Here is a 72,089-nt window from a genome sequence, read left to right on the forward strand (position 1 = left end):
AAGGAGTCTATTCTTCTCCTTTTTCTCTTCTACCTCTCTACCTATCTTTCCATTAGTGACCATCCTACTCTCCCCTACCGATTCACCATTATATAGAGACATACACAGTCCTCCAAGTCTTTAACTTGCTCTAATAACAATCTGATGGGATGGGGTTTGGGATAGACTAGCCTAGTCTATGCTCTTGGATCCTTCCCTTGGATCACTTGGTGTTTTCTTCACACCCTAGGGTCTCTAGGACTCCCCTTACTTGAGGAATCCCTTGACCTTGTCCAATCCACCCACCAATGAGTTGCAATGTTGCTTCTAAGGTCTCACCTACTCATGAGACTCAAAACCCCTTACTATGGCTAATAAGGGCTAGGCTTGTTCCACACCTTCCAAGGTCTTAGAAAGGTTAGGTCAGGTCAATTTCATAGTTTTTCCACCCATTCATGTGCCCCCAAGAGGTTACAAGCTTCCTACCTCTTACCGATTTCACAATTTTGTCTTTTTGCTTACAAAATAGGGCTACAAGGATTAGGACCAATTAGGCCTCCTACCCGGTCCTTTAGGGCTCCCTCTCATAGAGGATGCACTTTCTTGTGAAACTTCCCAAAAGACTTTCTATACATTTGGCAAGGACTCAATGATTTTCTAGGTTTTAGGCCTCCAAGTGTCCGTACACTACCTTAGGTGGATTTTAAGGTTTTCAAAGGTTTTTGTGAGGGTTTTTTAGGGTCTACCAGGGTCTCAATAAATGTTTTGTATTTTTTCCACCTTGTCTAGATTGGTGAAAGATCCTCCTTCACACTAATGGTGCTTCACTCACCCCTCTACAATTTCCCCAAAGGGTGCACTCTTCTCTGACCAACCTTGCTCTTCAAGACCTCTGCAACTTGACCTCTCCTAGCCGGGCACTGTCCAGTCTCGCCTAGGAGTGGGTCTTTGTATGGCCTCCCTACATTTTCAAGGGCCCTGTTTGCATTTTACTATGGAACAAGGTATTCACTTCCATTCCCCATGGTTTCATGGTGATTCCACAATGGGGAATGGAGTTATGACTTCATTTGCACAAACCAGTCCAAAACTAGATAGAGAAAAGATAGTTTACAAAGTATTTACAAACACACACAACCTACAAATAAAAACCTAATCTAGTTGCTCAAAATGAAATTATTTACACCATAGAAGTCACTCCACATAGTTTTTCATGGAATTCAATCCATTAACTTGCTCGGTAGCTTCATTCAAACTATCTGGTAACCAATTTTCTGTCTCAGTTAGGTCACTTTGCTTGGGCTGTACAATGTCTGACATCCAACCCATTAACTTAGGGTTTGCAAATACTTATACTACCCTCTCCTTTTTCTGTGTGCCCATATTAGGGTTGTCCTTTCCAACCTAAGGATTTTGGCCTCCTGGTGGAAAAGTTGCTTGACAACTTTTAGAAGTTGTCATGCAACTTTTTCAACTTTTGAGCAACTTTCCCAATGTTGCTTTTCTTGACTCCTAGACCCACATTGGACCAACCTAAGGACACCACCATGCTATAAAGGACCCCTAAACACCTCCAAGGCACACATACCCTCAATTTTCAAGAAATCCTCAATCTTGACTTATAACCCTTAAGACCTCAATTAGGACCCTAACTAGGACCTATGAGCACATGGCTCATTATTTTATATACAAAGGCTTCAAAAGAAGAATAACACCAACAAAACAAAGAAGGAGGAAGAGCTTGGAAGGGTTCTCCTACACTAGAGAAGAACTATAACCAGAACTCTATTTGGCATAGTAGATGCATTCTTGAGTTCATTTTCATTGTTTTACTTCAGTAGAAGCTTGTAGTCATTAAGGCTCTTTAGTGATGAGCAGTGTGCTCTAGGCAGGTTGCCTTCCTGCAAGTGCAAGCCCCCATTATAGTTAATATCCTTTCATATGGCTAGTTAATTGATATTGTGGGTCACAAATTGCACCTTGGTTTTTCCTCATTGAGGTTTTCCACGTATAAATTATATGTGTTATGGTGTTCATTTGTGTGGATGGTTTATTTGCTTCAAGTTATATGTTTATTTGTTTACCAATTTATATGTGTTTGGTATAAAGGCTTAAAATCTTCTTTTACCAAAAGAACACTAATTCACCCCTGTCACGAACCATATTCTTGATAATGTGTATTTAAGAGATGTAATGTAGGTTTTTATGTATGCATTGAAATTGAAATGGATTTGAGCATTTATTTTTATGATAATTCAGTTGTAAGGAAATAATGTATGCATTTTACTCATGCAATTTATATGTAATTTGATAACTAGTAATATTTTAGTTGGGGATTGTCAATATTGATGAATTATCGAGTGCAAGTAATGCAAGAATAGGGAATGAAGTCGAAGGTGAGAACATGACTTAGGTAGAGTTGTTTTTAACTAATGATTTTGGTAGACTAGGGGAATCTCACACACCACAATAGTGAAGTTATATATATATATATATATATATATATATATATATATATATATATATATATATATATATATATATATATATATATATATATATATATATATATATATATATATATATATATATATATATATATATTTATGTCTGCATTGACAAATGATTTTGAGTCATGAATGAAATTTTGTGAGTAATGGAAAATGATATATTTTATTTGTCTATGAAGAGTGAAAATTTGTTAATAATTTGAACATAAATAGTGACTCTATGACTCTATGATTTAAATGACCTTTGTGTAGAAGTATGTAATTTATTGAAACTATATGTAACATTTTGTTTTCAAAATTATAATATAACTATACGTATTTAATATGTATATTAGTACCAATAACTAGGACTCGATCATATACATATATATGCATAGGTAATTATGGTTCATGTGTAATTATATTGATTACTCTTAATATGATTATTTATACGTTAAATAATTTGGAAAAGAGTTAGGGATTTAACGACTTAATGTACCTTTTATAGAATGATTTATTGTCATTTGTATAAGAAAATGTAATTTCATTAATGATTGTTTTGTTTATATTAATACAAGTTTTATATGCATAGTAGTAGATAACTACGATTCTATAGGACATACGTACATATATATACATTTAGAGGTGAATATTTGAACTATTCTTATGCGATTTTTATTTTATTATACAAACATGATTATTCACAATAATGTATTGATGAATATACATTTATAAAATTATGATTATATATCTAAAACCGTTTAAGTTTAGACTTACATTGCAACTTATAATATAGTCAATTATTATATATTTATTAAGAAAGGTGGTGGGTTTGAAATAAACTAAGGATAGTGACTATATCGCATGTTAATTAGGAATCGATAGGGTGGCCGAGTAGGAAAAGACCAACAATAAACACAAAACTTAGAGGTTGCATCAATGTGGAGATCGTGGCAATCGACTTGGTAGCGAGAGCGATAATCTCGCTCATGACAAACACTTAAGTGTTTGTAATTGCATTTAACTTTGCCGACCCCTCCTCTAAGAAAGAAATTTGCCACAAGATAGTAGACACTCCTCTAACGATGACTACAGACTTGCCGATAGATAACTCCCTCATTCCATGAAGATGGAAATAGACTGCTAGTTCCTCAGTTAGCTTAGGAATATAATCCACGATCTATGGCATATAACTGTAGAGAGAAATGAATTAGCAGGCACATGTGCCATAGAATTAGGAAAGCCAATGATAGGAAGTGTTAGGGTTTCAAGCAGATCCAAAGCAAATATGAACTAACAATTATATGCAAATTTAAATACAAAAGATAAAGAAATAAAATAGGACACAGATAACACAGAGATTTAACGTGGTTCACCCAAAATGGGTTACGTCCACCATACACATCCATCCAATCTTTCTTATTATCCAGCAAAAATAATACATCAACATTACAATGCCTTAAGCATCCCAACCGCTTATAACATGCATTTTTAGGGCAACAAACAAAGTTGGCCTTTTTAGGTTTTTATTACAATGTCGGTTTTCATCAACAAAAAAAATGGCAAAAAAAATTTTCTGATCAGCCACCATATTTCAACAATCTCCCACTTGGAGACTGATCAGGGTCCACACTGAACAATCTCTCACTTGGAGACTGATACTACATGACACCACTGTACATGCAACATCCGCTAGATAAAACACTAGGACTCGACTGGTATAAATTCCACAATTATCAATCAAAAAGACCAATAGAAACTGATGAAGAAATCAGCTTCTCCTATGGAACTACCTTTGTGAACATATCAACAGGATTCTCACTAGTGTGAGTCTTCTCAAGCCATAACTAACCCTCCTCCAAAATAGTCCAGATGAAGTGGTACCTGAGCTGAATGTGCTTTGTCCTTGAATGAAAAGTAGAGTTCTTCGCAAGATGAATGGCATTCTGGCTATCAGTATACAATGGGCAATCCTCCTGTGTCTAACCCAATTCCTCTAGAAAACATTGTAACCAAATCATCTCCTTGCTGGCTTCTATAGTAGCAACATACTTAGCTTTAGTGGTTTAAAGTGCAACAACCTTTTGCAGCCTAGAAATCCAACTGACTGCAATTCCCCCTATAGTAAAAACATACCCTGTAGTACTCCTTCATGAATCAATATCACCCGCTAGATTAGAATCAACAAATCCACTCAGAGTAGCATTAGATCATTTGAAACATAATGCCTTCATAGTGGTTCCTTTCAAATACTGAAGGATCCATTTCACAGCATTCCAATGTTTCTTACTCGGATTACTCATAAACCTGCTCACAACTCCCACTGCATGTGCAATATCTGGCCTTGTGCATACCATTGCATACATTAGACTACCAATAGCTGATGAATATGGGATGTTAGACATTTTATTAACCTCTTCCTATGCCTTTGGGCACATCTCCTTAGTTAATTTGAAATGACTAGCCAAAGGTGTACTAACTGCTTTTGCATCCTGCATGTTAAATCTTTTCAACACCTTCTTTTTATACTCACTTTGGGACAAATTCAAGGTTCTATTTTTCCTATCTCGTGTAATCCTCATACTAAGAATTTGCTTAGCTACACCCAAATCCTTCATAGCAAATGACCTGGCTAATTTCTATTTAAGATCATTTATGTGTTCCATGTTAGAACCAGCAACAAGCATGTCATCAACATAAAGCAACAGGATAATATAACTACCATTATCCAATCTCTTAAAATATACACAATGATCAGAATGACATCTATGATAACCATGTTCAGCCATGAAACTATCAAATTTTAAATACCATTGTCGGGGTGCTTGCTTTAGGCCATATAGACTTTTCTTCAACCTGCACACTAAGTTCTCCTTACCTTTGACCTCATATCCTTGTGGTTGCAACATGTAAATTTACTCCTCCAAATATCCATGGAAAAAAGTTGTTTTCACATCTAATTGTTCAAGATGTAAATCATCTGTAGCCACAAGACTAAGTACAGTTCTAATTGAAGTCATTTTTACAACTGGAGAAAATATTTCATCATAATCTATACCCTTTTTCTATGCAAAACCTTTTACGACAAGTCTGGCCTTATATCTTTTCTAACCTCCTTCCTCCTCCTTTAGTTGATAAACCCATTTTTTAGGCAGGGATCTTTTTTCTGTAGGTAAAGGGACTAAGTCCCAAGTCTTATTTTTCATCAAGGAGTCCATCTCCTCTTTCATGCCTAGCTCCCACTGTTGTTTGGCATCCACCTGCATTGCTTCTTCATATTCTTCTGGTTCACTAGAATTCATTAATAAAATAGAATACAAAGAAGGAGAAAATCTTTTAGGGGGTCTACTTGTCCTCATAGAACATCTAATACTTGCAGGAGTTTATGGGACAATCTATTGTTGCTGAGCATCAGGTACCTGTGGCATTTCATTTTCAGGAATCTCATCCAACACCACATATTCTTGTTTGTCCTATTCATGCTTCTCTTCCTGCATCTATTCTTTATACATAACCTTCTCATTAAATATAACATCTCTACTTCTAATTATTTTCTTATTTTCAAAATCTCATAATCGATAGCCATATTCATCTATCCCATATCCAATGAAGGTACATTTCTAAGATTTAGCATCAAGCTTGGTTCTGTTTTCTTTATCAACATGGACAAAAGCTTCGCAACCAAAAGTTTTTAGAAAAGAATAATTTACCTTTTTACCAATCCATGCCTCCTCTGGAATACCACCATCCAAAGGGGTTGAAGGTCCTCTATTTATCAAATAGACAACAGTATGTACAGCATCTGCCCAAAAATGTAAGGGCAATCCATCATGCAATCTCATGCTCCTCGCGTGTTCCATGATAGTCCTATTCATTCTCTCTGACACATCATTTTCCTATGGAGTTCCTGGAATTGTCTTCTTCTTTCGAATCCCATTTAAGGAGTAGTAATCTTCAAATGCTTTACTACAATACTCACCTCCATTATCTGATCGGAGACACTTCAACTTTTTTCCTATCTCATTCTCAACCAAAGCTTTCCATTTCTTAAAAGTTTCAAAAACATCTTATTTTTGTTTTGGTTGAGTCATCAATAAAAATAACATAATAAAAAGAGCCACCAAGAGATGATACCTGAGCTGGTCCCCATACATCTGAATGTACAAGCTTTAACTTCTCACTCTTCTTCTCTTTCCCAACCTTGAGAAATCTGACTCTTTTTTGTTTACCATAAACACAGTTTTCACAGAACTCTAAATCAATCTTCTTTAGTCCTGGCAATAGATTTTTGGAGTGAAGGATTTTCATCCCTTTCTCACTCATGTGCCCAAGCCTATGGTGACACATTATCAAATTTGTTCTTGCAACATCTATTGTTGTTGTCCCTGTAGTAACTTTATCTGTAGCAGCTAAGGTAGAGTAAGTATTACCAGTACATAGATATAATGTTCCTACCTTCACACCTTTAGCTACTACTAATGATCCTTTATTGACCTTCCAGATACTGTCTGAGAAGGTAACTATGCAACCTTCACTACCTAGTTTCCCTGTAGAAATTAAATTTCTTCTTAAGTTAGGAACATGTCTTACCTCTTGCAGAAACTAGTCATTTTCATTTTGCAGCTTGATCTTTATCTTTCCTTTTCTAACAATTTGACAGAGCTCATCATCACCCAAATATACTTGTCCAAAATCACCTTGAACATAATCTAGAAAATATTTTCTATGGGGTGTCGCATGAAATTAAGCCCCAAAATCTATTACCCAGGAATCATTAACATTATCCAAACATAAGATTAAAGCATCTTGTAAAGTATTACTTGCAATATTATCTTCCTTACTATCATTTTCATTTTTGTCTCCTTTGTTTTTCTGAGACCAACAGTCTTTCTTTAGATGACCAGGCTTTCCGCAGTACCAGCAATCTTTCTTTCCTCTAGATTGAGAGCATCCTTTCTTTGACTTCCCTCATGACTTCTCATTCCAAGGGCCTTTTCCTCTTTCCTTTGATCTTCCTCTATTCTCCACATTCAAAACACTACCCGATGATGTTGGAGTCTCACCTGTGTTTTTCCTTCGCATTTCCTCACTTAGGATAACACCAACAATATCATCAAATACCAAAGTATTTTTACCAGAGATAGAGTTACTTACAGCCATAACCAAGCTATTCCAGCTTTCTGGCAAAGAACATAAAATCAAGAGAGCCCTAACCTCTTCTACAAAGGTAATTTTTATTGAAGACAATTGACTGGTAATTGTATTAAATTCATTTAAGTGCTCCGCTACAAATCCTCCCTCACTCATTTTCAAATTAAACAAACGCTTCATAAGAAATACCTTATTCGAAGCCGAGGGTTTCTCATATAGCTTAGCCAAAGTCGCCATCAAATCTACGGCCATTTTTGCTTCTGTTATATTGAAAGCTACAAATAGTGCAAGGCACAATCGAATGGATCCTAGTGCCTTTCTATCTAAAATGTCCCATTCTTCATCTGACATTGTGGTTTCTTTCTTTGCCTTTCCTTCTAATGGCCACCACAAATCCTTTTGATATAGGTAATCCTCCATCTGTATTTTCCATAACTGATAATTCTAGCTATTAAACTTTTCGACCTTGAATTTGGAATCCTCCATTTCTCCCACTCAAATCTGAAAGTCCTACCAATTTATAGAAAAACCTCACTTTGATACCAATTGTTAGGGTTTCAAGCAGATCCGAAGCAAATATGAACTAACAATTATATGCAGATTTAAATACAAAAGATAAAGAAATAAAATAGGACACAGATAACATAGAGATTTAATGTTGTTCACCCAAAATGGGTTACGTCCACCATACACAGCCATCCAATCTTTCTTATTATCCAGCAAAAATAGTACATCAACATTACAATGCCTTAAGCATCCCAACCACTTATAACATGCATTTTTAGGGCAACAAACAAAGTCAGCCTTTTTAGGGTTTTATTACAATGTTGGTTTTCATCAACAAAAAAATGGCAAATTTTTTTTTTTGATCAGTCGCCATATTTCAATAGGAAGTTGATGCATAGTCGACTCATGCACTCCAAACTGCAGAACTCTTAGACGTGTAGACTAAAGATAGGATAAACAGATAGCATAATAAAGACTTGAGAGAGAGTTAAGTGGAAGACTCAATGTAATGTGAAGAAGACTTCAAATCAACAACCATAACCAAGCCTCTAATTTGGGAGAAATCATAGGGAAATTTAGGATAAATAGAGACATAGGATAGAGAGATGGAGTCACAAGGAGAGACATGAAAGGAACATGAGAGAGGAAGAATGAAAAGGAAAGATTAGAAAGAATAGAGAGAAAAGATTAGGAAAGGATTGGAGAATGGAATATATAAGAAGATAGGAAGATAGTGAGAAGCAAGATAGAGGAGAGCAAGAATGAAGAAGAGTGACAAAGAGATTAGAGAGAATAGAATAATGGAGATTTTGATGTGTTTACGATCAAATCGTAAAAGATCAATTATGAGCATCTCCGATTTAGTGTCGAACTTAGAAAGTTACGCTCGTAAATGAGTGTTAATTACTTTACTATTATCAGAGGAATTCTTAGAATATAGAAAGGATAAGGACTAGGAATAGAGAGCTCGTGAGATAGAAGAGAACCAAGAAGGAAAGTATTGGAATCCAGACATATTGCAGACAATTTGAAGCTATCAAGGATTGTAATAGCCTCGGATCACACTTCTTGAGGTAGGCTCAAATCTAGTATGTTTTTTGAAGAGATTTAAGAGATTAAGAAAGATCTAGATTTAGATTTATGAAATATTCTAATGGAAGAGTTAGAGTCACAATATGAATCAATTTATAATTTTTTAAATTACGATCATCCAAATATAAATGCATTAAAGTTGGTTGATAAAACTTAGTGAAACTCTTAGAAATTAGATCACCTAATCCTCTAGAAACAAAGTAAGAAAATAGAGAGAAACTTTGAAATTGAACTATGAAGAAGATGAAATACTAGGTTTATGATTTATTAAATAGTGATGTTTGAGAAAAGAGGTAAATGAACTAGGACACATGGGAATATAGAGCGCTTAGGTGATATAAACTTAGAATTATAAACCATAAGAAATGGAATGCACGTTAATGATTACATTATTTAAATGTTTTTGTAATTGAATAAAAGAATGTGTGCTCATTTTATTCAAATTATATGTAAAGATACATACATGTGTTACACCTTCTTAATATTTAATTCCTGTCTTTAAACTGCTTGAAAGGTAGAAGGGAAAGATTGTTTCTTTCAGATGTATATTGATATCCATGAAAGATGGCTTCTTGTCAAATAGGATTAGTAGTAATAAAAGATTTATTATTTCAAATTCTATTTAATGAAAGATTATCTTCTTTAGCATTGTATTTTATCTTGCAAGAAATAGTAAGCTATAATTAAAAGGTGATATATGATCTTCTTACTTTGTATTTATTTGAATGTTGTTGACGAAATTATATTTACTTTTCAAATTACAAAAGATTGTATTCATTTATGAGAAAGTAGAGAAATAGTGTTTAATTTACGAAAGTGATAGGAAAGATGTTATATCAATTAGTTAAAATATTGTCTTCTTAAAATGTATTCTTGTTTGTGGGAACCAAGCTATGGATAGGCTTGTGTATAGAAAGTTACCTTCCAGGACGGGTGCCAAATATGGATTCTTAGAGAGAATAGTTTCTTTTTCCAACTATTTATTTTTGTTGTACATGGAATTATACTCAGCCGAGTAATGATTTGAATTATCCATATAAATAGATGGAATTCTTTATTTTATGCTCTCTACCATATCCTTGATTGATAGTGAATGCTTGTTTCTTAAAAGAATTATAAAAATGAAAATGCTTGTATCATCTAGGCACACACTAGATTCCCTCTTGCCTTTCAAATTCTTTGGTTAAAACAATTTGTGCAGGGTTGGGTATTCTTGATTGACCAAGAATTCTGGGGAAGTGTAAGCTTCAAGGTTGATCAGAAAAAGTGCCTGAATCTTGTTCTCATCTTCATTCAAAGGACTGAAAGGAAGCAACTCAGAATGAAGATCGATGGATGTATCTCACCTTGTTTCTATTTGTATATTACTTAAGGCAATATGAAAGCCTAAGTATGGAATAAGGACATATATATTGAGAAATTTGTATCTTTCAGTTTACATGAAAATTGTATATTTAAGATTGTTTTATCAACGTATTGATATTTCCTTATATTATGAATGAAATAGACTTCTTAATTGACCTATGAGTTTATTTATGAATAAAGAGTAGATTATGTCTTATAGATTAATTTACGTCTTTACAAACCCCCTCCCTCTCAGTATTCTTGGGATCAGAGACATCATGAACGCAACTATGACAAGAAGTTGGCCATTCTAATAATTGTCTAAACCATCTATTATTTAATTACTCAAGCAATAAATTTTGAATCAAGTAATTATGTAGCCCTTTAGCAAATTTAGTAATATACTAAATTTAGTAATTATGTAATACTCAAATGACCAGTATTAGGTTGGCGAATACTGAGAGGGAGGGGGTTTGACAAATAGAGGCATTACAAACTCTTCCAAGCACAGGTGTAACACTCAAATGACCATCTATGAACTAAAATATTCGTGGGACAATTGTGCAACGCATGGACATCTCTATGTCGCTCTAGTGTCCATGAGTCGAATGGTCAACATGGTCGAGAAAAGGCCAGATTCTAAGCTAAAAAGGCAATCCATGTGTACAAAAGGACAAGGATACATTGAATGACTCATTCAATGTATACAGTTAGAGGGAGATTGGAGTCATAGAGGAGGGGGGATAGGGGTGGAGATGGAGGTTTGATAGAGTGTTTTAATTTCAAATGAACTTTAAGGTGTTAGGACTTAAATCATCAACTCTGACATGGTATTAGAGATCCAAATATATAATTTGTTGTATATTTTTTAAGATATTGGTATTGAGCATTCGAATTATGCACCCTAGAGAAAACAAACATTATCATTGATTCTATTGTAATGTCATAAATTGCACCCCGTGCAATTTCATGCTACATAAGCGCCTTCACTTTAGGCCTAAATGAGTCATTCAATGTATCCTTGTCCTTTTGTCCACATGGATTGCCTTTTTAGCTTAGAATCTGGCCTTTTCTCGACCATGTTGACCATTCGACTCATGGACACTAGAGCGACATAGAGATGTCCATACGTTGCACAATTGTCCCACGAATATTTTAGTTCATAGATGGTCATTTGAGTGTTACACCTGTGCTTGGAAGAGTTTGTAATGCCTCTATTTGGTAATAGATTAATTTACGTCTTTACAAACCCCCTCCCTCTCAGTATTCTTGGATCCCAACAGATGGGTCAACGGTCTTAGGCAAACTAATTTTAATCAAAGTAGTTTTCTTTTCTTGTAGCTTCCATATCTTTTGCCACATGTATCCATGACTTTTGATGTTTCCCTTTCTTTTTGACATTTTTTGAAGGATAGATGATGTCTTAATTGTGGCATCAATGCGGCTCTTAATTCCCTTGATTCCAAGTAGCTGTCACTATTACTATAGACTACTTGTAGAATTTGTTTTGCCATATCTTCTTTTGAATAAACATGTATGCTCTTCTCAAAGTGCCCTTTGATTTTCATATAAATTAATCTCAGACTTTCATTGAATTCAAACCATTCAAACAACTTGTCACTCCTTTGCATTATTTGCCACAAATTTTTTTCTTGTATATACTTCGTTGTATTTTTCATATTATCTTTCAATCTATCCTCCAAAGTTTTAATTTTATCATTTGCATTGTGCAGGTCTTCTTTCATTTGTGCACATTTTTTTCTTTCTTCCTGTACTGCCTCTTCCAAATGTTTTTCTTTTTCCTTCTCATGAACTAATAGGTCCTATATTTTTCTTATTTCAATAGCAACACACTCATAACTTTTGAATAATTTTTGAAAACTGGCTCTTTCCTCATCAATTTTTTTACTCCTTTTAGCCAGTTTTTCTCTCAAGTCCTTCAATTCTGCATCCATCTTTTCCTTAGTAATTTCTACTACAGAGCCCAAATTTTATATCCTTTTCTATAAATCATTGCACTTGTTATCTATTGCTTTCCTCTTTAATTTTTTGTTTGCTATGTCTTCCTCTAACTTTTTTATTTGTTTCTCCAGTTTTTTTGTTTCTCTCTCCACCTTTAGCAGTGAAGTGTACACCACTTCATTAGTCCTTTTTGATACACTAATTTTGTCCACATTATGTACTTTGGAAAAATCCATTTGGAAGGTGCTAACTTGAAATTCAAAGGGATTTATCTGACTGTGTGGTAAATTTTTATCTTTAGTTGGGGGCATAACAACCATGAACTCCATCATATCTTTGTGTGGGTCATATTTTGGAAATACCCTATTCCTTACAGGTTGTTCATCTAAAACTTCAGTCAGGGCAACCCTATGAAATGCTCTCTTTTATTCTTTATTTGCATTTGTTGTGTGTTCATATTTTTCATAGTAATCATGAAATTGAAAATCTGGGCTTCCTGAAGCAATTGAATGTTTGAAAGGTAACATAGGAATAACAAAGGCTCTAGTTCCACTTATGCCTGTGGTTTTAACTAATGCATTAATAGGATTACCAACAACCATTCCTGATCCTATCCCACTGACACTTTCATGCATAGTTTTTATAATCTTTTGAGGTGTGTGATCTGAAGCTGCAAATTATTGATTTGTAGTGTTAGTGGCACTTGATATAGGATTCTGAATAGTATGAGTATCTACCACTAGTGGCCTCTTGTGAAAGATATTTTTTTGTTTCCCTTGTCCAACACCAATACAACTAGTATTAGTAGTAGTACCCATTCCAACCCTACCAATAATAGTGGCACTTGACTGAACACTAATAGGAATACTATCCCCAGATTCCCCACTAGTGGTAATGGCACTTGATTCACGGCTGATGGGAATACCGTGATGTCGTGGTGGTTGTGGATTTGAACCTAAAACAAATGTAGGTTGACTGTGAAGGTAATGAGTAGTACCTTTCAGTGATTAATCTGAAGAATCAATTCCAATGACTAGTTTAATAGGAGCTTTTCATTTTGAATCTAATGAAAGTTGTACCTCAAGTGGATACCAAATGCCTTCTTCTCTGGGATCTAGACCATAACCTACAAAACCCATTTTTTTCACAATGTTTGCACCTTTGCTATATTTTTCTTTCATGGAATCATTGACTCCACCTAATATTTTAGGGACTGTAGTAGTTATTGGAGTGGGATCAACCTCACACTCATCATCATCTTCACTCCTATCATATGATGTTGTGGGATTCTCCATATTCTACAATTTGCTAAACTCTTCATCCTTGTTGATGGTCTCAAATTCTGCATTGGTCTTTGGTTCATCGAGATTCTTCCTCATAGTCCAAAAATCATATATTTTGGATTAAGTCCAATAACTCTCTTTACATTCTTGCAAAATTGATTTGGGAATAGAAAGTTAGATGGATTAGCATATTTTCGGTAAAAAATATAGGACCTCCTATTCTAGATGCCTTGGCCCTCCTCTATTGTCCTTTGTCTGTGTAATGCCATACTTTGTGATGACATTTATTCTATTGAAATGTTATTGTCAGGGGCAATTTTCTCCATCTCTTTTTTTACCTCATCCCACAAGTCCACGTTTCTAAGCTTTTCTAGCAAATGTTTATTTTTATGTTGACACAATTTTGAAGAGTTCCCATTTTTCTTAAGCCTTGCTTGAACTACACCGATTGGATCATACTACCAGAAACCCTCATCACCAAAGCTAAAAACTGTCAAAAAATCATGTGCCACATTGAATGTTTTTCTCTCAAATGTGAACCCTCCACATGAGAAAGGCAAGGAAGTAAATAGTCTCTTCTTTTGATGACCATGGAAGTGCTTATCTATGCTCTCCAGCTGTTGTACATATTCCAATGCAAATACCCTCTCTGTCACATGTATTGGAAGTCTATATGGTTTTTCTATTGATCCATAAAACCTTAACCCAATGTATTCTTCCATGAAGAACCAGTCAACCAATTCTATTTGACTTCCGAGTTGAATGCAATCTCTACAAGACACAAGCAATCTAGGCATTGAAGTGCTTGTAATTTAATTATACATTGGTGCCAAAAAGAAGTCTACAAAATGGTTGTACTTCTTTCTGTTATTATGCATCCTTATCTTTGGTGTCCATTCATATATTGGACACTTTGTTCTATTCTGAGTCTTCTCCTCAATCTTATAGTTCACAATTTGAAGATTGTTGGTCTCGAATATTGCATGATACTTGGATAGAAACAGATAGCACAAGTAAGGTGAGAACCTAAATGTCTTACAGGAACCTTTTTTATCATTAGTAATTGTTTTTGCATGGATTGAACAACATGCTCAACAAAATTATATCTTACTGGCTGAGCTACATAATGGATATTATAAATCATTTCAAGAAGGCTTGCATCCACTTCCCTATCATTTTCCAATCCCAAGCAAAATGACAGCAAGGAAATAGTATCCCCAACCCATGGAACAAAAATGTTAGAATCATAAGGAGGCTTATGATTCTGATCCAACAGAGTACCATGCTTTATTAGAGCTTTGATAAATGAATCTTTGTGACTTGGATCGAGACTCATAATTCTCTGCTAGCTTTCCTAGGTGAATTTGGATGTTTGAGTATTTTTCTTCAAACCCTAGGTTCAACAAATGAGAAAATTCTCCCACATTTATGGATAAAAATTCCTCTTTTTTATTTTTATTGACAATTTCTTTTTTATCTTCATCATAATTTTCGGTGCAGACCATGAGAAAATCAGGGCAAGGAAATACTTCAGGTAACACCATGCTTACCAATCCAGCATCCCATGATGCAATTTTATTTGTTCTTTGTTTTAACATTGTGTTGAAAATAATAAATTTTGCCCTGGTTGGATCTGTCACCTTACTAGACCATGCATATATAATATCTATGATACGCTTTTCACCATGGATAGCAGGGTCATAAATATCATGGTATTCATCAGCGAAACCTAGTGTTTTAACTAGTTCGGTTAGGTACACTTTTTTTTTCAATTGGCTTTCTATTGAACTATTGCTCCCCATTTTCCCCATCATTGTTATTGTTAATAATGCTAGATACAAACATGAAAATGCTAACCCTCAAATTGGACCACGAGATTAAAAAAAAAAAGGCAGGATGTAGGTGTTCTAGATTTTATCCAGAATTTCCATTTCACTAGATTGGTGTAGACAGTCTCTGTTGCAACTTGCATTCCTCAATCTAGTAGTTATTTTTGAATCTCCCTTGATTTACTAGTTTGTCCATGAAATAAAATATGATTATGATTTGTGAGTCACTTATTTTGAAAACTCTAAAAAGTACAAAAGTAATACCTTAAGGGCAAAATATCTAGAATCATGTTGTAATTTTATTAATTATTATAAATATCTATTCACCGTAGAAGGACAAAATATTCATTACTTCAGTCTACATTATGAGCACATTAAATGTAAAATGTTCAATTCCGAGCGAAGTTCTCACAAATGTGTTCACTTCCCACATTCAGGCTGAAATCCACCCTAAGGCGTTGATCTATGCTCATCTAACAGACAACGATATCTATTGTCAGTTGTTGTGGGTCCCATGACTTTTTCCATTTTTCAGTTATGTCACCTCACTCAAGTCACTTTTTTGGATTGGTTTTTAGTATTTTTAATCCTTCAACTTCCACCCCAAATAGAGCTTTATCAACTTAATTATATTTAATTAAATGTAAAATGTTCAATTCTGGGAGAAGTTCTCACAAATGTGTTCACTTCCCACATTCGGGCCAAAATCCACCCTAAGCCATTGATCTGTGCTCATCCAATGGACGATGGTATTTTTTGTCAGTTGTCATGGGTCCCATGACTTTTTCCATTTCTCGAGCACATCACCACACTTGAGTCATTTTTTTGGATTGTTTTTTAAGTCTCTTTAATCCGTCAACTTCAGCCCAAAATAAAGCTTTATAGACTTAATTATATTTGATTTAATGTAAAATGTTCAGTTATGGGCGAAGTTCTCACAAATGTGTTCACTTCCCACATTCGGACTGAAATCCACCCTAAGTCGTTGATTTGTGCTCATCCAATGGATGATGGTCTATGTTGTTAGTTGTCATGGGTCCCATGACTTTTGCCATTTTTCGGGCATGCCACCACACTCGAGTCACTTTTTGGGACTGTTTTTTAAGTTTGTTTAATCATTTTAAACATCTACCTGAAAAAGAGCTTTATAGACTTAATTATATTTAATTAAATGTAAAACATTCAATTTTGGGCGAAATTATCACAAATGTGTTCACTTCCCACATTCAGGCTGAAATCCACCCTAAGTTGTTGATATATAATCATCCAATGAACGATGGTACCTATTGTTAGATGTCGTGGGTCCCATAATAAGAGACATTTAAAGATGTGCAATAGTTTGAGACAACTATTAAATATAATGTTAATATAATTTTTTAAAGTATGAAATTCAAAAATAGTATAGAACATGAAACTTAGATTCTAGAATTTAAAAAATAACTAAATATAAATATAAATTTTGATATACAATTTGAAAGGTGAAAGTTTAATATATAAAAAAAAACATTCAATATTAAATCTAAAATATTATTTAAAGTTTAACAAAATTCTTTAAAAATATGTTTACGATATATAATTTTACAAAATAGTTTAAAAATATATATAAAAGTTCAACATAAATTTAGTGTAATATAAATTTTAATTTAATTTAATTTAATAAATAAATAAAGACTAAAATTATATATAAAAGTTCAACATAAATTTAGTTTAATATAAATTTTAATTTAATTTAGTTCAAATTAATTTAATAAACAAATAAAGACTATAAAAAAATTATATGATTGTATTTACAACAAATTTTATAGCCTCTATGAAAAATCCACCCTAAGCCATTGATCTAATTGAGTCTAATCCTATTCTCTAATTGAGTCTAGAATCTTGAATTTTCTTCTAATGACCTTGGCTTTGAGTCTAATAATGTGGTGAATCTTATTGATAAACCTGCACCTCCTAAGGACCTATGCAATATGCATTACCTTTGATCCTAGTGAGACAATTGAAACACCTGATGGCCCACTATATGTCTATATATTACTGCAAAGATCAAAGACATACTCTCACGAGGGTTTCTCATTGATGATTGATCCAACATGTATAGTGAATGTAATAACTTAAGAATATCTTTATAATTAACAATTGCATGAAGTAACATATTGATATGATAAATTTGATCTAGTGGTTAAGATCTTTGATGGTTTCTCTTGTCCTACTATAGGTTCTATTACTCTTCTCATTAAGGTTGGTACTAAGTGCTTAGATGTCATTTTTTCTATCATTCCTAAATCCTACATCAGATTAATTTTGTCTGAAGCTGCCCTTCATAAATTTCTCAAATTTCTTCATTATGACAAAATATTAACTATAAATCATAGCATGTACTCAGTACCAACCCACGCAGGCACTAGTTCAAAACTTCAACAACAAGTAAGTTGGACTTTTAATTCACTCATTTTTCATGAGATAAACATCTTTTTTTTTATATAACTATAAAATTATGATCAACCATAATCAATGTACAAATAATTAATGGAATGGACTGAATTTTTTTATATATATATTAAATATAGAGGAAGAAGCATTACATAAAAAACATCACAATATTAAATTTATTTCCATTGTTTAACAAAATATTGATATAGCGTAGCTCATAGACAAAAAGCATTTGAAAAACTTTCATTAATAAAAATGAAATAGAAAGCATTTTTATATCCATAAGAGGCAAATTGAAATAAACTGGAATTTGAAAAATTATCATTAATATTTATTCTTTGGAAATTTACAATTTTTACATGTTCAAGACTTGAGTCCCTAAAAAACTTTAAAGCTAAAATGAGTGATCCACTGAGCCTATGAGGTTTTGAGGACATAGGCAAAAAAACTACTAGGGGGTTGGGGCTAGGGCACATGTAGTGGATAGTTTACCCTAAGAATCTGGCCCTCCTTCCATGTAGAATTCTTCAGACAACATAAGCTAAGATAATTCTTCAAGCCATCTGTAGTTTGGAAAGTCATCCAAGAGCAACCATTTCCGAAGAAAGTCCCTGCCAATCCATGCCCATTTCTTGTGACACATCTGTTAGGTCCCAGAGACAACTGAGGGGGGGGGGGGGGTGAATCATTTGTCAACTAATTTCAAACCAAAAACAACTTAACCAACTTAATGCTTAATACCGGTAAACCAATTAAGTATGTCGGTAGATAGTGTTAACAGTTAATAGCTATACTAGTAAAGATTAATGCATAAAACATAAACACAAAGTCATCCACAACACATGACACCAATATTTGTACATGGAAACCCTGTAAGGGGAAAAACCATGGTGGGAAAGCTTACCCACAATCAGATGATACTACTATAGCTAGTAAGTGTACATAAATGTGGTCTACACATGCAGAAAGGCCAACAGCCTAGAGCTCACTACTCAATCACAAAATGGGAATCACATTGACTACAGTTGGATGGTTAAATCCAATAAGAATGTACTGCACAAAATAGCATCTTCATATGCTGGATTCAGTACTGGTGTAATGTTGATATGCTTTCTCAAAAACCTAACTTCACCTTCAAATGATGTCTTCATGTATATCTCTACTTAATCTCACATATACCTTCACACAATTCTTTTTTTGCATTTGACATTTGATCTTACAATTAAGATGTTACATTTATACCATAACCTAAGACCAATTTTAGTAGGTCAGCTCTACAAGATATTACAATAAAAACATTTTACAAACAATATAATATCCAATGCAATAACCGATTGAACATGGCATCTTAATGCATTTACAACAATAATTAATCATTTCCTTAGTGTGCCATGCTAATCTAGAAAAGATAAACTTGCCAGTGTAACCCTAGGTTACCCTAGACCTATTTGCTAGTAAAAGAAAATATGCAAATATGAATATACCAATGAACAAAAGTCCAGGATAAGATGTCCACAAGATGTCTTTGACATTACCAAGTGTCTTCCACATAATTCTGAATGTCGATGATCATTATATCCTGTCGGTGAACCATATACCAGTAACTGTTCAATAGTTACTTGCTTGCCGGTGAATGCTGCTGGATCTCCAAAGTGCTAGTGTTTTAGTAGGTGTTGACATCAATGACAAAACCATACCAAAATACCAATAGCATCAACTACTCCACATTTAGGTTTAGAAGAAACAGTTGCCTAGCAACTGACACTATTTGGTCAGGGAGGAGAAGCTTAGTTAATTCACTCGCCCAAGGGATCACCACCCCTACTTCTACAAGGATGACAACAGTAACATCATCTCCAAGGAAGTCTTCCTTAAACACCTTCCTTAATAGCACCAACATATCCACCTTGTCTCCTTCAAGGTCCAAAAGAGACACCAAGAACCGAGATGTAATGTCTGTGTTAACATGGTATCTATTTTTGTTTTGCAGAAAGTCTCTGCCCAACACCATCCACACAACCTCATCGGTGAATGACCCAACCTCCTTATAGACTGATTGGAGGGTTGGGTCTCTAACGGAGCCCATAAAGCCCCTCTGGTCCTCTACAAAAATACTTCTCAAGAGGATGGGAGTGTCCATCTTGAGAAATCAGATTACCAAATTAAAAAACCTAAGCCTATAGACCTAAACCAGAGGCGGAATTTAAATACCGTGAGCTTTGATGATTTATCTACCAAATGGCAAAGGCTAATTGAAGATGAAAGAAGAAGAGATTGTATATAAATAGTTGAAGCTCTTGATTGTAATAATTACTTCTATAACCATATTAATTCCTTTAATTTTTTTTTAAATATTTCGTATCTCTACAAATCTTTCCCATAAATGCACTAGTGTGCGAAGTTGGAAATGGCTATAAAACAATACCAAGTTGGCAAGTAGCACATTGGAAGTCATGGGGATAGAGTGGATTGCAGTTAGTGACTAGATATATATTAAATGACCAAAATTATCGATCGTGACATTTGATACATGTCTATTGAATCCAATTCCATTCTGGGCAATTCTAGTGAGCTATGTTCTCTTCAAAAAATTGGGCTGAAATAAAAATTTAGCCATTGATCTACGATCATCAAATGGTTTAAAATCATTGATGGATTTTAGGTATATGTCACCCTTCATGTGTCAAAGAGGTCATGCTTATTAATACATCATACAGAGTTCGGACTCAATGTGATGTGCCTTGTCTATTAATAGAAATGAATTCATGAAATCACCAAAAAATTATATATTTTTCCATAAATAACTGTAGATAGGAATCTGGAATCATCAAAGAAAATCAATATTAATCTAGCTCAATCACAAAATCTCAAATGCAATGATCAATACTAAACACACTCAATAAAGACATGAAAACAAGACATCAATTCAAGATTGAAAACTAAGCAAACCAAATGCAGACTTGAATGTCTCCTTCATGTGGCTCCATTGTCCTTCTTTCTCCTTCAAATAGCTTTGTTTGTGGATCTCACCTACTAGTGCATAAGCATGATATGAAAGCAAGTAGACAAGATTGTAGTGCAAGAATACACAAAGCATGATTGATTCGACCAGGTAGGGATCTTGATTGAAGAAAATCATCCAATTTATAGACAAATTGGAGAAAAGATCAAATTAGCATGAAGAGATTTGAATGGAAATTACAAATCAAGAATGTCAATTATGACAAATTTGCACTTTTTATGCAAGATTGATTGATTGATAATTCATGACAAAATTATGACAAATTTCTATGTCAAAATTGATTGATTGTCAATTATGACAAATTGAAATGTCATTCCCATGAAATTAGGAGGAAAATAGGAGAGAATTGAAAAATAGATGAAATAGAAATTAGGAAATTAGGAATTAGAAATTGATGAAAAATTAGGAAATTAGGAATTAGGAGAAATTAGGTAAATCAATTAATAATTTTTCATTTATTAATTAATTCACAAAAAGAGGAATAATTAGTTAGCCAATTAAATAAACATTTAATTGTGACATGAAAACCTAGGATAAATAAATAAATTATTTAACCTAGAGGGGGAAATGACAAACAGGTTTAAATGAATAAAATCATGAAACCCTAAAAGATGAATTAGAAATGCAAGGATGACAATTAGGTCTTGACAAAAGGATAATTGATATCGATTCAATTTGATCATGATTCTGACTGACAAAGGACCAATGCTGATAAGCGATTTGATTGATAAATGCACCAATTGATGAGGAACAATGACAAATTGATCCAAATTGACATGATTGAGAAGGACGACGATTGATGACAAATCGATCGCAAAATGACAAAATTGACAAGAAGACAAGGATCGATGACAAAAATAGATTGCAAAATGACAAGATTGAAAATGTCAACGATCGATGACAAATCGATCACAAGACAACAAGATTGATGACAAATTGATCAAAAGACAAGGATCGATGACAAATCGATCGCAAGATAATAAGATTGAAAATGACGATGATCGATGACAAATTGATCGCATGATGACAATATTGATAAGAGGACAAAAACCCTAATTAGGATTGACGATGTCCAAAATGATGACAAATGAATATGCACATTGATGCAATAGGATAAGATTGATCAAAATCATGACTGAAGATTGTTGTCGACAAGACCAAATTTGAGAGTGAGATAAATGAAGAAATGCAAAAGAAAGACTCGATGCTCACAAATGATAAAGACCAAATGCAAATCATAGGAGAAATGTTAATGCGACGCAAAAACCCTAAAATAAGGCAATGCGCAAATGTTAAAGTATGATTCCGCAAGCATTGACCATTTTTAGATGTCTACATTTTGCCCCTCTTTAAGACAATGCGATTTTAAGTGTTGTTTCAAAGAACAATAATGAAAATGCCCCAGACAATGACAATGACGTACGCATGCGCCCTCAAGGAATTGGCCGAAAACATCCAAAAAAGAGGCCAATTGATCAATAAGAATGATAGAACATGATAGGAGCAAACAGACTAACAATCGAAGATCCAATGCATGAAGGACAAGCAATTAAAGGTGCAAAAGACTGCGACTAGCATGAGATGGAGAGAGTGCACATCCATCTATGCACTAACAAAGATCTATAAATGAGACAAAGAGAGTGAAAATTGCTCATTTGCACTAGCCAAGGAGGAGAATTTGTTGCTCTAGAAACGGACACTTGCAGAGAGATGGTGAACATTCCAATGGTAGATCACCTCGAAGAACATGTACACACATACAGACAACCGGATGACACGGGAGCAGTGGTATGTATCTCAAAAACCCATATTTTCAATTTTATGAATTTTGACTGGCTTGCGGGACATTGTGGGGCCCACAGGGAATGCAGAAACTGACTTCTGCGCTTGTGTAGGGTGAATTCTGTGCTTGTGTAGGGTCTTATGTGCTTGTGTAGGGGACATAGGTGTAGGTTGTGTTACACAGGCACAGTTGTGCATTGGCAACCCTAATTTGGTCAAAAATGGCATGCGAATGAGCCGAAAAGGGGGGATAAGGGTAGGATAGGTCAAAAGAGATTAGAAACACCCTGATTTGTGGATGAAATGAGGAAATGCAACCCATAGGAGAAAACCCTAAAATTGACAAAATATGCCCCAATTGTGATGCAGAGTCGACAGTATCCATTGATCATGCGGGAGAACCGACCAGACTGCTTCATGTTATGACATAGACTCAGGAGCACAGACAGAGATACATTAGCAAGACTTGGGATATACTATATCACATTCATGCCCGAGATTAGGGCAAACATAGGACTGCTTACCACATTGGCAGAGCAATGGCATTCAAAGACTTCCTCTTTCCATCTGGCGACTGGAGAGGCGACGGTGACACTAGAGGATGTATGGCGTATCCTCCACATTCTGATTCATGGAGAGATGATAGAGTATGAACCAATGATAGGGAGAGATGCTCTGTGCAGATTATTCTAGTGTGACGTAGATGATCTGGATATCATAAAGAGGGAGATTGGCTGGGAGGCCATGGCATCAGATTATGATCGATGATATGTGGTGATAGCAGTGGTGATAGCATGCCTACTAGCAGGAGACAGACGAGGATATGGATTCCCTATTGGATGGGGAAGAGTGCTAGAGTGGATGGTGACAAATGGGATGGTGTATGCATGGGGACCATGTGTACTGGCTATGCTATATTTTCAGTTGCATCAGATAGCATATCAGGGGGTGTAGACATTGAGCTGTGGAGTCACACTGTTACAGGTATGGGCATTCGAGCACATAGCCATATGTTGACCAATTGTAGAGAGACAGGTAGTACCACATCGACCATATGTGTACTACTATGGTGGAGCACTGAGACAGGGTCTGTTTGGATACATATTATATTGGTGACACAAGCTAGACAAACTGAGAGAGTTCACATGGAGGCCATATCATGATTGCCCTGGATGGTTAGATGATAGTGATGAGCTACCATATTGTAGACAAGAGAGGTACCTGATTGGGTGACCAGTGAATCACTAGAGAGTGATTGAGATGTACCTATCAGAGAGAGTCAGACGATAGTTTGGAGAGAGGCAGGATGTACCTAGGAGGACTGCACACTTTGCCCGATCTCACAAAGAGATGAGTCAGTGGGGGAGTATGATTCAGCCACACATAGCATATGCTGACTTCTCACAGCTACAACAGAGATAGTGGGATTGGAGATCAGATGTGGTCAACACCGAGATGACAAAGGAGTATGAGAGATGGTTTGCACGATGATAGCCAGTGCCATTGATAGATCCTGATATCCTAGTACCGAGGAGATAGGAGGACTTCCCACTTGTAGGAGAGGAGGAGGGAGATGATGAGGATGAGGAGGATGAGGGCGGTGATGAGGATGAGGGGGATGATGAGGACAAAGATGATGCGGGGGATGATCATGAGCTAGATTCAAGTGAGCAAGAGTCATTGTAGGATATACCCATAGAGCCAGAGACAGCTAGCATAGAGGAGATGGAGATGTGCAGGGCAACCATAGCAAGTTAGCATGATCACATTGTGACATTAGAGAGACAAAATGATATCTTGAGGACAGAGCATGAGTAGTTCAGAGCAGAGATAACCATACTTATAGTGGCTCAAGATACAGCAATAGCTCAGGCACAACGAGAAGAACAGAGAGTCACTAAGTATATTGGGTCGATTAGGGATGCCAGTGCACGTGAGATGGCATAGATGCTAGTAGAGACCAGAAAGGAGATACGCCATTTGAGGACACTATATGAGAGTGCAGTCCCACCAGAGTAGACAGCAGCTTCATATCGGGCATGATCAAGGACAGAGAGCAGGGCACGCTCTTAGAGGTCATTGAGCAGCATGGGGGTGAGTGGACCTATGAGACCACCACAGCTAGGACCAGGAGGAACATCATCCTTGAGACATGACAGGGATGGGGAGGACAGAGGGAGCACCCAATGATAGAGGCACATGCTCCTTATGATGGACAGATGTAGTTTGACATTATGTAGTCAGCCTGTGGTCCATACTTAGGACAGACAGTCCAATTTTGTACTCCGATATTATTGTGACATATGATATGACATGCATTGATATGATGGGATGTAATGTGTTATGACTTATAGTTGTTTTCCATGTATGGATGACTTATGCACTATTTATTGTGGAACATGTATGGATGTATTTTTATGTGTTTTTTATGCATTTATAATATGAAATGGATAAAATGCTTGATGTGATGCTTGATGTAATGTAAATGTACTAACCAAATGGATGCAGGATGCAGCATATGTGTTTGGGGAAATTGGAGCACTAGACTGAACTAACTATCCAAACTGATGGAAGAAATATTAGTAAGAAGAAATGAGACAGAGGATAGTTAGAGACGAAGAAAAACTTGCTTTCAGTAATGCACTTTGTAGGTGAGAACCTTTATTTTAATGTAGCAAAATGGATGTGTAGCATCATGGCATTGAAGGCTAGAGCTGAAATGCAACCCTTTTTGCAAAAGACAGACACATCATAGACACACAACAATCACAACAAAAAAAGAAAGGGACCATGAACCATCCCGGTCACTCTAAATCACTCAGTGAAATCATCGAGAAACATAGGAACATGATCAAAGCCAAAGATAAATCAGTAAAAAGATAAGATGCACAAATTCCAACAAGTCAAACAAACATCTTGATCTTCATTATCAAAAGCTGAAAGTGCGGATAGGACGATCATGCTGTCTAGTTTCAAGGAATGTGGTACCCCGTCTAAGACAAGACACAGTCTGGTTTTGAGTATACCACACCCTGTATAAGACCCATGATAGTAGTGAGAAAGTCAAATGATATTGATGTTGATTGATTCATATGACAATTGTGATCAATTTGAATGTCTGGTTTGAGTGAAAAAGTTCATCTGTTAACACATGATTGCATTAAAGCGCAACGTTGTGATTAATTGTTGTTGGATGGATGCTCAGTGATCTGTCTATGAAGGGTTATTTATTGCAAAATGCTTTTTGAGTTTTTACAATTTTTTTGTGTTCATTTTTTTAGGACTTTATTTGATTTTTTTGGATTATTTCAGGACATTATTTGATTTTTTTTGGATTATTTCAGGACATTATTTGATTTTTAGGGATTTCTTTTTTAGGACATTATTCAATTTTTTATTATTTATTTCAAGATATTTTTCAATTTTTTAGAGATTTTTTTAAGGACATTATTTGATTTTTAGGGATTTTTTTCAGGACATTTTTTCAATTTTTATGATTTTTGCCCCCAGTGTCTAGCAAGGCAAGGAATATGACAGGTGAATAAATAGGCTTGCTGAAATGTTAGTGGATAGAGGGAAGACAAAGGCCTTTGATTATGGAGACAATACGGATGCAATTTTCAAGAGCTATTGTGTGATGGGACAAGAGACTGGATATGACAATGTAAAGTAGTGACATGGCATGAGGGACATGTCAAGAGGTTTTTGAAAAACATGTTTTAAATTTTGCGTCCTTGTGTTAGATCAAGATCAAGGGACAGAAAGAGTGTATGGATAGTGATAAGATAAACAAGACCAAGAATGGATAAGGGATATGGACCGAAGGTTGGGATTGGCTAAGGGATAGTGGCAGAAAGTTGCAATAAGCTAGGGAATATGGATGAAAGGTTATAATAAGAAAATGGATAAAGACCAAAAGCTATGATGGACTAAAAGCTGCAAACAAGATGCATGATGCTCATGAAGATCCTCATCCTTGTCAAGATCAAAGGCGGAAAAGGGGAAAATGGACATGAGGGATGATAGGACAAGGAAGGGTAATGACAGGGGTTTGATAGGATAATGGAACAATGAAGGACAAAAGGATATGATAGGATAAAACTGCCCCCAAGTGTGGTGTGCAAGAAGTTCATAAATTACGCATGACGCCTGTTTGCTAGGTTTTCATCACAGTACTTTCCCAAGGCACCTGTTTGCCAGGTTTTCACCAGTGGACGAATTATTTTTCTTTTGTCTTTTTTTTTTTTTTGTTTTGATTTTTTTTGTATTTTGACTTTTTCAATAGAAGATGGACACATGATAGGAGATGGAAGAAGGACTCAAGCATCTTTTTTTTTTGGATAGTAACCTTGAAAAAAAATGGACCATGACCTTTAAAAGTATGCTCAAAGACATTGGTAGGATAAGGACATGGAAAAAGAGATGAAACTAAGGCAAGGATTTATGCAAAGGATTGGACCAAAGGGATCGAAGGATGGAAAATATGAATTGAATAATGGATAGGGTATTAGAAGAATTGTGCTTGAGCAGATAGAAATGAAGGCAAGATCAACATTGGCACACACCTTGAGGGGTGATGGACTGGTGGAGGAAAAAAGGATTTCAAATTGTGAGATTTGGATGGACGAATAGCTTGGGCTTTTGGGACATAAGGGCCCAAAATGGATGAAGAAGGTGATGAAGGAACAAATTTGAGAGGGTTGGATGGAGGAATAGCAACTTTGGATGCCAAGTTGGATGTTTCTTTAGGCTTTTGTGCTTTAAGGAGCCACTTAGAGATCCACATGGTTTTTGATTTTTCATGCTTTTGTGATTCCTTGGAGTGCATTGCTTGCACAAAGGATTTAGGAACCCATATATATTTTGAATTTGCTTTATTTTGCTCAGTGGGCCTTTGTGGCCTTTTGGATATATTTTTTTCTTTATAGATCATATTGTTCTTTGTTTTGACATGTCTATTATATTGGACATGTTGATCCTTGAATACATGTGGATTTCTAGACTTATGACTTTTATGCTTGGCATCCAAATTGCTTGGAGGGGGAAATGAATCCATGGATGGATATGAATGAAATGGAGTTCTTTTGGATTGATGAAATTTACTCAAGGATGTGTGCCTTTGCTAACCTTGCATAGAGGATGAAGGAATATAAGGACCTAGGATGGATGGAAAGTATAATGGGGAAGGTGTATGTTTTGATCTTGATGGAGGGATACCAACTTCTTGAGAGTGAGTTGTGTAGACATGACCCTTAAGATCTTCTTTGATATGGAGAGATTCTTGCTTATGGAGATCTACTCCTTTGCCTTTATGAATATCTTGACTTGTAGGATACTCTTTTCTTTGGGAAGAAGACACGAGTCCATTATGAGGTGGATATGATATGAGAGAAATAATGAGATCTTGAAGTGGATCGGATTGCACCAAAGTGGAAGAACCCATTATGCATGTCAAGGGTTCATGAACATCTTGCATTGACACATTAGAATCATGAGTGGGATTAGGGTCATGAGGGGGACTAGGATTGTGTAGTGGACATGGTTCAATGACGGGCTCTTCAAGAGATGGAATGGGAGAAATAATGGGATCATCAAAAGAAATGTGATCTTGGAGTGGATATGCTAGATTAGGACATGGAGATGGAGGAACAAGTGAATCTTGTGGAGGATCTGAAGGAATAATTTGATCTTGACAAGGAGGAAGATCATTGGAATCCTCTTTAAAGGTGTTTTGCTCTTGACTTTCAATGGGATCATCAGAAAGGATGGAAGGGATATCTTGATCTTTCTTAGGAAGTGGAATGCCAATGGGATTTGAAAGGATATTGTGTTCATGAAATAGAAGGGGATCATTTGGGATTGGATGGACTGGGATATCTTGATCTTTCTCAGGGAATGGAGTGTCAATAAGCCTTTGGATAGGATGGAAAAGAATAGGGGAATCATCATGAGTGTCTGGGAAAATGGGATCCTGGTCAACAATTGGATGGGATGATAAGGTTTCAAGATCTTGATCTTGAACTGTTTTAAGACACATTTCTTCATGCTCTAAATTATCCTCTTGACATGAGGTTGGACTTTGGATATGCATGGAGGATTTTGACAAGGAATCAATGTTTTGGCATGAAGGAAATGCACTTTGAACATTTGTGATGGATTCTAGCAAGGAATCAATGCTTGAACATGAGGAAGAGAGACTTCGAATGGGGTCCTCTAAAATAGGTAATGGCAATAAAGTGCATGGTGGCATTGGGTCTTGCATTTTTGAAACATGACAAGGATGTGCATCATGAATTGGATTATCTTGGCAATCAATTATGGATAGCCCTTGGATAATTGCATCCTTGGGTGTATTTTTTGATGAGGACAGTATGGAAGGTTCTTGTGAAACTTCTAGAGGTGTAGGGATAGATGCCACTGGAGAGTCAATTTGTTTGCAGGGGGATGAGGCATTGCTAGACATAAGTATATTATCTTGATCTTCCTCAATAAACTCACTTGGTAATTTCCTTAAGAGCATTGCAATAAAGCCACCTTTCTTTCAATGTTTTGACATAGTTGTATCTGGAATTTGAACTTGTTTGGAAAGGAGTTGGTTTGATGTCATGTTTTGATATTGGACTTGGTTCAATTGTTCTGACATGTTTGAAACTTGGGTTGGTGTGTGCTGCAACCTTTGTTTTTGAATGTTTGATTGTGGTTGTTGACATTGATATTCCACCATTGGTTGAACCATTTGTGGACATTGTATAGTTGGTTGGACATATTGTTGAAATTGGACCATTGGTTGTATTGGTTGTATATGTTGAACAATTGGTTGAACCATTGGTTGTACTAGTTGAAAATTTGATTGATAGTAAACACCTTCTTGTTCTTGTTGTGGAGGCACATAATGTTGAAATTGATGTTGTCTCTTTTCTTGAAATTGTTTCATCATCTCTATTTGGGAGAGGAGAGCTGGTATGTCTAATCATTCAAGAAGAGATCTTACGACAATTGGCTCAATATTTGGATTTTGACCTAGAAATTTTTGAAACATTTTGGACATTTGTGATCTATTCTTCTCAATGTTTTTCACTCTTTGTTCCAATATCTCCTCTTCTTGAGCTAGTTTCTCCTCTAGTTTTTGTATTTGGAGACTTGTTTCATCATAAAAATTTTGATCGATATTGCCTTGTTGTTGGGTTGGATATAATTGTGATTGCCTTGGATTAAAATTTGATTGCATTGTCGGTTGATACGTCAAACTTTGTTGCATCATTGGTGCTTGGAACCTCGTTTCAATAGACATGTCACTATGCAATGCAATATTTTTTTGCAATTTTTCAAGGATGATATATGATATGCAACTAAATGCAAACTAAATAAATGAAAATGCATTCTATGGCAAGAATGCAACCTATGTTTTTGTTGTTTTTCAAGATTTGGACAAACTTTTTGAATGCAATTCTAAAAATGAGACCCTTAGGAAATTGAAATGATGTTTAGACCTCAAAGGACAAAAGAACCAAGTGACAAAAGGACAAATTGACAATGTCTCACCTATATGCTTGGATACTAAGCTAGGTTTGACCAAATGACATTGATGACAAAAAGAGAAAAGGTTAATAAGGTCTAGACTTCCTAACAATAACTTAGGGTTTATTCAAAGATTTGGATTACTCAAGTATGACAAAACCTAGTTTTGACACTATATGCAAAGGGACAATTACTATGCAAATGACCCTAATATGATATGATAATGACCTAAGCTTAATGAAGAGACCTAGGGTATGCAAATGTGACCTAATGTTATGAGGACAAAGATGCAAATGCAAATGTATGACAATGTCAACCTAAGGTTGAATTCTGAAATGGTATTACTCTAATGCAAGAGGACACATGCAAATGGATGACCCTTATTGATATGCAAAGGAGTATGACCTAGGTGAAACCTAACCTTGGTAATTGACAATGAATTTTTAAAATGCAAACTTAGTATGAACCTAAATCTAAGTGACATGAATGTTGAGACGAGATTTTGAAAAATGTTTGACAACCATGTTTGAAGGTGTCTTGAACTTTGTTGGATGAAATGTTCTTGTGCTTAACCTTGTTTTGAATCAATTTGTCTTGTTTTTGAAATGAGATGCAATTCAACTTTTGACAAGAAAAGAAGACAAGATATTTCAACTTAGACTCAAGACAATCATGCTCATTCACACATTCCTTATGGTAGGCAAGGACATTAGGTACTTGAGAGGTAGACTCGTTATGGGATTCAAGGAGAATACATAGATGCTTGACCCCACGGGCTCCCCTCCATGGCACTCACTTCTCAGGGCAGCCAAGCATTAGTCCCCATGCAAATCTCCCCATGGTGAACTTAGTATCTCTTCCAAGTATCTGAACTTGTCCTTCTCAAGCAACTAGAAGGATTTTTGGCCTCTAAATACAAGGTGTTTAGTAAGGATTTTTGTTAAGCGTTGCTCCTTGGTGTCACACAAGCATGATTGAGACATTAAGCCCACCAAGATACCAAACAAATGTAGTCACACAAGCATGATTTAGACCGTGAGGTCCTACTTAGATGTTGATATGAGAAAGAGTTCAAGGGTCATCACTTCCCAAGTAACTACAATTCCCATGTAACCCTTCCTTCAAAGCTTTCACCCATCAGGTATTTGTTTATAGTGAGTTATAATGCCAAGGTATTCTAGCTGTACTCACTTTGGGTCATTCCCTTCTCACGATTGTCACTTGCTTGAAAAAGCAAATGGTCGGGAAGGCAGGCTCTCTAAAGGTGACACACAATCAAAAACATGAGCATGGTATCGAAGATCTGGATTTCTGATCACCCTAAGAAGGATGAGAGCATACTCTCCTACTCCAATGTCAAACTCAATAATGAAAGCAAACATACATTCATTCCATCCTATTTAAAAATCATACTAGGTGCCTAAATATTAATTACAAACACAAAGTTTAGTTGTAGTCCAAGGCAACCTGCAAAACCCAAGTCAGAAGTTTGATATGTTTAGTCTTTGACTATCGAACCTACATAAAATGTGTTAGTAGTTTTATTTGTTGTCTTTGCCATGTGTAATGCCAAGGTGCTGCACAAAGAATCAATACCAAAAACCAAAAAGCATAAATAGCATGCAAAATAGAACAATTTGCAAGTAAAAAAAACACTGCTTTTTTTTACCTCTATTTCTGGACTTACACAGGCATAGAATGCTTCACACAGGTGCAGTATGCTTCACACAAGTGTAGATTGTCCTTGACATAGGTGCTGAATGCTTGACATAGGCACAGATTGTCTCACATAGGTGCAGAAGTTCCCAGAAAACCCTGCATTACCCTGTTTCTTGGGTTTTTAACTTGCAAATCAACTCAAAAGCACTCAAAAGAATGATTAGGGGGTTAGTTCCCACTGAGTTCACTAATTAATGTTGATAGGAATCTAGAAACATCAAAGCAAATCAATATTAATCTAGCTCAATCACAAAAGCTCAAATGCAATGATCAATCCTAAACACACTCAGTAAAGACATGAAAACAAGACATCAATTCAAGATTGAAAACTAAGAAAACCAAATGCAGACTTGAATGTCTCCTTCATGTGGCTCCATTGTCCTTCTTTCTCCTTCAAATAGCTTTGTTTGTGGATCTCACCTACTAGTGCATAAGCATGATATGAAAGCAAGTAGACAAGATTGTAGCGCAAGAATACTCGAAGCATGATTGATTCGACTAGGTAGGGATCTTGATTGAAGAAAATCATCTAGTTTATAGACAAATTGGAGAAAAGATCAAATTAGCATGAAGAGATTCGTATGGAAATTGCAAATCAAGAATGTCAATTATGACAAATTATGACAAATTTGCACTTTCTATGCAAGATTGATTGATTGATAATTCATGACAAATTTCTATGTCAAAATTGATTGATTGTCAATTATGACAAATTATGACAAATTGAAATGTCATTCCCATGAAATTAGGAGGAAAATAGGAGAGAATTGAAAAATAGATGAAATAGAAATTAGGAAATTAGGAATTAGAAATTGATGAAAAATTAGGAAATTAGGAATTAGGAGAAATTAGGTAAATCAATTAATAATTTTTCATTTATTAATTAATTCACAAAAAGAGGAATAATTAGTTAGCCAATTAAATAAACATTTAATTGTGACATGAAAACCTAGGATAAATAAATAAATTATTTAACCTAGAGGGGGAAATGACAAACAGGTTTAAATGAATAAAATCATGAAACCCTAAAAGATGAATTAGAAATGCAAGGATGACAATTAGGTCTTGACAAAAGGATAATTGATATCGATTCAATTTGATCATGATTCTGACTAACAAAGGACCAATGCTGATAAGCGATTTGATTGATAAATGCACCAATTGACGAGGAACAATGACAAATTGATCCAAATTGACATGATTGAGAAGGATGATGATTGATGACAAATCGATCGCAAAATGACAAAATTGACAAGAAGACAAGGATCGATGACAAAAATAGATTGCAAAATGACAAGATTGAAAATGTCAATGATCGATGACAAATCGATCACAGGACAACAAGATTGATGACAAATTGATCAAAAGACAAGGATCGATGACAAATTGATCACAAGATAATAATATTGAAAATGACAACGATTGATGACAAATCAATCGCATGATGACAAGATTGATAAGAGGACAAAAACCCTGATTAGGATTGACGATGTCCAAAATGATGACAAATGAATATGCACATTGATGCGATAGGATAAGATTGATCAAAATCATGACTGAAGATTGTTGTCAACAAGACCAAATTTGAGAGCGAGATAAATGAAGAAATGCAGAAGAAAGACTCGATGCTCGCAAATGATAAAGACCAAATGCGAATCATAGGAGAAATTTTAATGCGATGCAAAAACCCTAAAATAAGGCAATGCACAAATGTTAAAGTATGATTCCGCAAGAGTTGACCATTTTTAGATGTCTACAATAATAAAATATTAGCCAAAACAGATTAAATAATTTTCAAGTGGTGAATAAAATTCGGCAATACATTTAAATAATTTTTCCTTCAGAGTAAAATTATTCACCCATACAAGTATATATTTGTTCCTTTTAGAAAAAATTATTCACCTCCTACAATATATATTTTCCCCATAGAACAAGGTATTATTCGCTAGAAATTTATGGAAGTTTTGTACCCCAGAAAAAAATCAGCAATACAAAATAATTTTTTTCCCTATTTTGAAAAAAACTTTTGCCATCAATATAAAAATTTTCCCAAAAAAATAATGTCTGATTCGCCAAGATTTTACACTTTTTCCTGGGGGGTGGTTTCTTAAAGTTATCCCTGCTGCCAACCTTCTTCTTGTCCAATTATCTGATCTTCTGAATGAGTCAACTTTTCATCCCTAGAAATCTTCTGACTCTTTGTTCCTCTTCCCTGATCTTCAATTACTATTGAATTTTCTGATAGTACTAGAGTAACTGGTTCAACATTTTTTTTGGTAAAGGTGTTACTGGTTCTGGTAAGACCATTTCCACTGCTGGTTCTTGCTCATAAACTTGATTTGACTTCTATTTAGCTCATCCACCTTGACATTACAATTCTCTCTTCAATCCTCTGCAATCTTTTTATATAACATCTATATGCTTTGCTTTCATTATAATAACCAAGAAATATTCCTCCATCACATTTAAGATTAATATTTCCAATGAAATCATCTCTCTTGATATAAAATTTACTTCCAAAGATACTGAAAGACTTACCTGTAGATGTATGACCAAGACATAACTCATAAAGTGACTTACTAGTAAACCAAACTAGATTCAAGATAAAAGATCCACGATCCAACAAATCTTTGTCAACTAACCTCCAAATTGACTTCCAAAGATCTAAAATCAGGGGCAATGCAAGATCTATCATCAATTTGCCTCCCCCTAAGGCGAATGCCTTAGTTACCAGATGAGTTTCTTTCTAGTGCAGGAACATTCTGCTCTGCTAGTTGAGTAACTAGGTTATATCCTTCAGCCAAATAAACATTTGGGGCAATTGATTCTGATGATTGAGCCTCAGACTTCATAACCCACTTCTTCTCATGCTCCTTCCTAGTGTCATCAACCTTATGCTTTCCCTTCTCATTAGATTTGTAACTTCCTGTTGGTGGATCCTTGCTTTTGCAAAATTTAGCAATATGTCCCACTTTGTTGCATACATAACAAGTGACATTGTTCTTCTAAATTGTCTTACTATAATCTTGACCATTCCTTGACTTGCATTGATTAGCCATATGTCCAAACTTTCCTCATGCATGACATGTTACATTCATTATGCAATCTTTTGTCCTATGACCATACTTCTTACAATTTAAACACTGACCGAGAACTGCATCATTATTCTGATTTGCTCATTTTCTACAATGCCTAGCCATATGACCAAATATATTGCAAATAAAGCATCTGCCATTGAATTTATATGCATTGGGCTGCCTTACCAGTGACCTATGATTTTGATTGACTTTCTGATCTAAATTTGCAGTACTAGAGCACTCTCCATGCTCAAATCTAGGACCTCTAGTGTCTCCAATGTCCCTCTAATCCTTCAAAAATTCATTGAGCTTAGCAGAACTAACCTTGAGCTTATCTTTGTATTCATTTGAAATAATCATATCATCTCTTAGGATTGTTACCATTCTTTCTAATTCTTGCTCATTGTTCTATGACTATACTAATTCAGTTCTCAACATATCATTCTCATGAACCAACCTAACACATTTTTGATATCTATCTTTCAGAGATATAGCAAGATTTTCTTCCTTCTTCTTCTGGTCTACAATCTCCTTTGACATCCTCATAGTTAGGGTTTGTATTTCATTCTTCATGGCCATATTCTCCTGACTCAGCTTCTGACAATGTTCCTTAAGAGCATCCTTCTCTTCATCATCCTAATTTTGTAAAAGTTCCTTCCTTCTAGCTTGAACAAATGAAAGCCTCTCCTGTAGGATAAGAATGAATTCCTTCATAAATCTCAACTCATCTTGCATCTTCATGTTCCTCAATCTTTCAGCACCATAGTATTCAAGAGCTACTTGAAGTTCCTTCCTTTTATCTCCATATATTTCAGAAACAAGATCTTCCTCAAGCTGTTAGACTTCCTCTGAGGTGCCACTATCTAATACCAATTGTCAGGAATCGAGAACACTGAGAGAGGGGGTTGAATCAGTGTTCTACCAAAATGGAGAAATTTAACCTTATTAATACAATTACTTATCAACTGGTAAACATAAAAGAATATAACAATAAGCAACAATGCAACTACAAATATGAACACTATAACACCATGTATTTTTATGTGGAAAACCTCAAAGAGGAAAAACCATAGTCGGATTGGACACCCACAATATCTATCCACTGATCAGATGAATAAATATTATAATAAGGAGCTTGCACATGCAGGAAGGCCAATAGCCTAGAGCACACTGCTCATCACAAAAGGAGTCTCACTGACTACAAAAAACATCAAACAACAATCAAGAATGAAGATTTAACTTCAAGTATAGCATCTCCCATGCCCGAGTATAGTTTTGGTTAAGCTCAATACCAGAGGACTAAATCCTCTTAGATAAACCCAAATCAATCACCTATGATTGACCAATTCTTCTACATGAATGATTAATACATTAGTCACTTGCATACAATATCCCATATTTTCCATACCATGAACATCTGATCCACAAGGAGATCTTACATCATATTTATACCAACCTAGGACAAAACAATTAGGTCAGCCACCTAAAAGATAATACAATAAATTCATAACATAAACCCATAATCAAATGATCAACCAAGTCATCTTAGGCTGAAAAAAAGGTGACCCAATCCTTAAATCCCATCGATAACACATCAAGAACATCCTCCAACACGTTACAGAAACTGATCCACAACCTAGATAGCACAAGACCCAATTTAGCTCCACATATGCTAAAGAAATGATCCCAATCAACCAATTCTCAAACACAATCACCATCATCATCCTGAATCTCCACTAGAAGCTGCACCAACACCACTTATGTATAACATCAAAGATCTTCAACAAAGCTCTATCGGTGAAACCCTCACCGGATCAACAAACCAAGCTTACCAACATGCAAGATAGCATCCGATCACAAAATCAAAACCAATTGAATGAACATGAATCTGAGTAGCATGAATAAGCCAGTTCCATAAGCCAAGACATACCAAGGAATATCGAATCATCATGATCTAATCCAACTACAAACCAAACAACCTACCGAGACCAAACAGATACCAATAAACAATCAAAGCAGCTAGTGTAGGTGGTGTTTCCATCAATGCAACATATAATCAATTCCTCCAAATTGTCAATAATTGGGTGTGGCTTGAGCTGCTTTTCAGGCTTCCCTTTCCTCTTTTCTCCTTTTTTTTAACTCTTTCTTCCTTTGTTCCTCCAAAATTTTAACATGTTGCTCAACCTTAGATCTATTAGCACCTTCTCTTATCAATGTCTCTGCTACTAGCCGGGTCATTTTCTTTTGGATTGGTACGACTACTTGTTCCTGATGAACTTTAAGTCCTTTCTCCTTAGCAATGACAAATTTTTCTTCCTTTTCACCTATTGGTGCCTACAAAAGATGGTGTGCATAGGCATCTAGAGTAGCCTCCTCAGCCTCATATACCATAGGCATTATCCAAATAGTTTTAGTTTGTACTGCCTCCATCATACATTCATATTTATCTACCATAAAGAAAATTGTGTCCTTATATTTTTTGACAATAGATTTAGGTATCCAGGACCTATTTTTTGTTTCCTCCTAAAATGTTTTGAAAAATGCCCATAGATTGGGTTTCTTATCCTTATCCCCTTGCCTATCCAAAATTTGAGCAATTTGGTCGCTACTTGGTGTAAAGCCCATTGAGTCTTACCAAAACTAGGAACTATACCCAAAAAGTAAAATACTAAACAAATTATGAAGGAGCCATATCAGAAGGTATTCTTTTTGTCTTTCTTGATCTTGTGCAGGTTAGTCATGAGCTCTTTTAGCATTACACTACATATATCATATTGGGCATCCTCCTTTACCATCTGATAAGCTACCAAAATGTTATTATAGGAGACAGATTTTAACCAGTTTGACTAGTAAACCTTGTAACTGATAACCATTGCTATAAACTTAACATCAATGTCCCTGACATCATCTACCCTCATAGATCTTCCATCAGAAGCTACACCGATAAGTTTATTCATTTTAGTGTTAGACAACTTACATCTAGTGTCAGGAATGCCTCTGATTTTGTGAAGATGTGTGACATTCTTGATGACTTCCTCGATAATCTTGTAAGGCCAGTCCAACCAGATGAATTCTCCATGAATGTGGCTCAAAATATAGCATACCCATTTTGCCTCATCAAAAGTTGGGAAATCCATAAACTGCGTGAAACCCTTCCTCTGCAAATGTGTAAATTTTGGTTTTAGCTCATTGTTAGAGATTAGGTTTTTGATGAAAATGTAGGACAACTCATAACTTCCAAGTTCTTCAATGTTGTAGTGGATGTATACCTTAATATCCTTGGTGTGAATAAATCCATGATAAACTTCTAAAAATGCACCTAACAGCTAATCCAAAAGGGATTTGTATGGATACTTCTTAAAAATGGGACAAGGACGGTTCTTGATCTCAACCACCAAAGGAGTATCAATGTTGGATAAAGATGAAGCCATTGTAACCAAACACAAAAGATAGGGCTTCTGCAAACATAAAAAATACCTTGAAAATGTTGTTGAGAGATCAAATTGCTTGAAAGAAAGTGCTCGCTGAAATTTCTCTAGAACTCTAAAATGCTTTGTAAATTCGTTCGCTTGAATACTCGATCGCTGTATGAAGAAAATAACTTAACTTATCCTTTTTATTGTCATTAACCCTAATTTTCTACTATTATAAATGTTTCGGTTAGGCTTGACTGGTTCACATGATCTGTAAGTTGATTCTAGTAAACCACTAAAATTTCCTCAGTATCCATCGACAATCAAAATCTTCTGACTATAGACCCAATCTGGGGTATCTGCATGTTCTTCAATGATTTGCCTACCCCTAAGGTCTAATACCTTATTTATTAGTTGTATCTACTACCGATGTAGGACCCGATGACTCTACCAGTTGTTCTATCGATGGATTATTAGATCTTCTCACCCATCTCATCTCATGTTTCTTTTGGATGTTTTCCACTTTTTTCTTTCCCTTCTCATCAGTATTTCCATTTGTTGTTGGTGGATTCTTACTTCTACAATATTTAGCAATATGCCCAATCTTGTTGCATGCTTAACATAAAATATTGTTCTTCTAAATTGCCTTGTTAACCCCTTGATTTCCTTGATATCCTTTTGATCTGCATTGGTTAGCCATATGTCCAAATCTACTATACGTGTGACATCTTACATTTCCAAGACCGGTGAATGATGTGTTGTTCTAATTATTCCTATTTCTATACTGACTAGCCATATAACCATATTTATTGCAAACAAAGCATGTGCCATTGAATTTGTGAGCATTAGGTTGTCTTACTGATGATTTCTAGTTCTGATTGGCATGATTCTACTTCTATCCAATTGATTGATCTTGCTATGCAGTACCTGAGATTTCTCATTCTTCATAACCAAGACCTCTTTTGTCATTATCATGTCTCTGATTCTTCAACATTTCATCAAGTTTGGTAGAGCTAGCTAAAAAATTATCTTTGTACTCATTAGCAATGACCAAATCATCTCTCGTGATTATAATCTATCTTTAAAGTCCATGTTCATTGTTCCAAGACTGGACTAGTTTAAGTTTCAACATATCATTCACATAAGTCAATCTGTTTCATACCTTAGATCTATCCTTAAATGCTTGAGCTAGGTTTTCTTCATTTTTCTTCCTATCCTCAATCACTTTGCACATTCTCATGGTTAGGGCTTGCATCTCATTCTTCAAGATAGTGTTCTCCTAAGTAAGCTTCTGACAATGATCCTTCATAGCATCTTCCTCATCACTGTTCTAATTTTGCAATTGATCACAAAGTTCCTTCCTCTTAGCCTTGATAGCTAGAATCTTTTCTTGTAATGAAATGATGTGTTCTCTGGCTTGCTTTAGTTCACTTTTCAATTTACTGTTCTCCATCTACTCATTATCAAGATCCTCAAGAATAAGGTTGAGTTATTGTTACAGATCGGTTTCCATTGATTCCAAATTATGGATCTTCCTTAAGTGGTTAAACTTCTTCCAAAGAACCAAGCTCTGATACCAATAGTTGGAATCCAAGAACACTGAGAGGGGGGGTCACTCAATGTTCTACTAGTAAATTTATTTTTGAACTTATTCCTTATTAATCAATTAACAATAAATAAAATTAGAATGCATACACCAAATAACACAATGAAGGGAAACACCATAACACCAAGATTTATACCTGGAAAACACTGCAAAGGGAAAAACCAGGGTAGGGTTGATACCCACAATATCTATATACTTGATCAAGGTATACAAATATTATTGTTGTCATAGTGGATTGCACCTATGATGCTAAGTTCAAAAACAAGCAATCTTGTGAAACAAAGATACACCTTTGAACTTGTGGGTTGCTCAAAGTGAAGGTGAATCTCCGGAGATTAGGTCAGCTTCCAATTTGGTGAATCTCTTGTAAATACTATTGATAAGAAAAGGGATAGAAAGGGATAAAAAGCTTTACATGTAATGAAAATCTATTCTAATGAAATTGATGCACTAAATATCTTATCTGAGATCTGTAACCTGCTTAACTCACAAAACCTTCAACAAATAACCTTGATTGCTTCACAACTCAACTGAACATGTAGATGCATAACATTTCCTAGAAAGGGATGAATTTAATGCATGCTTGAAGGAAAACAATAAATTTTTCATAGCTTCAAGCAATTAAAAACAACACACACAAACTAGAACCTACAACTAACACGTATCTCCTTGCACCACAAATTGACTGAATGAGATAAATTAGAGGATAAAAATCACAAGAAATTATCAAAATCATTCATTCACTAGATAATACAAGAAGTATCAAGAAGGAAATTTGCTGCTATATTACTGAAAAATAAAGGAGTGCTGCTGTTACAAAACTCAAATATTACTAAGCTACAGTGCTTTTTTTGCAAAAATTTGTATGCAAAAAAGAAAGAACTAGAGGGAAAAAAGGTGAGAAGGAATATATAGAAATCATGATGAATCCCCTTCAAAAACCCTAAAATGACTGCATGAGAAAATCCTTGGGCGAATCTACCCCAAAAACGGCATAAAAACTCATGCATAATACTGTAAAATAATAATCTTTACTGCTCAAAAGGACTACCACTGATCCTGCATGAAGAGAAAATCTACATGTCTAAATGCGAAAAATAGCTATCCCCATGTGAAATTTGCATGATGAACTGAACTATGACTATATTAAAAATAAATCCAACTGAGAAAATTTTATGCTTTCTCTGGCAACTACTTTCCGTGTTGAAACTTTAGTTAAAAAATGGTTGTGGAAATGATCTTCTTGTTTCATGAGCTTTCCAACGGTATGTAACACTTGCATATTCAGTCAATCAATAAGCATCTACATTAATCTTTCATATAGAAATCATTTCCTTGTTTGGTGGGCTTTCCACTGTTCGAACAACTAGTTCTGAGTCCATCGTGCAATTTAATATTATTTCTAGCCACTAGATCACCTACATTAACCACGGTCGCTTACATTTGACTTTTTTTGTTTACTTCCTAGCAAGCCCCACCGTTTGTCACCAAATCCATATGATTATGCATCGAGCAATTTCCCACTGCGGTATGGCAACCACCGTCTGATCTATCGGGAACCTACTTTATTTTTACAACTTCTTGTTTTCTTTTATCTCTCCATCCTGGGCCCATAGTAATGAGTGATGATAATGAACTTTGAACCATGCAACCACTTTGAATTGGTGAACCACTTTTGAACCGGTGAACAACATTTGAATCGGTGAACCACTTTGAAGTTAAAGTTCAAGGTTGACTTAAAAATATAGACATCTTCTTGTCTATAGACTTTTTCCCCGTGTCAGCGTCTGATTTTCTTACGGGTCCACTTTGTGTGTCAGGATTGCCATCTCAACCTGGACCAACCTTGTCGCTAAGTGGCATCAATAACTGGGCAAGCAACTTTTCCTTGCAGCTTAGAGACCACCATCTGATCTGTCCACTCGATCGTTGGATGTGATCAATCACTTGGTCTTTACCTTTTCTTTACCTACCATTTCAACCTGGGCCCACTTTCAAAAAATGACTTATTGAGCAAACCTTGGCTACGATAGACCCCCAAAAGGATTCACTGAAAACACTACTTTCATCAACAAGAAGATATATCGAGGAAAGCAGAAGTGGTCCCACCGATAAGATAAGGGCATCAGTGAAAACAAGATATCAATGAAACATGAAAACTGCTCTCTAAGGATGGAAGTTTGGCTAAAAGAGTAATGTCAAAGGAACCAATGGATACTTTATCAATGCTGGTACAAGGGCAGGATGATTCCTACATTACTTTGCACTTTCCCTGCACTTTTCATTAGGTCTTCGGGGCAACTTGGAACTTTCTATTTTGATGTCTAATGACTTCCTCACTGCTTTGCACTTTCTATCACCTTCAGGATAACATCAACATGGGTCCTCCCAATGTCCGATGGACCTGGGCTCACCTTGTCACCAAGTCGCAGCGATAACCTAGTGTGTAGCTTTCCATTGTGCCTTAGCAACCATCGTCTGATCTTTTCCCTAACCATTGGATGTGATCAATTTGCTCAATCTTTACTCTTGGTCTACCTTGGTTTTTCATCTTCTCTCTACCATGTGGTGCATCTTGATTCATTCTGAGCCCACCTGGATGACCACCTCTACTTCAACGTCATCAATCACCAAGTCGCAGGGGATAACTATCAAGATTTTTCATCATGTGGTATAGCGACAACCATCAATTTGTCCTCAAACTTCTCAATCTTTAGCACCTTAGCCGCTCACCTCCACTTTGTCTTTTCCGTATGTGCTTTGTCACCATGTTGTAGGGGATAATCAGTAAGCTTTTTTCTATAGCAATATAGCCATAGCCCTTAGATTTTTCAGACTACCATTCATATTTCTTGAACTTGCTCAATCTTTAGCACCAACTGGTTTTCTCTATTGTGCCACATGTCAACATGTGTCACCCTCTGATTGGCTTATGAGATTCACCTAGGCACCACCTATCTGCCACCTGCCATGCATCTTGCTCTATCAGATATCCTTCTTTCGGCCAAAGTATTTCATCGACTTGTCATTTACAAGTCTCATCAAACCTGTTTCATCGATATTATTATGTTGATGAAATTAATCCTTCAGTGAAAATTTTTTAGGACTCATCGCAGCCAAGGTCTGCTCAATGTTGATGGAACTAAGCTTCTGATGAACCCTTTTTGGGACTCATTGCGGCCAAGGTCTGCTCGATATTGCCCATCTGTGCCATGTCACCAACCACTGGACCACCACCTATCCTTGGTCTTATAGTCTCTGGTGTGCCATGTCATCAGTCGCCAAGTCATTGTGATAACCTAGTGTGCATCTTTTGATTGTGACATAGCGACGGTCATTAGATCTGTGTGATCACTTTTGATCTTTCTTCAACTTGCTCACTCTTTAGTCTCTTCCTGCCAGTCAGTCACAAAATTAGGACGTCTTGAGTTGCATGTGCATAGGATCCACCAGGCCACGAGCTACCTCTTGCAAAAAGCTTTCAAGCTTTTGACACTTGATATGTGTGTGGCTTTGCATTTAAATGTTGAAGATTTCCTCCCCACTACCAATGTGGGATAAATGTTCTTCATGCCTGGCGACTGAAATGGCTTGGAAGGTCTCTGGCCTTTTAAAACCCTCTTTGGCACCCAAGTAAAAAATTTACACAGGCTGATTGTATTTTGCTCTGAGTTTCTTTTGGCCTTAAGGTTTTAATAGCCACGCCATTTTATTTTCAATGGAGCATAATATCTCTATGATCTACAACATGCTGAGCTCAACCCTCATGGGAGCCACATTTTAACCCACATGTTGTCTTACTTTCTGGTATCTGCACATGAAGAAAAAAAGTTAGAAAAAATAGTGCATTTATTCCTGGTTCATGATTTGATCTTTTCAGAATGAATGAATGCAAGGCTTCATTAGGGCACCAAATTTGGCATGTGCAAAATTTTAGTAACATTTTTGGTGACCTCTCAGGGGTGTTTGCCTACTGAATAGTAGAATCCAGTAGCCTAGCATATCCATTAGACACTGTGTTAGTTTTGCCTTCCTCAATATTTGGAACTGCATCTTAGTATTCTAAACAAAACTAAAAAGAAAACTACGAAGGCTCTGCATATAGCTGAGCTTGCACACTATGTAATTTGCACTTGTGGAAAATAGAAACAAAAATTAATTGAAAAATCAACTGTGATGTGCTTGAAAGAACTTATTCAATTTAAACTACTATAGCTCTACTTATAGCTGAGCTTGACAAACTACTAAAAAGAAAGAACTGCAACTATTCTACTATGTACATATGCAAATTGTTAGTACTCAATATCATAGTTTGAGGTGAATCCCATTGTGTTGGCAAACGCACACTCCAATGAGAAATTGTAGGTGATTGAAGGTATTGTCATTGATGGCAACCTTACAATCCTATGACACCAGTAGGCACCGACAGCGACAGACTCTACACCAGTAGATAGTTCACCGATAGTGACCAAGATGATTACTGGCACCCTAAGCCGACAAGATTTTGTTTATTGCTTAATGTATTTAATTATAATATCTTTTTGTAAGCCAACATGGCATATTGTAATGTGACTCATATAAGTATGAGATCTTGTAGGATCATTTTGTAAGATGTATGGAAAATGATAGGACATGGATATGATGAGCAAATGTTGAAGTAAGGTTTATGATTATTGCAAGAGATTAAACTGGTATTGACTCTAGCATAGCAGATTCTTTTTGTAGTAGTACATCACTTTGGATTTCTATAATCCACTTTTGTAAGTTAGTGAGACTTCCTTTTGTAATTGAGCAGTGAGCTCTAGGCAGCGAGCCTTCCTGCATGTGCAAGCACCACATATTGTAAGTAATATTCACTTATTGGCTAGTGAGAGAATATTGTGGGTCACAAATCCCACCAAGGTTTTTACCACACCGGGTTTCCTTGCCAAAAATATTATGTTATGGTGTTCTTTCTATGTTGTGTTTACTATTATTATTTATTGCATTAATTCTTGTTTACTGGTACATTGTTTTGGAATGCAATTTACTTAATAAGTTCATAAAATCCATTAACTGGTTAGATATTGATTCACCCCCCCCCCTCTCAGTATCTTTGGGAATCCTAACAATTGGTATTAGAGCCTGGTCCTCTATTTTCAAAATCCTAACAGCTTGAGGAAGATTCTAACACCGGTAGAGATGGAAAATTTGAGAAAGCAATTGGAAACAACTCTTTCAGATTACCATGCAGAAAAATTGAAGAATATGAAACTTGAATATGATCTGAAGACTGCATAGGAAATCATTCAAGGACTTCAAGAAAATATCACTATTGCTAGGAACAAAAGAAGAAAACTTTCTAAGAAGATGCAGGGTGATGATGATGAAAAAGAAACTCTTAATGACCTTGTGAACAAGTTGAGATAGGAAAATAGTACTATGAGGAATGAGATGCAAGATATGACTATGAGGCTTTGTAAAGACATTGAAGACAGAAAGAAGAATGAAGATGACTTGGTTAGAAGACTAAATGATGTTGGAAATGAAAAAACAAGACTCATTCATGAAAATGATATGTTGAAGACAGATTTGATGCATACACAAAATGATAGAACTCAACTCATGAGACAGAAAGGAATCTTGGAAAATGAGTTGGTTGCTGCAAATAAACACAAAGAGAAATTCAAGAAAAGTTCAGAGGAACTTGATAACATGCTAAAAAATCAAAAACCTGATGGATATACAAATGGCCTTGGCTTTGAAGCTGGTGAAAGCTTCGGTACTGCAAACAATCATGATCACAGTAAACCGGTAAGACAACCTAATGCTTACAAATTCAATGGGAAATGCTTTAGCTGTAACAAGAATGGTCATAGAGAAAATCGGTGTAGATCTAGAAACTATCAAAATAATAATGCATCCACCGGTCAATGTTCTAAATGCAACAAAATTGGCCATAACTCAAAAAATTGCAGAATGAATGTAAGATGTTATGTTTGTGGAAGATTTGGACACTTATCTAATCAATGCAAAACACATGCTAGCATAGGATATGGAAAAGTTATTCAGAAAAACAATGTGACCTGTTATGCTTGTAACAAGATTGGACATATTGCAAAATTGTGTAGAAGTAAGGCATCACCGACAAATAACAAAGGACCCAGTTTGAAAGGAGAAGAGAAGTTTGAAGAAGAAAGCAAGAATTTTCAAAACAGTGGATTAGAAAGTTAGATCAGAATGTTAATGAAGCTATTCCTTCACCGGTAGAACATAGTATCACTCCACCGGTAGGAGATTCTTCATCTAACTGAAAAGAAATATTTTGGGGGAATGGCAACAAATTGAAAAACATGCTAATTTACCCTCAGTTGATGATAAGAAGTTGAATTACTTATTTACCGACAGATGTGTTAAGTTTCACTTAACTGACATGCATTTAATGTTGTAGTTGAAGGAAATGACATTATAAAGAAAGTGTTTTTGACTCTTTTTCATTCATTGAGCATTCAAATCTCCTTAGAGTGCAAAAATCCAAAGCGAAGGCATCCACAACGAGAAGTGAAGAAAATAATTCAAGCACTTAAACCTAAAGGCATATTAAGGTATTTATACAATGCCTTCCTCCTTTGCACTTGAATTCATTGCAAACCCTACAATATTTGAAGTGATTAAACACCCTAGGCCCATATTTAAAATCATTCCCAAAGTAGTGAACAAGGATGATACCCTAGGAGCATTTTCTAATATACCCAAAGGAGTTGTATATGCTAAGGATCCTAGAATTTACATACATTGTCATATTGAAGAGCTAGGTGTTGATGAGATTATGAACATGTATAGAACAATTATATGTGATGTTAATGGTAATGTAAAACTAGAACACAAGATAGTTGACACCCTAGGTTTTGTGGAGATACTTAGCATCCCTCATTTTCCCAAGGAGGTTATAAGGATTGTATTAAGCAGAGTACATGGGGAGTTCTTTTGGTTAGATTTCATTCATAAGATAACAAAAGAAGCAGTTAGGGCAGTGACAGGCTTACCTTCCACCGGTAGTAGGCCTGATAAGACTAAAAAGGTTCTAAACAACACTATAATGACCCTAACCGGTGAAACCTATGACAAGAGATCCTTGAGAGTAAATGATGTGAAGGATATCAATGTAAGATTCACTAGCATAATTCTTGGATACAAGGCTACACATGCCAATAGATTAAACTATGTTTCTAGCTTATGTATCAAGAGTGCTTATGACATAGTAAATAGTAATGCAAAAATTGACATATGTGAATGGTTAAAGGATGAGATAATAGACAATCTGAAGAAAATCAAAGGTGATAAGAAAGGCACATTTAGATTTGGTAACTTACTTGAATGTCTATTGCTATATATCACCAAGGAAGTTCCAGGTATTGGTAGAAAGGATTTTGGATTTGACATACCGGTAAGAAAACAACTTTTGGACATTCTCAATAACATTGGAGATGATAGGGAGAAGAACATAATTGAACATTTTCAGGCACTGAAGGCTAGAATGAAATCTAGAGAAAGACTATCTCAATCCATAGCTGATAAATATCAAAAGGAGATATGGTTTGTCATAAAGAAGGAAGAGATCTGGATGGAGGTAGTGGTTCCAAGGATAGTTTAGGTTACAGAGATGGGTTATGAGGAAGATGAGAACATAATAGAAACATAAGAAAAAGCCCTTCTAGAAGCCCCTAAAGAACCAACAAAAGAAGTATTTGGAAATGCAGAAACCATTGAAAGCAAAGTTCAATCACATAAAAGAATAAAGAAAACTGAATAGACAATTAGAAAGGCAACAAGGCAGGCAAAAGTAATTAAGGAAGATATATTGAATAAAACTAGTATTAAGGAGAGTGACTTGGAAGGATTACAACCGGAAGCACATCTTTCACCGGTTGCTACCTCCTTTGATAGTGAAATACCAATAGAGTTTAAAAGGGTAGAAAGAAAAAGAAAACCCTCACCGGCACCCTCACCTACACCCAAGAGAACAAGACAAAAACAATAGGCAGTAAGGCCTCTGACAAAGAAAATGACCCCAAGAAAGAAAAAGGAAAAACAAGTTGTCCCTCCCTTAGACAACCTTTTGAATGAGATAACTGAAGATGGTAACTTGTCAAATATCAGCTAGTTGTATAATACATTTTCAAATGAGGAAAAGGAAAGTATAGAAAACAGTGTTATTCTACACTTAGATATTTACAAGAAATTTTTGATAGAAGTTGTAGATGATCTTGTTACTACTTATCAAACTGCCATTAGTTTTATGTCAAAGTTATACTATATACTCTAGTCAGTTACTATTACCGAAATATTTAGTCGGTATGCACAGTCTAGCCAGTTATAGAAGAAAGCAGTCACAGAATGCAGTATACACCGAGATGTCTACCGAGTATCTTTTCATGTCTACCGAGCAGCAAAGATGACACATCGAGTTGATTTACACCGAGTGAAACGTGTTACCAGATTCATTGAACCTGGACATGCATATGAAAACTTGTTACAAGATCGAGGCACATCTAACCATTATCACATTGGAAATTGAACTAGAAGATTGTGTATGATTTTGAGGTCATCTAACCAATGAAATATTTTACATGGTTATAAATCATGTTTGTAAGATCGAAGCAATGAATTGGATCACTGTCTTAAAAAATCTATTTATACAGCATGAGTTAAGTGTGTGTGCATGAGTGTACAAAGACTATTACAGAGACATAGAGGTCACCGAGAAGTTTTTCAGAGAATAGTCAAAGAACAAAGTAAACAGAAGGGTTTACTAACTTACTATATGGGTTACCGAGGTATGCTATAAGTAAGGTAATCTTATTCTGAGCACATAGAATCTTCTATAACATTTTAGATGTAAAGTTGCATATATTTGTAATGATTTTATTGTAATATTATGAAGTTGTAAGAGAAACCTTTAACAGGGTAAAAGACTCTAATCAAGTCTATAAATTGTAAAGCCTCTAACCAGGTGCAACACTTAGATTAAGTGTTATAAAATCCTTTAGCAAGGTAGATCTAACAGATCTTGATACTCCTAACAGGGTAAGCTATCAGAAATAGCTAAACATGTAGCTCTAACCGAGAACTCTTTATTATTGCAGTAGTGAAGTTGTGGGTGCCATCCCCACCATAGTTTGTCTCTCTAACCAAGAGTTTCTATGTAACCAAAATATATGTGTTATGGAGTGAATCATGTATGATTGTTATCTATTTGTTTTAGTTTTATATTATGTTACTGCACTATTCCATTTAAGCATAACAGTAAAGATATTGTTCAAGAAAGGTTTTGAAGTACTAATTCACCCCTCCCCTCTCAGTACATTAGCTTTCCATATTGGGCCTAACAATTGGTATCAGAGCTTGAATCTTGGAAAAGGGTTTAACTGCCTAAAGAGAAAGATCTTGTCAATGGAACACTATAAACAATCTTGGAGGATTGTGTATCTGCAAGAAGAACTGGATCATGCTAATCAAGTGATTGCAGACATGCAAAGGCAAATGCAAAAATCTCTGAAAGTGAGAAGAAGATTATCTGATGATTTGTAGGACTCTCAAGAGTTAGTGGAACAAATTGAGACATCATCTAAGAATAGTATATCTGAAGAAACTAAAGAAATGATTGGAGTATTGAAAGAAAAGAGCAAAGTATTGGCTGATCAACTAAAAGCAATGAAAAGAGAACATGAACATTTTAGCACACAGATGACTGAAAATCTAGATGCATTGAGAATAGCCGAGGATAAAGTAAGAGATCTAGAAAGAGAGAAACAACAGCTTGAAGTCTTAGTATTTGATAAGAATGATGAAATCTCAAGGTTGACTGGAATTCAACAATGATAGTTATGATACTTAATGTAAGTACAGATCCAATAGCCAACAAGATGAGAGGGGGGGTGAATCATACAAACTTAATCTTTCATAAAAACATCAGATTCAACCTCGGTAACATATATTTCAGTAATATAACCAAAATTGTTAAACATGCAAACTCAAAAGCATATAAACATCATAAACCTCATAACACCAGATTTAACGTGGAAACCCAAATAGGGAAAAACCACTATGGGATTTCGGACCCACTAAGAAATATACTCTTCTAGAGTACGCTCGGTTAAAAGCAAATCTTGTTAAAGATTACAAACACATTGCTAGATGTGACCCGGTTAAGGGATTTCCCTTAGATCTGTTAGGATCTTCACCTTGTTAGAAGTGACCTTGTTAAAGGATTTCAAACACTCAATCAGAATGTCACCTTGCTAGAGGGTTTTACAAATAAGACATTAAGTCCACTCGGTTAAGAGATTTTCTATCACTTTCACAAAATAACAGTAATAAAATCTATCTGCAACTTCACATCTAACATGCTAAAGCAGATTCTTATTTGTTCAATACAATCTAGACATAGAACTAATCTTGTCTATTTGTTGGGCTTCTATACTCTGTTATTCAAACAGTTCTTCAAGCTTCTGTGCTCGATAATCACTATGTAGCATCCCTGTGCATACACTTGCCCACATACATTGTTTATCAACAGTTTCCTATTTATAAACAATTAGGTAACCACTTAATCTCCTTGATCACATTTTCCATGATCAATCATAGCCATCAGATCTTCAATCTTGTCCAGGTTCGATGCATCTTTAGATCTAAAAATATTTTACCCCACCTAGGAACTTGCATATATTTCTTAGAACTTGTGCTAGGGTATTGTGGTTCAATCTGCATTGTAGATCTTCATGCCGACTTTCTATTTCCTTAGATTCATTAACAAACTTCATGCATGACATACCAATCATTTAATTAGTTCTAGCTCATCAAATTCCTTCATTAAATAAGACATGCAACCATTTAATGCATTCTGTTATAGCTCGGTTACAACTCGGTAAATTCTAAACTTCACTCGGTAGACTTTCTGCCTTCATTAACCAATAGTGATAACCTTAGGGTTTACCAACTGGGTTCCTTAGGGTTTACCGACTAGGTTCTTTGCTTGATAACATAGTATAGTATTAACCTTTACAATTTTCAACATATGTATGATGTTAAAACAATCTAAAACATCATGATCTCATCATTGTCTGACGCGGTAATAGTTGCCCATTGAATACCTTATTCATCCCCTTATTCATCATAATCTTTCTGTGTCTTTTACCAACATCTTTATAATCTTCAAATCATACTTCTCAAGATATGGCAACATCATACTGAATAAGAAAATCAATTTCTTGACATCAATGACAAAATATTAATATCAAAACATTAAACATCCTTAATCAGTTATATCCATAATCATCAACAACCTTCTCAATATCCTTATTGAAATTCCAACAATCTTTCATTGTCTGCTATAATGCAATATTGCCAACAAACAAAACCTATCAGATCAACTAGGTTATGCACATCATGAAGCAATTCTAAAGAATGATGAGAACCAAGCATTGAGACTTGAAGTATCAAGGTTGACCGATGAACTTGAACAAAGAAGAAATCCAAAGAAACACTGAAGAAGAGTTATGAAGCATCAAAGATGTTGGATGAGCAAATGAATACAAGAAGACCAAACAGAGATGCAAGACTCGGTTACAAAGGAAAAGACTCTACCAAGAAAGGAATTCATACTACCGAGAGAGGAGAATCATCAAAGCAAGCTGGAAATGGGAATAACATCAAAAGAAAGAAGCCTATTTGCAACTACTGTGGAAATCAAGGTCACACTACCAACATATGCCAAATCAGAAAAGGTAAGCAACCGAATGTCACTAAATCCAATGGTTATTGTTACAATTGCAATAAATATGGTCACACATCTAATCAGTGTAGGACAAAGTCTGTTAACAATTATCAGAAGGCAAAATTCAAAGGGTTTTGTAGAAACTGCAATAAATATGGACATAGTACTGAGAAGTGTTGGTTTAAGCAAAAGAACTACATGTGGTATGCACACCGAGCAAATGCTAGAGGTTACCGAACTCACATAGATCCTTACTGATAGTATTCTGCAGTACCATGGGATTACAATACAAGGATATGGTGTGAATGTTGTGGAAGATATGGACATGTTAGTGCTAACTATTTTATAAGGTTTGGAATGAACAACCGAAGATCATGGAGAAATCCTGGTATGGTATGTTTTCATTGTCACAAAGTTGGACACTTGGCTGGAGATTGCAGAGATCAACCTAGAAAAGACAATGAGGAAATTAAAGAAAAATTATAGATGATTAAAAAAAAGAAGGAAATTGTGTCAAATAAAGAAAGCACCTTACCTATCGAGTTAGGTGCACCTATTCCAAATTAATCGGTAAAGGTATGAAGGGACTGCATTCTCTAAACGTTAAAATCACAACAGTTCCTATTCTATTATGTACTATATTCAAAATCTGCATAGTTAAGATGTATTAGTAAGTTTGAAATTCTATCAAATTCTTTTGAAGCACTTTACAGGAAACCTACCAAGTCGGTGAATACAGGAGGCCTGTCAAGTCAGTAAATGAAGGAAGCTTGGTTACTTGGTTAAAACGAAAAAAAGGAGTAAATCGGTTAAAGAGGAACTGAGTGCATTTAATGTTTTTGACCTAACCCGCATGGAGCCTGATAAGGTATTTTGTGTACTTAAAAGCATTTTCGTGGTCATTTACACTTACCAAGTTTTCGAGAGAGTAGAGAAAGTGATTCCAAGGTGATCAAAACCTCATTCAAAGCAAATCCAAGGTATTTACATCAAATCTCAATGTATTGTTAAGCTGGTTTACCGATCTTATCTAGTTGCCATTATCTACAAAGTATAAAGCATCTGTCATTTGAAACCCTGAAACCCTAAGGATTCTTTACTAGTTTTTACCTAAAATCTTAAATGGTGCCCAAGATCCAAGATCCCATAGTTGTCAAGAATGTAGAGAAGCCCTCACTGAAATACTCTTTGACTCCCAAAGTCACTTCCAAACCGGATGACAAAACCGCCTTTTCACTCATCTCGTACAGAGTGTTGTTAGTTGAAGATGTGAGATTCTTAACCAAATGTCATGTTGAAGAACTCGGTCATGTTGAAATCAAAGACACCTATGATGAGCTATGTACCGATGGTATATTAAATAGCAAGCATGAACACATCAAAATCAAAGGATTAACTGAATCCCTAACCTATCCTCATGTGTTCAAATCCTAGTGGATCAAGTTTGTTCTAAGTAGAGTTCATGATGATTTCATGTGGTTAGAAGAGCAACCATTCAAGATAACCAAGGAAATCATTCATCTGATAACTGGTTACCCTATCTATGATCATGCCCGAGCCCAGAAGATGATATCACAGAAGGAATTGATCAGTTTAACTGGAGTAGAATCTGATTACAGAGGACTAAAACTAAACAATGTCACTGATGCAAAACTTAAGTTTTCTATTAGAGTAATTGGTTACTATTTCTTCCAATCGGCAAGGGAAAACAGTGTACCCTATGCAACAGTTGACTTAGCTTATAAAATTGTGAAAAAGGGAATGAAAATTGACCTATGTGAGGTATTGTTGAAGAATCTGCACACAATCAGGAAGTTGAAGAAGAACAACTCGGCTAATACTCTAAAGTTTGGATCACTACTGGTATGCATGTTTTTCTACTTTGAAAAATTCTTTCCATCAGTCAGTAAAGTAGTTTGGGAGCTACACCGACCAATCACCCATCAGATTACTGACTTCACCAAGAAGTTAGGAGATAATTTCAATGATATCATGCATGATTACTTCAGTAAATTTCAAGAGAAAATGCATAAAAGGTACCGAATCCCACCCCATCTAGTAGAGAAATACAAAATTGATATGTTTTGAAGTTGACACCGATTACTGTTATGTGAATGCTGTGGAACCGAGGACTCAATCCTTGTCACCAATGGGTTACAAGATTGATTTTGACATCACAAAACAATAAATTGATGCATTTCTTACATTACCAAGGCATGCTACCAAGCTAAGATATGGAACCTATGAGGAAGTAAAGGAAAAGGTAAAGATGAATATTGTAGTACCCAAAGCTACAAGGAAGGCAACAAAGATGATTAATGCATTGTCTAAGAAATTTGGAGAAGACTCTTCCTCTACACCTATCAAAGGCACTCTTGCCATTACCGAAGAGGAATCAAAAGCTCAAGAGGCAGCTATAACACTAAGCACTGAACTGCCTAAGGGTAAAGTGTTAAAGAGAAAGAAACAGGACACATCAAAAGTCTCACTGACTCCACCTCCAACAAAGAGACCTAACACAAGAGCATCTGCAACATCACTGAGTAAGAAACAAAAGAGTGTTACTACTCCCAAGGTAATAAATACATACAAGAAATCTACTTGAAGACTCATTTTGGCAAAAGAGTCTAGTGATATAGAATCAGAAGATGCAAACAAATTCCAGATTGTCAAGAGCAAGAAGGTAAATATACATAGTGTTGAAAACTTCTGTGCTAATCTGAAAGAATATCAAGGATTTGGTTCATTTAGATATGTCAAGTATGAAACTAGAAATACTGATGAGAAGAGACAAATTGAAGAAGCTGTCATTTGCACACTTCTAAAGTTTCGGTTAGCTCCATTTGAACTAGCAAAGTCACTTCCAAATGAACTTTACTTGCATATTGATAATAGGTGGAAGTATGCAATGGACTCAGAGAAACAAATTAGAGAAAGAAGTCTAGTCCATCTCTTTCCTGATATGTCAGTTGTAGACACCCAAAATTGTCATGTCTAATTAAATAAATATTTTATTTATTTAATTATCTAAGCCTAATTCTTCTATTGATTAAATAAATCTTTATTTATTTAATTAATTCATTTATCCTCTTCTAGCTTTATTTCTCATTTAAATAAATACATTTATTTATTTAAATTATTCTTTTCCTAAATTAAATAAATATTTTATTTATTTAATTGATCCCATTTCTTCTATTAATTAAATAAATCTTTATTTATTTAATTAATTCATTATCTTTTTCTACACATGACACATGTCATTCATCTCTTAATTCATACACTACCTACCTCTTTCATTATTTTATTATTTCCTTTACCTACCCTCTAATCCTAGCCGACCTCCTTTTTTACACCTCTCAATCTTATCCCTCCATTTCATATTGTGTCTTCTATTTAAGGAGATGCCTTCTTCATTATCAAACCCTAACAACTTGATCAATTAGCTACACTACGATCCTACTTGCAACCACATTCCGTTCTTTGTTGAGCTCTTGTGCACATAAAATCTGAGAGCAAATATATCAAGCAAGATCAATGGAGATAGGAAGAATGGAGATCAAAACCCTATTGGACATGTGATGGTATAATCTTTGTGATTTCATGTGATTTTCATTGTCTTAGGTAATCTTCATATGTTATGGTGGATCTTTGTTGATTGTTAGGCTAGGGTTTTGTGGTTGGATTCATTTAGCCTTTCAATCTTGTTATTATTGTTATCCATTTTCACCATATACATTTTGGCACGCCCGGTGGGACTCTTGTCCCTTTGCATTTAACCTTTTTGTTGTAGATTTTGCGTTTTTGAAGTTGCAGATCGGACATTTTTCGACGGCATTTTAGGTTTTTCCGCGTCTACGAACTTTCGGATCGCATCTTTGATTTTCAGGCGCATCTGCGGAACCTGGAATTGCATCTGTGTTTTCAACGAATTTTATTTTGCAGATTTCAGACAGGGGCGTCTGTGTTTCAGAAGTGTGTCTGAGTTATTTCTGCCTGCGTCTGTGTCGAAGAAGGGTATCTGTGATTTTTGGCCACGTCTATGCATCACAGAACCGCACCTATGTTATCCAGACGCGTCTGTGTTTTTACTGTTTTGAAATTTTCAAATTTTCATTGATTCAATTTTCGGATTTCACACTTAGGGTTTCAGATCTGGTTTATTTTTGGACTAACCCTTTCAGATCTAGCTAACTAAGTTTGTGCAGCTTGTCTTGGAAGCAAAAGGTTTTTTTTGAAGGCCCCTCTTTCACAAAGTCTTTCGGGTTTTTAAAATTTACCTAACTTGTGTGTTTGCAGGAAGGGGTGATTATGTCAAACAACCCAAACTACTAACAAATTTTGTTGCAGGTCCTTGGCTAGGGTTTTGAAATTTTATTGTGTGCCTTGTTTTCATAGATTAGCAAACACTTCAATTGGTGCACTAAAATTGAATCATTGTCTTTTGTGTCTTGAGCAATAGGCTCTTTTTGTTTAATCTTTAGAGGGCCTGTCTTCCCGCGTGGTCATTAGGACTACCAATGAGAAGAGAATGACCCAAGTGGTAGCGAGGAAAACCCACCTCATCCGAACCACTATAATCAAATGTATTCATGGTGAAAACTATGAATAACGTGTGCTGATTAGTTCATACCGACACTATGTCTCCCCATAAACCCGTTTGATCAAATTTATTTGATCATTTGTAGGGCGTAACCCCTACCGGCTGGGAGCCTTCTGTATTTACAGAGCTGAAAGTGCCGCATGTATGGCCACACAAGTGGATGCCCTTACTAGCACCTTTTTGTTTTAGAAGCCCAAATCCTTCTAGTTGTTGGGGCAGGAGGTCGGACCTCTGGTAGCGGCCCACACACATACGGTTCTTAGTAGAGATACAAAGTTCGCCATGGGGATTTTTCATGGGGACTGATTCTTGGCTGACCCAAGAAGTGAGTGCCGAGGGTGGAGCCAGTGAGGTCAAGCATCTAAGTATCCACTCTGAATAGCGTAGCCTTGGGGGTAAAACCCTATGTGGGATACACAACTATTGTCTTGGCCAGCCATAAGAATTGTGCTTGTCTTATGTTAAATATTCAAACATTCAAAACCAAACAACAAAATATTGTGTCTTTTGTGTCTTCAAGTGTATGCAAAACATTTTACATCAAACAACACACTTTTGGAGTCTAAACACTTGCAAACATTGAGTCCTCTTGTCACGAAAAACAGTCAAACAGTCGGATTTGGTCACAACAAAACAACTTCACAGATTGAAAAAATTGTACGAAGTTTACAGAAATGCATCTGTGAAGGGCATAATAGCATCTATGTGTCTAGCAGTGTCTATGTCGAACAGAGACACATCTGTGTCTGGGAATCGCATCTGTGAAGTATACAGAAGCGTCTGTGTCCAGAATTGAAAATTTTTACAGTCCAGCAAACAAGAGAAATCAGTTTCAGAATACTTGAGCTTCCTAGGTTGTTTCTTCAAGTTTCATCTAGCATTCAACCTATCTTTGGGTCTCATATAGTCCATCATTGCTTCACATCTCATTTTATATTCATACTTGTCTAAAATTGGGTCAAAAGGTCACTTGCTTATCCTCATCATACTTTGTCAACATACTACATACAACAACACTTTGCTAAGTGGTCCCTCATCAAGGTTTCTTACCTTTGGGTCTCATTTGGTCTTACTTAGAGTCAAGGTCAGCTTACCTCATCAAGAGAAACTATCCTCTCTTTGGAAGTCACACCTACTCTACTACATACATACTTGGTCTTACATTTTGGACATTGCAAGTACACCTCAGATTCATTTACACTCCATACAACTCTTGGTCTTCCACACTCTTTTCATTTTTCATCTAGTCTCTCACATCTTGGTCAAATACCTAGTTCATGGTTGAAACCCATCTTCAAAAATCTAGGAGAAAAGCTAAAGAAGCTCAAGAGTCCGCAAACATGAGTTCTTATGAGTATGACAATGATTTATTTTTCAATCCTGAGCACACTACATTACCTGACATGGATGTTTATAGAAACATTCCAAATGTGGAAAATGCAGACACTCCAAACAACAATGCTACACACAATAACAATGTGGACAACTTTTCAATACATTCAGCAGATGTAGAAGAATCCATTATGAATCCCCATTTCAATAGATTGGTTGAAGAAATAATGAGGAGGGATAGACAATACTTCTTACACATGATGGCACAAAGTGGAGCTAAAATACCTCATGACTTTGACATGTCTCAACTTATAGAAAACTGACCTTTGCAACAAACTCACTCCAACATGGATCAAAGGAGACCTAATAGTGGAGGAAATAGAGGACCACATATGGTACCTGAATCACCATTAGCTTTGCTTCAAAAACCAGAAGTCCCACATACACATGCTCAAACATATGATACTTACCTTCGAAGACCATTATGGAAGCCTTATGCAGATAGATATGCTCAAGCTATGGATCAACCAAAACAATTGGACATTCAAAGGCATGCTCAAAATTTGGACACAAGGAAACCCTATGTCAAATTTTGGGGCAACACAATAGAACATGACATGCCTGTAGAATATGGTATACATGCACAAAATAGATATGGGGTTCCTCAACATGAAGCTATACCAAGTGCTCCATATATGCCGCATCAATATAGACCTCCTCCATATGAACATGTGTATGATCAATATCATCCATATATGCAATATGCTCCTCCTCCAATGGGTGCCTCAAACATGGGGTATGCTACAAGAAGTCAATCTCCACCTAAGAGCAATTTGGAGCAACAAATCAGAGATTTACAAAAGAAAATGGAGGACATGAATACACCAAAACAAACATACACTATGAGAGACATATGTCCTTATCCATTTGATAAGAGCATTCCAATGCCTCCATTTCCTGCACACTTTGTGACGCGTAAATTTGATAAGTATAGAGGAAAAGGAGACCCCAAGGCACACATAAGACAATTTTTCATAGCTTGCATTGAGGTAGCGGCAGAAGAAACATATTTGATGAGATTGTTCCCACAAAGTTTAGGCGATCAAGCTATGGAATGGTTCTCTCAACTACCGCCTGGTATTAAGTCATGGGGTGACTTAGCAGAGGCATTTATCCAACATTTCTCCTACAATATAGAGACAGATATCTCAGTCACTACTTTGTGCAATACTAAGCAAAAAGAAGGAGAATCTTTTGCATCATTTTTACAAAGATGGAGAAATCTAGCTAGCAGATGCTCTTGCAAAATTCCACAGAAACAAATGGTAGAAATGTTCACACAAAATGTTAACAAGGACATTGGCTATGATCTAAGAAAAGCTTGTTTGTCCACCTTCAAGGATGTCATTGAAAAAGGATTAGCAATAGAAAAGGTCTTAATTGAACAAGGAGTCATTAAGATATTCAAGGAGAACAAAGATGACTTTAAAGGAAAAGACAAGCCAAGATTTTGGAATAAAAACAAGAACACAGTCAATGATGGTGTTGTTGATGCTAACACAGTGTGACCCAAGTTCATCTTTTCGAGATCAAGTTCTACAAACAATCAAGTGAATACTCAAACAACTTCTAGACCACGAAGGAAGTACACCCCATTGGGAGAACCATTTGAATCAGTCTTCAAAAAGCTTGTGGCAAACAAAGTGATCACAGTTCCAGATTTTCCTCCATATGAACCAAAGGTCAAACCAAATTGGTGGAATGATGATGAGTATTGTGAATTTCATAAGAGAAAGGGTCATAAGACAGGAAATTGCCATCGACTGAAGAATATTGTGCAAGATCTCATTGATAGAGGTGACATTGAGATTGAGGGACACTCATCTAATCAAGAACATGAGATGTTTAAGGAACCATTCCCAAAGCATGACAAGGGAAAAGCCAAAGTCACAGATGATCAAGCCAACTATACTAGAGCACCTTACAACTATGACTCAACTATCAATCACATCTCAATGGACAATCATATCTCTACTATTACCATCAAGAACAAAAATCCTGAGAATCCTCCTCAGAGACCCGAGATTGTCCTAAGAGGTGTTGGATCTTCTTCTGAACCTACTTCTGAATGTCATGTTACAACTCGTCAAGGTAAAATTACTTTTCCAGGTGCCTCCACTAAAAATACTACTTCTTCATCAACCAAACCTGAGTATGACCTTGTAGAACAGTTAGGGAAGACACCCGTGCTCATTTCCATCCTTGAGATCTTACGCATATCCCCCGTTCATAAAGCTATTCTTGACAAAATCTTGAGAGACACTGCTGTTCCTACTGATCTAAACGTGGACCAGTTTCAAGCCATGGTGGGATACCTATCCGTTCCACATTCCCTTACATTCGCAGAAGCTGATGATGCCTCTGTAAGTCAGCCACATAATGCACCTTTACATGTTGAAGCCTTCATACATAAAAATTGAATAAAGCGAGTCCTAATAGATGGAGGAGCTGGTCTAAACATTTGTACATTGAGCACCATTAAACAATTGGGATATTCTGATAAAGCTGTGAATTCAACAAATCAAATCACCATCAAGGCATATGATGATGAAGAGCGCTCATCCAAGGGCACAGTCACCTTACCTCTAAGAATTGGACCAGTCACAAAGGATGTGGTTTGTTAGGTCCTAGATCTGGATCTCACTTATAATATATTGCTAGGACGTCCTTGGATTCATGAAATTAGGGTAGTCCCATTGACATATCATTAATGCATTAAGTTTCCTCATAATGGAGTCAAGGTAACAGTTAACGGTGATCCTAATCCGTTCATATATTGCAATAACCTGAGATCACATACTGAGACCATCATTCCCAGTAATCGTGAGGCTCCTCCTTCTTTGGCATACATTGACCCTGAGTCATTGAAACCTTCGACATGAAAACAAGGTGAACTTAAAGGCAAATTTCAGGACAAAGGCATGGGAGAATACACTTTAAATCAGACCATGTATTTATGACAAGTCATGAGCTCTCCAAAAGAATATGGAAGGCCACATCCTAACAAGCAAATATCCATCATGATACTCAAATGGGATCCTACTACCTTTCAAAGATGGGGTGAACTAGAAGAGGAAGATTTATACAAAATGCTTTACAAAGACATTGAAGAGGACACACAAGATCAGATCAATATACCTTGTGAGAAATATGGCAAAGGCTTCAAGATTCTACAAAAATTTGGGTATGATGGAAAAAGCCCTCTTGGGTTACGCAAGGAAGGCATTATGGAGCCCTTACAACCTGAATTGACTGTAAAAAGGGAACGCTCGAAAGGACTTGGTTTTCTGACTTCCAAGATCCACACTAAAAGGACAGAAAAGGCATCACAAATCAAAATTGCCAAAGTTCAACAAGAGGATTACTATTCCACAGATTCCAATGAATGGGAATGGGGTTCAGACAAATCCTCTAGTGACTATGAGCTCACCAAGACATTCAGAGAGCCAGATGAACCCATAGAAGAAGAAGAATTTTATAAAAAGTTTAGAGTTGGTCAAGAAACGACCCATAAGGATTCCGCACAGTCTTCGTTTCAAGGTTCTAGGTCGAAATCACATAGGATGAGGACACCTGTCCCAGAAGGCGCTACTAGTGATGACAATTTGGATTTGCTTGCGATCAAAACTGGTGAGGAGAGTGCCATCGATGACCTCGACGATTGCCTCGATATACCCAAATATAACCACATCTTCACTCTTAGCCCCGCAAACTCAGAAAACATTAAAGGCCTTCCCCTTGTTCACCACCAACTCATTGACTCGGATTATGAAGGACCAGCACAATTTGACATATTTCAAAATGACGAAGCTATTATTGACTATCTTGGCATACGAGATGATCTTCCCCCTAGGGACCACAAAGAAGGATACACCATAGAACTCAATAACATGGCATATTTTGGTGAGGGTGTCAAACCTTCCAGTCGCAAAAATGTGAAAATAAGAACAAATCAAGGGTCTTATGGTGAAAACCACACTGTGGCACTATCTGATCCCAAAAAAGTAAAAAGAAAGGATGTATCTGAGGGCGAAAACCTCTCTGAGGCACCCAAAGATGGAAGGCTCAACATTCTCCCAGCATCATATGAGGAAAAGTCATCCATGTTGGTAGAGTAGACTATCAAAATGAACATTGGTATAGAAGAAGTTCCACACAATATATTCCTGGCTCAATCATTGACAGAGTCCGAAAGGGGAAAATTCATAAGCTTCTTCAAAGAACGACAAATCAATTTTGCATGGTCATATGCTGATATGCCTAGACTAGATCCAGATTTGGTAATGCATCATTTGATAGTCAAACCGGGGGCAAAGCCAGTGAAATAGAAATTAAGGAAAATGCATCCACAAGTGGCATTACTAGTCAAAGCAGAGCTGGAGAAGTTATTGGATGTCGGATTCATACGCCCAATTGATTATCTCGAATGGGTCTCCAATTTAGCACCTATCAGTAAACCAGATCGCAGCATTAGAATATGTACAGATTTCAGAGACATCAACAAAGCTTGTCCGAAAGATGACTTCCCATTACCAAATATTGACTTGATCATTGATCTCACAGTAGGTCATGAAATGTTATCTTTAATGGATGGATTTTCTGGTTATAATCAAATCAGGATTGCACCTGAGGATCAACACAAAACATCATTCACTTGTCCGTGGGGAACTTTCTGTTAGAATGTCATGCCCTTTGGGCTGAAAAATGCAGGTGCTACATATCAAAGAGCAATGACCACTATCTTTCACGATCTTATGCACATAACCGTGGAAGATTATGTTGATGATCTCTTGGGTAAATCAATAGACAGAGATACACATTTGGACATACTTTCAGTCATCTTTGATCGGTTGGAAAAATACAAAGTAAGATTAAACCCCAAGAAATGTGTCTTTGGGGTAACCTCCAAGAAGCTCCTAGGATTCATTATGTCTAAAAGAGGAATCGAAGCCAATCCAGCAAAAGTCAAGGCTATCTTGGACATGCCGCCACCCAAAAATATCAGTCAACTTCGATCCTTACAAGGGAGACTTCAGTCTATATGAAGATTCATAGCACAACTTGCAGATAAGTGTAATCCTTTTCAGCACCTACTACATAAAAATATCAAATTCAAATGGGATGATAACTGTCAACAAGCTTTTCAGACGCTCAAAGATTATCTTTTGAATCCGCCAGTTTTGATGCCACCAATTCCAGATCAGCCTTTGCTACTATACATATCAGCTATACCAACAACACTGGGGGCACTCCTAGTGCAACAAATTGCTGACGGCAAGGAAAAAGCAGTATACTATATCAGTCGCATATTGGTGGGATATGAACTAAACTACACAGCAATCAAGCGTGCATGTCTCGCTGTGGTCTTTGCTTCACAAAAATTACGCCATTATATGCTTACTCATAAGACTAAGTTGATTGCAAGAATTGATCCATTGAAATACCTTCTCAATAAAGCAACACTTACTGGCCGACTAGCCAAGTGGGTAATGATCCTCAATGAATTCGACATCGAGTATGTAGACAGAAAAGCAATAAAAGGATAAGCAATCACAGATCAATTAGCAGATGCCCCCATGATTGATGATGTTCCTCTAAATTCAGAATTTCCAGATGAATCCATTTTAACAATATCACATGCAAAGCCATGGCAACTGTACTTTGACGGTTCATACACACAACATGGGGCAGGAGCTGGTATTCTCTTTATAACTCCTCAAGGCGATTCTATACCAAAATCATACCGCTTATCATTTCTTTGCACTAACAATATAGCGGAATATGAGGCATTAACAACTGGATTACGAATTGCAGTTCAGTGGAAGATCCAAGAACTTCATGTTTTTGGGGATTCTCAACTTGTCATCCATCAAGCAACTGATGATTACCAAACAAAAGATGAAAAATTAATGCCTTACAAACAAATGGTGGATGATTTGAAACAGCACTTCACAAAGATAGATTTTGAGAAGATACCAAGAGAGCAGAATCGTGCTACAGATGCCATGGCTACAATTGCTTCACTAATTGATCTACCTCAAAATGAAACCTGCTATGAGTTCCTGGTAGACAACCTATTGGTTCCTTCATATGAGATTACTCCTACTGAAATGATATGCGTTGTTGGTTCCGAATCCTAGTTATATGGTTCCATATTTACATATCTTCGCGACAATACATTACCTCCTGATCTATCGAATAACCAACGTCGCACTTTCATTCGCCAATCCTCTCGATATGTCATTCTAGCTGATATCCTATACCGACGAGGTCTAGATGGCACTCTTCTTAGATGTTTAGAAAGCGACGAAGCTCAGATTGCGTTACGTGAAGTGCATGAAAGGATATGTGGTCCACATGCTAGTGGTCCTACCTTGGCCAAGAAACTCATCAGGACTGGATATTACTGGCCCAATATGGAAAAAGACTCATATCAGTTTGTCAAGAAATGTAAGCAATGTCAAATTCATGGAGACCTCATACATGCACCAGCACAGGAACTACAACCACTCGCGTCTCCTTGGCCCTTTTGTCAGTGGGGACTTGATCTCATAGGCAAGATTCACCCTCCTTCTTCCAATGGTCATAAATTCATTATCACAGCCACAGAGTATTTCACAAAGTGGATTGAAGCCGTGCCTCTCACACAAGTCACTGGAAAACAAATTGCTACCTTCATCCTTAACTATATCATTTGCCGATATGGAATTCCTGATTCCATTATTACTGATAACGGGCGTCCATTCAAAAATCAGGATGTTCGTGAACTCTGTGACCACTTCCATATTTCCCATCATTTCGCCACACCATATTACCCCCAAGGTAATGGCCAAGCTGAGGCGTCTAATAAAACAATTTTTAAAATCTTTAAAAAGATAGTCGACGACGCTGGCCATAATTGGCATATCCAACTCAATCCTGCACTTTGGGCCTACCGCACAAGTGTCCGCACACCTACAGGAGCTACACCCTACTCACTTGTCTACGGCACTAAAGCCATCTTGCCTATTGAAGTCGAGTTACCTTCTTTACGGGTCTCTTTGCAAAACATCATCAGCAATGAAGATTACAGGGTCTCTCGCTTACAAGAACTAGAACTGCTGGATGAACAGAGACAAACTGCTTTTAATCATCTCAAGGCTTACCAACAATGAATGAGTCGTAGTTACAATCACAAAGTCAAGCCTCACACATTTGAGGTGGGTGACTTAGTTCTCAGAGAAAATCCCAAGAATCAGCAAGATAGAGAGAAGAAGGGCAAGTTCGAACCAAATTGGCTTGGTCCTTACATCATTACAGTGGCATATGGATCTGGGGCATATCAGCTCTCAACTACAGAAGGTGAACCTTTGGAGGATCCTATCAACAGCATGCACCTTTGCAGGTTCTACACATAGCTCTTCGGAATATCCTAAATTCAAAAATACAAAAAAAAATCAGAAAATTCAAAAATACAAAAAAAATTATAAAACAAAAAAATTGTTACTTGGTGAAAACCTGGCAAACAGGCGCCTTGTGACACAAAAAAACATTGAAAAATCAAAAAAAGTAAAGAGAAATAATTTCGTCCAACGATGAAAACCACTTCGGTGGCACCCTGGGCAAGTACCATGGTGAAAACTGGGTCACCAGCGCCATGCGTAGAGACATTGCTCCTCCCTCCTTTAGGATTCACTTTCATCCTTTCACTTTGCAGACACTCACAACCTATTCACTCATAAAAAACTTACCCATTCCCATCATGACTTGTTATTGATCTACCTAAGATTGGTTAGCCATTCATAATAAACCTCCCTTTTCACCTCCCTTTCCATCCATAATAAATCAGATCCTATTTGTGGCTAAGGCAAATCCTACGTCTAGTGATGGGTGTGGAACTAAGAACATCACATGTTTCAAGGAGTACAGTTTCTTCCAGCTTCTTTTAGTCTATCCACGCACAATCCACAATAAAGCAACATTTGCATCACAGATCCACAATAAAGTTCCATCTTCTCTGCAATAAAGTATCAGTTTCATGGATTCAGTCAGTTTCAGATGAGACACAGCAGCAACAATGGGCTTCAACAAATCAAATCTGTCAACAGACTCAGACAACATATGGTTCAGTGCTATCTATCCTTTTTGTGAAAGTAAACATTGTGACCACAATCAAAATTTGACTTATACAAGTGACAAGAGACACTAAACTTGAGGACTACAGTGGATGTTGGTGTCGAGTCTTGGTTTTCTTTTGATTTCATCTTTTTGGTGACATGTCTTTTAGCTTTTCCAAGATGTCTCTGACTAGAGATTATATCTCTAGGATGTCTTTGACTAGAAAGGCGAGGATGGGGTATCGTCACCTATTTGCATTTGCTGTTTGTGGATTGTCTTTTAGTAATGCTATGACTTGTCTAAGGATATGAGGACACTGTAAGTCTAGTATGAACTGGGGCATTCCTTGTTTGTGACTGTCTTATCTCCATACAAACAGGTACAATGACTTTTTGGGTCAAACATATGCCTCGATTGTCATAACCTACTTGCCATAATAAAGCTCAATGATGATAACACACAAGAAGCTCTTTCACATTCATATCTTCTATCTTTCATCTCCCTTTCTTGATTGACTTCCATCATCCTTCTTGAGTCCGCGTAGCTTGCTATCACATGACTGAGTATAATGACACACCAAAAACATTTGCATTTCATGTAGTTTGCACCTGCATTACCACATATAAGCATTTCATACATACATATAGATATCACAATTGCATCACATCCTGCACACAACACCTATTAGCACAATTTACATTTGCATTATCATATTCATCTGCATTACATACATTCACATTTGCATCATACATCACATATAAAACATAAAAGAACAAAAATATTGCATTTGCATCATATACATTTTTGTATCCATCACATAGAAACATACATCATCAAACATCTCATCACATAGGTACACATGCATATAGCTGCCGCAAAGATGAATCATCTCATATATATATATATATATATAAAGTGTCATGGTACAATGATGTCAAAAAAAATCATATGGCTACAAAATCACCCGCAGGTGTCTACAATACAAAAATGGTACAAATACTGATACAAGGGAGCCCTCTATGGCTATGATGAACTCCCTCCCTTGGAGCCGCCTGGCCTCGATGGAATCTGAGCCCTAGAAGGACCTGCTCCAGGATCACCCTACCTGTCCCCTCTATCTAGTGGTAGTGGAGGACCCATGACCCCACCACTCAATGCCTATCTCCTCCAGCTCCCTCCCGTAGCTGTCGCTGTCCGTGATGGTCTATGGAAGCTCCTCGCCCATTGATCTGCTGGCACGGCACTATAATAAAGGTCCCTCTAGTAGGAAATCTCCTCTCTAGCTTGCAGGACATATGCGTAGCCTACCTCCTTGCCCTCAGCGCTATCTCAGCCTCCGTGTAGTGCTGAATCGCCTGATCCCTCTCCTGCTCAGTATCCCTGAGCTTGATCCTAAGTCGATCCCTCTCCCTCTCCAAATCCTGGATGTCATCTGCCTGGCCCTGGCAGATCTTCCTAAGCTCAATCAGCTCATCCTCCTCTGGATCCCCACCCTCTGCCTCTACCTGTTGCTCTCTCTCTGCGGGTGCCTACCCCTGTGCCTGTCCCTATGCCTGTACTGGTGCCTGAATGGGTACCTATCTTGGTACATTTCTAGGTCCCTGTACCTATCTCCGTCCCTGCTCCTGTGCCTGTACTGGCACCTGTCCCTGTACCTGTCCCTGTCTCTATCCCTATGCTCTAGGACCCTGTGCTGCCAGTACCTGCAGGGGCAATCCACCGCGACCCCTCACCACCTGGGCCTATCCCTCTTGTCCACCCTCCCTCTGAGGTGCCACCCTCCTCTCCCCAACTATTCCCCTCCACCTCCATTGGCCTCGACCTCCATCACCCCCACCATCATCATCATCATCTCCTCCTCCATCTCCCTCCAGTAGCTCTCCTGGATCCGTCAATCGAGGGAATGGATGCTCGACCTAATATGCTGCATACTCTGCATCCATCTCGACATCCTCAATCTTTGGCCACATATCCCAGGATAGGGGCACCATCTCTCCTAGCTGTGTCAGCACCTGATCATATGACAATAAAGGCCCGAACTGCGCCTGATCCCTAACTGTACGGGCATACATACCTGAGCCTTGTGGCATCCTCTGGATCCTACCATACTGCCTACATACTCGGTCCACCAGCTATCTCTCTAGTATATAGGGCATCCGTCCAATCAGATACCTACTCCAAAAGGTGTAAGGCAGCTCCACTGCATCATCCTCCCACTCCTCACACCCCAGATATGGCCTCCAGATGACTACGTCAATGTCATCTATCACTCGCTGCCAATGCTCTAACCTGCCAATCCGCGGCTGCGAAGTGATCATGTCATACAGATGAACAAAACTCCGTCCATGACCTCTCCCTCTAAAATGTATCAGTCGCGTAATAGGCAGATACTCGTATGCCCAAACCTGCAGTAGTGTCACTCCACAGCCCAGTCCCACTGATCCATGGTATACAAACTGGTGAAGCTCATAATATAGGTGGGCCAACACACATGGACCCCATGCATATCTAGTGTGTTGCGTCACCAGTGTCTCCAATGCTCCTCCCCAGCCCACTGCCAACCCCCGTGTTGCCCTATCTGGACATAGGAACCCACTGATAGCTCCTCCAATCACAGCTGGCAAGGCTAACCCTGTCACGGTCATGGTGTCCCATGCCACATGTCCTGCTCTCATCTCTAGGCCGGGATCCTGAAACACCCATCTCAAAGCCTCTCTGTCTCCATCGTGATCATATGGAATCAGATCTCCATCAATCGATATATGCAGAATCCTATAAACATCCTCAAGGGTGACTGTCATCTCACCCATCGGCAAATGGAATGTGCAAGTCTCTGAATGCCATCTCTCAGCCAGCGCAGTTAGCAAACCCATGTTTGCCCGAAACTCAGGCACATATAGCACATGTCTCAAACCCATCTCCTCGATGGCAGCTCTATCCTGAAACGACAACTCCGGTCGCAATCTTTGTGTCGACGGAAATCTCTCCCGTGACTCTAGCATAGGCAAATATCCTGCAGTCAAGAACATCAATCATGTCAGTCATTGTGGCATTCACTGTTCATCACAAAATGCTACTTTTTATCTAAATGCATATGGTTATCTATCTTAGTGACACTCACTGTTCATCACAAAGTGTTGCTATCTATCCTAGTAGTGCTTCCTATTCATCACAAAGTACTACATGTGTGACACTCCCTGTTCATCACAAAGTGCTACTCACATCTTGCACTCCCTGTTCATCACAAAGTGCTGCTTATACTTTGGGTACTCCCTGTTCATCACAAAGTACTCTATCTTGGTACTCACTGTTCATCACAAAGTGCCTTGATCTATCCTAGTCTTCCCTAGAGGACCTGCTTGAGTGTATCCTCTCAGCAGCTTATCCAATCGACAGCGTATATTCATCACAGAACTGCCGATTTGACCTAGAAGACAAAACATTGCATTTTTCAGACATAAACACGTTTCTAACTCACAAACGTGCCTATAGACTACACAAGCATGCCTAAACAACACAGACGCGCCTGTTTGACATAAACATGCCTATATTGTTCACAAACGTGACTTTGCAACATAAACGCCCCTGAAGTACGTAGACGTGCCCGCATTTGGCACAAAAGTGATTCCAGACACAAACGTGCCTGGCACCGACACAGATGCACCTATCGGACACAGACGCGCCTGACACCGACGCAGACGCGGTTTCCCAATTTTTGCATTTTTTGCACCCTACTTCTAAGTGCATTTATTACTCTATTCGGCATGCATTAATGACAAACTTAAATGCATCAAAGTACGAGGAGGTTTGGTGGTACTTACCAGCTCTCCTGCCTCTTCTGGTCTCTGAAATCGGCGAACGTGCTCGAATCTATGTATAAAAGCCATCGCTGCTGACTGCTGCTGCTCTTTTCTCGCTCTGCACTTTGATCTCGTGAAGGTGTAGATGACAATGAGTATTTTTTTGCCCGTGGTCTATCTTATAGCCTACCCTAGCCCTCGCATTCATTTTCCGAGTCAGTCTTCATTATCCCATGACTCTGTCACTTTATCCGGTCAATCCACTCTATCTTGTCTTTCTTATCGAGAGATTGTCTGTAATCTTTTTAGACATTTTCATCCAATCTCTCGAGGGGGCATATCATTCCCATTTTGGGGCAACTCTGTATCAGTTCATCTTATCTTCTTTGAAACAACGCGACAAGCCACATTGTCTCAAAGAGGGGCAAAATGTAGACACCCAAAATTGTCATGTCTAATTAAATAAATATTTTATTTATTTAATTATCTAAGCCTAATTCTTCTATTGATTAAATAAATCTTTATTTATTTAATTAATTCATTTATCCTCTTCTAGCTTTATTTCTCATTTAAATAAATACATTTATTTATTTAAATTATTCTTTTCCTAAATTAAATAAATATTTTATTTATTTAATTGATCCCATTTCTTCTATTAATTAAATAAATCTTTATTTATTTAATTAATTCATTATCTTTTTCTACACATGACACATGCCATTCATCTCTTAATTCATACACTACCTACCTCTTTCATTATTTTATTATTTCCTTTACCTACCCTCTAATCCTAGCCGACCTCCTTTTTTACACCTCTCAATCTTATCCCTCCATTTCATATTGTGTCTTCTATTTAAGGAGATGCCTTCTTCATTATCAAACCCTAACAACTTGATCAATTGGCTACACTACGATCCTACTTGCAACCACATTCCGTTCTTTGTTGAGCTCTTGTGCACATAAAATCTGAGAGCAAATATATCAAGCAAGATCAATGGAGATAGGAAGAATGGAGATCAAAACCCTATTGGACATGTGATGGTATAATCTTTGTGATTTCATGTGATTTGCATTGTCTTAGGTAATCTTCATATGTTATGGTGGATCTTTGTTGATTATTAGGCTAGGGTTTTGTGGTTGGATTCATTTAGCCTTTCAATCTTGTTATTATTGTTATCCATTTTCACCATATACATCAGTAGTTGAAATAAAGAAACATCTAACAACCTACAATTCAAAGTTTCTTGTCAAACAAAGAGCCTTAAAACTGATGAATGGGCTATATATTGATGTAGAAAATGAGACAAAAGAAAAGTGGCAAGAAATCTTCAAAATCAAGGATGTCAGTGAACAAACTATAGTTGAAATCATTGATGTCACCGAGCATGATCCTGATGTCACCGAGGAAGGTCCTGATGCTATCGAACAAGACCTTGCTGACACTATTCAATGAAGATGTCATGGATACAGAAGTACCAGAGCAGGAAATGATAGAAGGCACTACATATGCAAAACTTGTATCTAGTGAATCCATTTTAGAACAAGTTTAGCCTTATCCACTAGTCAATCAACCTATCTCTACCGAAGCTTCTCAGGATATAGCACAAAGCACCAAAGGTCACAAGTCTATAGCAGGAGAAGATACTACTCTAGAACAGACCTCACAAGCACCTTCGAGCACTAAAAATGTTGCAGTTGAGACACCTAGTACTGAGACACCAAAAGACACCATAGAGGCTATAGGAACTGACCAAAGTGTTGCCTCTACTGAGCAACCTACCAAGGTTCAGCAAGCCTCACAAGCTATTGTCTTGGTCCAACCGGCCAAAGGTAAAGAAAAGAAAGTGAAAAAGCATAGTTTCAAAGGTGATTTGTCTAAACCAATAGTGTTGCCCAATGTGGATATATCAAAATTAAAGGGGCAAGAACTCATTGATTTTGGTGAAATGTGCAAAGCAAAGGCTGAACAAGAAAAACAAATGGCCATACAAAAGAAGAATAAAGTACTTCAAAAGGTGAAGACAATGCTATCAGATATGCTACTTATAGGTACAGTGTCAACCGATGCAGCCATCCATATTCAACTAGATGAACTCCTTAATCAAATAGAAACATCCGGAGTTGATGCATTTGAGTATTTGAGCAAGCTAAAAGATAAGGAGCTCACTGCAAAAATCATAGAAGAGGTGCAGAAAGCTCTAGCCATTGGCAAAGTCAAACTTGTCAAATTTATTGCTGAGTT

This window comes from Cryptomeria japonica, chromosome 8 (genome assembly GCF_030272615.1).
Source record: "Cryptomeria japonica chromosome 8, Sugi_1.0, whole genome shotgun sequence".
NCBI lineage: Eukaryota > Viridiplantae > Streptophyta > Pinopsida > Cupressales > Cupressaceae > Cryptomeria > Cryptomeria japonica.